Source organism: Schistocerca nitens, chromosome 9 (assembly GCF_023898315.1).
Source record: "Schistocerca nitens isolate TAMUIC-IGC-003100 chromosome 9, iqSchNite1.1, whole genome shotgun sequence".
Classification (NCBI taxonomy): domain Eukaryota; kingdom Metazoa; phylum Arthropoda; class Insecta; order Orthoptera; family Acrididae; genus Schistocerca; species Schistocerca nitens.
The window spans coordinates 311,738,270-311,810,358 of NC_064622.1; the positions used below are offsets into that span (position 1 = coordinate 311,738,270).

The 72,089-nt window shown below is 44.1% G+C and overlaps 1 protein-coding gene across 1 annotated transcript; it reads left to right on the forward strand.

The window, feature by feature from the left end:
- The first annotated feature begins 16,216 nt into the window (after positions 1 to 16,216).
- Positions 16,217 to 44,906, forward strand: LOC126204201 (proline-rich protein 2-like). Its single transcript, XM_049938601.1, has 3 exons — positions 16,217 to 16,430; positions 19,410 to 19,886; positions 44,866 to 44,906. The coding sequence occupies exons 1-3, from the start codon at positions 16,217 to 16,219 to the stop codon at positions 44,904 to 44,906; spliced, it is 732 nt and encodes a 243-aa protein (XP_049794558.1).
- The last annotated feature ends 27,183 nt before the right edge of the window (positions 44,907 to 72,089 follow it).

A 72,089-nucleotide genomic window follows, 5' to 3' on the forward strand; every position in this document is an offset into this window, starting at 1 on the left:
TGTAGACCTGCAGTATTTTTAATTTCTGTGAATGTCATCCAAATGTAAGTTGGGAACAGTGCGGAAACCTCTCCGGTGTCTGTTGTTACCGTGAAATTCTTTTCTGATTTATGTTAACGTAATAAATATTGTGCTATAGAGATATGTTTTCTGTTAGTATTTACTTACCACGCGTAAGTTCTGGATCCTAAACATGGAATTTGACTGCAGCTATAAAAATTCATCACATCACATTGATGAATTTCGTAAGCTGTATTTGTGGCACATTTTGATGAGGGTTCAGAATTTACTTTTATCAATCGTAAGCATACAAAAGTCACACACTTCAAACTAACGTAGGACTTTGTTTTTGAGAAGGCCGTGGCTGTAATTTTATGCTCTGTCCGTTTATCTTGAAAGTTTCTTATTGTTTTATTTCTCTCCATCGGCATCAGAAGTTAAGGAACCCGCATTCAGAGGCATTAATCATCCGGTAATCTAGAAAGATAAAAAGCACTCCGTCTTCAGGCCACGAGTGGCCTATCGGGACCGTCCGACCAGCGTGTCATCCTCAGAAGAGGATGCGGAGAGGAGGGGCGTGGGGTCAGCACACCGCTCTTCCGGCCGTTATTGTGTTATTCCTGACTGAAGCCGCTACTAATCGGTCTAGTAACTCCTCAATTGGCATCACGAGGCTGAGTACACCCCGAAAAATGGCAACAGCGCATGGCGGCTGGATAGTCACCCATCCAAGTGCCGACCGCGCCCGACAGCGCTTAATTTCGGTGATCTCACGGGAACCGGTGTATCCACTGTGGCAAGGCCGTTGCCCATTTAGAAAGATACAATGGAAAATTCGTATTAAGAACTCACAAGGCATTGCGGAATACATGTATGGGCAAAACGTGGAATAATGAACAACAAATAATCTAATCGAACACCTTGATAAACACAAAGAGATGCAGGTAAAGTAAATTTTACATCTGAGGATGCATGAGCCATAAACTACAAACAGCTTTGGTACAAAAAGAATATGGAAGAAGTACAAGATCTGGATTATCCTGGACAAGTAGAGACCAATCTGGTGAAAGTGTTACGTGAGGCTACATCTACAGCTACATCCATGCTCTGCAAATAAAGTTAAGGTGTGTGGCGATGTGTGTTTCTAGCACATTTCTTTTCTCTCTACGTGGGAAAAACGACTATCCAAAAACGTCCGCATGAGCTCCATATCAAAAATGTTCAAATGGCTCTGAGCACTATGGGACTTAACATCTTAGGTCATCAGTCCCCTAGAACTTAGAACTACCTAAACCTAACTAACCTAAAGACATCACACACATCCAAGCCCGAGGCAAGATTCGAACCTGCGACCGTAGCGGTCGCGTGGTTCCAAACTGAAGCGCCTAGAACCACTCGGCCACACTGGCCGGCAGCTCCATATCGTCATGGTTTGAGAAGAATAGTGATGTCCATATCTACAGCACTAACGGAAAATATTACCTTTATTAACCACTATTAAAGAGGTCAGTGACTCAGAAAGGAGTTCAAAATGCAGCAACAAAATTGTTTCATCATTTGCTTAATATCATGAAATATCTGTTAGGTAGCAAAGTAAGTTTTAAATCTAACTTGAAATTATTTTTTCCCGAAAAACTCCTTCTGTTTCATTCACCAATTTTTATTTAAAATCTGGTAGCTTGTAAAAAAAATCAAGTTTTTCAGCTTGAGTAGGAATGAAAAAATTATATGTTCATTAGCGTTCACATGTACATGTACATGTACATCTACATACATACTCCGCAATCCACCATACGGTACGTGGCGGAGGGTACCTTGTACAACAACTAGCATCATCTCTCTCTGTTCCACTCCCAAACAGAACGAGGGAAACATGACTGCCTATATGCCTCTGTACGAGCCCTAATCTCTCTTATCTTATCTTTGTGGTCTTTCCGCGAAATGTAAGTTGGCGGCAGTAAAATTGTACTGCAGTCAGCCTCAAATGCTGGTTCTCTAAACTTCCTCAGTAGCGATTCACGAAAAGAACGCCTCCTTTCCGCTAAAGACTCCCACCCGAGTTCCTGAAGCATTTCCGTAACACTCGCGTGATGATCAAACCTACCAGAAACAAATCTAGCAGCCCGCCTCTGAATTGCTTCTATTTCCTCCCTAATCTTGTATACATATCCTGTAAACTGACTCGTTCTACGTCATTTCCATTGAAACGCGTATGCATTCAGTACAGCGATGGCGAGGCATGACAGAATCTCTGACCAGAGAGTTATTTATCGTTGCTAGTCTGCGCTTGACCGCGCGAGAGTTCAGTTGCATGTAGGGAGTCAGTAGTTGTAGTTGCTAGTTGCACTCTGTCAGTGCTAGTAGTTGCGGGTAGTAGTCGGTCGTTGTCGTGTGTGAGGAGTTGGCGGGCGTCTACCTGGCCCTCTGGTCAAGATTCGGGACAAGGTATATTTTTTAATAAGGTAATGAAGCAGCATTGCGCACATCAGATAATGTAATGTATATTTATTGTAATTAATTTTTCCAAGAAACGCCCCAATAATAATTTTGGTTTCAAAGCATTTTTTTTAAGAAGACAATCATTTGAATTGAAAGAAAGTTTCCCATGCATTTCCTTAAAGAAAAGTTTCACTTAAATTCAAAGAAAATTTACGATACATTTGCTCCACGCTATGGCGAAGAATAAGAGCAGAATTTAGACATGCAGTTTTACTGAGGTAACAACTCGGGTTTAATTCTTAAGATCGACATTTCGGTCTATTTGCGTTTTCATTGTCACTGAGATTTCATTATCATTGAATTGACTTACATTTTTGTGGGAGCTCAACAACATTTGCTCATTATTATTCAGTAATCTTGTGGGGAAATAACTTTTGGCACGTTTTCATTATCATAGGCTTTTCTTTTATTTTTACTGGGAGGTTGCGTTGAACACTATTTCCATTCACATTTAAATTATTGATAATTTTCTTTTATTTTTGCTGGGAGTTTACACTTGGTTCAGATTGCTATTTATCATTAATTGTCATTGTCCATAAAAATATTTTGAAACGTCCCCTTATTTATACAGGACTGTGCTTAAACTGACACACAGTATTTTTAGCGCAACGCAATCTGACTTTAAAAAATCCCTACAAAAGAATGGCCCTGACTAACATTAAACTATACCTTTCACAAATCACTTACCTCACAAAAATCTTCGCTACTCAAGCTACTGCAATACAGCGAGCGCCACTACTGCCAGCTAAATGAAAGATTCAAACTACTGAAGGCACTACCTACTGATAGGGATAGTTAGCAAATGAAAGATATTAATAGAGAACAAACAATGTATTTATCATCATATATATATATATATATATATATATATATATATATATATATATATATATATATATATATATATATATATATATATATATATCAGTTCATGACAAATTTCAAAACTCCGCCATCTCTCTCCCCACATCCACCACTGCTGGCGGCTCACCTCCAACTGCGCAACACTACGCGCTGTTCACAGCCAGCTGCCTAACACTACAATGGCGAGTATTACAACAATGCAAAGCAGCCACAGACTGCACACAGCACAGCCAGTGATTTTCATACAGAGGTGGCGTTACCAATAACAGATAACATTTGTAGAAAAACAGGCGTTACAAAAGAATAGAAGTAGACATATACGTCAGTGTTACAGGAATTATGAGTACATACATAAAAGATCAGAATAACTTTCGAAACATCGCCTTCACACATGAGCATTAACACAAAACAGAATAAATAATGTCTAAACATCTTTACAAAGTAAATAACATATTATTAATGCCAATTGTATTTGAGGATAACAGTATTCCTCATCATAGTGAATGTAACTTAATATTAGAAGAGAAAAATGTTCTATGAAACAGTACACAGAGACAGGAAGAAAACAAATACACAAGGGTACACAAACACATAGTGGGATAACACAAAAGGAAAGGACAGGGTTTGTTTTCCGTATAAGATTTGGTACTGCAGTATTTTGCGAACAAAACCTTTTTTGTTCTTGGAGATCTCCCTTCGTTCATCATTATTCCCAAAAATCCTATCTGTACCTCTTTTCTGTATTCTAACCATATTTCTTTCAAAATAAATATGGCTCATTGTACAATACTCATTTAGGCCCAAATCGTTTTCATATAACTTTCAAAGCATTCTTTCCCTATTCTCCATAGTTAGGTTCTTATATAGTCTACCCCCTCTTAAGCTAACTTAAATCTACTGAGCTCAGATGTTAAACTAAGGGACAAGGCAATGCAGCAGCACAAAACAATTAACACAAACAGCAATGACAAAAAAAATGGAAATTTGCAAAGCAAGCTACAGTAAATCTAAATTACCAAGCAATTCACATTACAACTAATATGAGCCAATGTGCAGCAACAAGAAAAATAAATCAGTAGTAAAACTAGCTTAACAGAGTAATACAAAGTTAAATTCAGTAACACTATGCCTGGCAATCAGCAGAAGCAAAGGTAATAAATTATATCTAAACATGACATAGCTCAAGCAGAAAAAAAATTACACTAAAAATGGCCATGTCTAATACCTATGTCACATCTTAACACTAGAGTGATGCATCACGATAACTTACTCTCCCAAAAAAATTACCAAGTAGTTGAAAAGAAAACTATGTATGCAGTTCCTGTGAAGGGAAATATCTTTTTATGCTCCTTCGTTTTTTTGAATAGATCATAAAATTATTTACTGGATCTGTAGGCATAAAATATTTATATTAGTACATCTATTAAATTTTATTTTAACCAATGCTGCAGTGCAGCTAGAAACTAGATATTAAACAAAATGAGTAAATATGTACAAAGGAAGGCATGAAACATCATTCATTAGCCATAGGGCATTTCGTAAGGTAGTACAGAAAATCTCTCAACTCTCGTAGAAAAACGCTTGTCATAATCAGGTGTGCAGATGTAAAAATGTTTCCAAGTTATTATTAGCGTGTCGTATTTACGATGCTTTCTACAAAGGAATGTCAATAGCGAGGATAATGGCCTCCCCCTTTTTTTTTCTACCACCTAATGGCTTTTTCTCCAGGCGGCTGGCCCAGGTGGCCGCTCAAGACGCATTACGTCAAGGTCACTTACCTTTCTTACTGAAATATTTACGACAGCAGTTTGCACTACAGTGACAGTCTCATATAAAAAATTTCACAGGTCAAGAATTAGCGTTACAAATCTGTAGAAACAAAATCTTATTGATATAACAGTGTCCAAAAAAATTTTCGTCAGCATTGTGATACATTCACGCATATACACACATTTCATAACTCTTAAAGTACAATTCATCATAATAAATACATAGCATAATCAAATTCCTCATATACGGTAGCATCATCTTATTGATCATAAACATACATCAACAGCATAATACACATCGTCGTCGTAAAAATAACACCTCAGTCAAATCTCAAAATCGTTGTAGCTTCCTCCAATAATTTCAAAACCTAAAAAATATTCTCTGCTCATTTCAATAGTGTCATCTACCTCAAACGTACCTTAAAAATCATGATCTCATACCAAATATATCATTCAAAGCTCTCATAGTATCACAATGGTTCGGAAAAAATATATGAACAGTTCACAAAGTACAGACAAAATACAATTTCGTAAGTGTGAAGTTATCCAACGGTGTAATTGCGTAAACATGTGTCACTGATGTAGTAAAAAACATTGTTTATCTCTCAGTTAAATGATCAGATAGCTGTGTAATTTGTGTGTCACAGAAATATGGTACCGATGTGTAAAGTTGTATAAGCAAATACCATATTGCCTAGGGCTCCTTGTGCTTGCCAAACACAGGGTACACAAAGTAAGCATGTACCCCCCTGAGGATCAATGTAATTATACCCTCAGGTGTTACAAATTACAGCAATGGAATGAAATGTATCATAGAAAACCCTTGTATCATTGTACTTCAAATATCTTTAAAAAATAAATGTTTTAAGTACAAAATTAATCACCCAAATATGTGTCCTGTAGCGCTAAACTGTGCGTCATGTTGTAAGATAACCTCTGTGGAAGTCTCGTAGTTATCGTCCTCCGAAAGCTAAGTTCTGCAGAAGTCAATGTACTTACCTCATGATAAACAAAAGTGAAATGCTTTGTGTATAGATATCGTAGTTATTACGCTTATTGTTGTGATGAAGAAAGTGCTGTACTGTAACGTATTGTTGTGCCACGAAAAAGGCTGTCTCATTGTTGCTATACCACAAAAGTTACTACTAAAACATGTTTTTCTTTCCAGAAGAATTCAGAAAAACTGTGCAGATATAAAACAGAAACACTGCAAAAGCAACATTGTAAATTGTCACTCATTAGTAGCATCGTGATAAAATCGTGTAGCTGTCACATAAACTAACCACTGTGTCATCTGGTATCTCACAGAAAGTACTTTAAATCCAGAATGTATTTTCAAATAAACCAAAATGTTGCATTAAAATCTCATTAGCGGTACTGGTAAATGTTCTAAGTATGTGAGCCTTATAGTCGTTACGTAATCGTGCAACAAACAAGCAAGAATGCACACACACAATAACACTGTGTCGTCGTTCACAATAACAATGCATTCGTAATTTCTGTTTAAAAATGTTCCCTAGGTTCTAGACTGGATATTTAACTTCAAACATTGTTGCATGTTAACAGTTTCTTAAGTCTTACAAAGCATACTAGTAATGTAAAGTGAAAAGTTATATGGCAAAGACAAAGTTAAAAAGCAGATTATTTTTTCAATAAACGGTTTTACATGTGAAATGTGGTGTAAACCTTTACTCTTCATAGTACTCACAGTTTTATTTGAATGCAATTATCATGTTGTATACGTCGGTAAAGAATGCTAAAATTTTTCTCAAGGCTAGCGTCTTATGTTATTTTTCTCGGAGCCAGCGGGCGCACGCGGCTGCCTGCTGTGCGAGTCATTGTCTGTCTCTTTGTTGGCGCGCGCCGTTATTGGGATTTGGAGACCTAACTTCTACAAATTCACCGTGACGAGAGGGCCCTGCCCTGTTTAAATCCCGCCAGTTCTGATGCAATTCAGGTCTGTCGTTACGATCACATCGTCTGTCGTCATGTCGGTAGTTCCTGTAGTTTCTTTCTTGTCGGTCACGTGGTGGAGAATTTCTCCCTGAATCGTAACTGCGCGCTGGACCGTTGCGTCTAAAGTTATTCTGTCTCTCGTAATAATAATTGTTTTGGTTCCCATATTGTCTGTTTCTCTGATTGTCTCTGTGATAGTCATTACCGCGGAGAGGTGATCTTTCCCTGTAATTATTACTACTCTGCCAACGGTTGTCATACGGGTGGTGTCTGTTTTGGTCACGATTTACGTTATAAGAATAGCCTTGTCGTGTATTATTTCTGTCATCGCGGAATTGTGACAGATGTGACCTGTAATTGTTCTGCTCCTGTTCTCGCGTTCCGCGATTGTCAGTGTCAATTTCCAGTTCTTGTAACAGTCCCTGAAAAGCTTCAATGTCGTCTTTACAACGTCCTGCTAAAATAATATGCCGTAAATGTTCAGGTAATTTGATTAAGCAAATGCGGATGAGTTCTGAGGGGCTGTATGGGTTTGAAAGATATTGATTCTTATGCAACATGTCTTCAAAATATTTGACAAGACTGGAAAATTCAGATTTTTTAAAGTGTTTCATCATCATGATGCTATGTTTTACTCGGTCTTGTGTAGCTTGAGACCAATATGCTGAGAGGAAGGCATGGTAAAACTCTCCTTCACTGTGGCAATCGTGAATGACCGATCGCATTCTTACGGCTGGTTCATTCTCTAAGTAGCCACACATAAATTCTAATCTGTGTTCTAACGACCAGTTGGGAGGAAAACAATGAGAGAATTGATGGAGCCATGCTTTTGGATGAATGTCGTTGGCAGAATTCTTAAATGTTTTGAATTTACGTGTAGTAATGAACAGCTTATAGTCAAAATCATCATGTCGGCGAGTCGCATATCGGTCATTGTTAGGTCGTGTCGGCCGTTCCATCTCAAAATTCGATGCACATTGCCAATTTCTTTCATAACTTCCGAAATGCCCTGTGTTATTATTTTGCAGCTTTTCCGTATTTCTAAGTCCCTCTTCCCGTGTTGGAGCGCGAGTGTCCTCTGAAATACGTAATTCTTGTATTAACTGTGTCAGCTGATCTTGTACTTCCCGGATTTCTCTTTGGTGTTGCGTATTAATTTGATTCAGATTTTGTTTCAGTTTCCTAATTTGTTCGCACTCTTCTGTGTCATTAAAGACTACCGGTTTTGTGTCTTTCAGATTATCATCTACCTTCGTAGATAAGTTAGTGAACTGATCCGAAAGTTCGGCTACTTTCTCCGATAGTGAACACATTTCCTCAGTGTGTTTTTCTGAACCAAGTTTCAGAGTGTCCATTTGTGTTGAAATCGAATCTACTGTGTCCTTTAAGTTTTCTTGAGTTTTTGCAAGTTGCGTAACCGAATCGGTAGATGCAACTGAGTCAATTTTAGCCGACAAGGTCTCATGATTTTCATGAACAATGATTTGCAGTTCTTTTATGGCTGCTTCGTGATTCTGTAATGCATTTTCATGCCGCGAAAAAATAGGTTGAAAATGCTCACAAATTTGTGTTTTTACGTCATTACAGACTTTTTGACATTTCGATTCGATGTTATGTAACTCAGTAGTTAAATCTTCACGTGTTTGTTCAAGCGTGGTGTGAAGATTTTGTTCCATTGCGTCTAACTGTTGCTGTGTTTGTCTCTGGTGTTGTTCCATTGTGTCTAATTTTTGAAGCTTTTCCTGTGTTTGTCTCTGACTTTGTTCCATTGTGTCTAACTTTTGAAGATTTTGTTCCATTCTGTCTAACTTTTGTAGCTTTTGCTGTGTTTGTCTCTGATTTTGTTCCATTGTGTCTAACTTTTCAAGCTTTTGTCCCATTTGTTGCATTAATTGTAATAACAATGCACTGGTGTCTGAAACATGTTCCTCAGTGCTTTTCGTCAGTGAATTTGCACCGGCAACATTCACATTTTGACAAGTGGAAAATGTGTCTTGACTCATTTGAGAAAACGGTGAGGACCCAAAACCTGAATCTACAATATTTGCAAAATTGTGTCCTGTCATTCCCGATTCCTGAGGCGAGCTGTTGCCGACCGATCGATCGATAATGCTTCCCTCTTCACTAATTGTTTCACTGTCCACGCCATTGTTTGCCGCCCGCTCCATTTCCCTATGCACAATTACCAAATTACTACTTTGAACATCAGTTAATTCATTACTCGGTGGCGCTAACACACTGCTTTCGTTTTCACTGTCATTTCTCAGTTTACTTTGGAGCCTAGTATTACGTTTTTCACACGCCATTATTGTCACAGTATTTCACACAACAACACAGAAAAACACAATTTGAAGAGCAAAAATAAGAGAACACATTAACATAACACTGAAAATAATATCTAGTTAATTGCAAACGCAGCTGCGAAATACTTGCTGCAAATCTACATGCATGTCACAACTGTTTTACTGTACAACAATGAAAAACTACAACTACAAAGGAAATTCTCTCTATAATTACGCGCTAGCAATAAACAAAAGCTACACTAATTACGCAAACTACAAGAAAAATATCAGAAGATTCCAGTGAGGTATCCTGGTAGGGTCGCCATATGAAACGTCCCCTTTGAACAATTTATAAAGGACTGTGCTTAAACTGACACACAGTATTTTTAGCGCAACGCAATCTGACTTTAAAAAATCCCTACAAAAGAATGGCCCTGACTAACATTAAACTATACCTTTCACAAATCACTTACCTCACAAAAATCTTCGCTACTCAAGCTACTGCAATACAGCGAGCGCCACTACTGCCAGCTAAATGAAAGATTCAAACTACTGAAGGCACTAACTACTGATAGGGATAGTTAGCAAATGAAAGATATTAATAGAGAACAAACAATGTATTTATCTTAATATCATCATATATATATATATATATATATATATATATATATATATATCAGTTCATGACAAATTTCAAAACTCCGCCATCTCTCTCCCCACATCCACCACTGCTGGCGGCTCACCTCCAACTGCACAACACTACGCGCTGTTCACAGCCAGCTGCCTAACACTACAATGGCGAGTATTACAACAATGCAAAGCAGCCACAGACTGCACACAGCACAGCCAGTGATTTTCATACAGAGGTGGCGTTACCAATAAAAATACCTAAACAGCCTACTTACAATTTTATATATTTGCTGGGGGGTTACACTATTCAAGAATCGTTAAAATTACACATGGAACGCTGCAGTCATGGACTGTGCGGCTGGTCCTGGCGGAGGTTCGAGTCCTCCCTCGGGCATGGGTGTATGTGTTTGTCCTTGGGATAATTTAGGTTAAGTAGTGTGTAAGCTTAGGGACTGATGACCTTAGCAGTTAAATCCCATAAGATTTTACATACATTTGAACATTTGAACATATAACTAACATACTAACTCTGATTTTGCCGTCATGGTTATTTCGTGACACGCATGTGGTAAGAAGGTATGTTTCCCGACTTTGTTTCGAGCTGTAAGTTTCAACAGTAAAGAACTCTCCAGGACACACAACGTCTGTCTTATACCGTCTGCCACTGGAGTTTATTGAGCAACTCTGAAACACCCTCAAGCCCTCATATCTGAGTGACTTACATTTTCTTAAAATTTCCGCAATGGATCTCAGCCCTGCTTGTGTTTCCTGTTATTCCACTTCTGGTAGACCTGCAAGATTACGGCGTGGTTATAATAAAGCTGATGGTATTCTGAGTGGCCTGTGCGGGCTGTATACGTCGCACGACGATGAAACGTCGTAGGTATGTTCGTTAATCAGTGTGCTCATGGAATATGCTTAAAAAATAATACCTCCACTTTGTCCCACCAGGTGGAATATGGTGCCGTAAATAGGCAGGATGTGGTGTGGTTGCAGGTAAGGGCAGAAACGTTCCAACATATGATAACGGTGGTTCTGGCACGTTTATTATATGGTCACAAGTCACGATACCTGTTCAATACGATCTCCCGACCCAGCCAACATCCTGCATCCACTATACGGCATGGTCGACAGTTGTTCACAGCATAATCTGTGTAATCAGTTCGAGACATCGTCGTATCCTGTCCTTCATATACGTCTCTGACTCACACAATGTTCAAGATATCGCCACAACCAGAAGTCACATGGATTTAGGTAGGAAGATTTTGGAAGGCCGCGTATCTCGAAAATGCCTAGACATGATGCGGTCGTTACCGAAGGTTTAGTCGAAGCAAATCTTTTACCTGGCGAGGGACATGTGGTGTCGCCCGATCTTGCATGAAAATAGTGGTGGGGACACACTTACGTTCTTGAAAATCTGAAATCACGTGTTAAACAATGAGGTTCTTAAAAAGTACAGATGTCACAGCACATCGAAAAGGTCCGCGGGAATGTCTTCTCCTCGAAGACAAACGGACTGAGAGTGAAGGATGATGTCAAACCACACCACACAGTCACACGAGCTGAGTGGAGTGGATGTTGCTGCACAACATGCAACATAACGGAACCCGACATGTCATAGTTCTGCGCATTTACGGCATCGTAGGGAGTAAAATGGGCCTTGCTTGTCCAAAGAATATTCCTTGGCTACACGCCATCCTTTTACCTGAATGCGAAAAAGCGAATGGCAAAGTCACTGCGTTGTAGCCTATCTTGGGCCTTCATTTCATGCACATTCTGAATCCTGTAGGGACACCCTTGTAAAATGCGCCGAAAAATCTTTTCAACTATTGATAAGGGGAGAGAAAATTCCCGTGACATTCTGGAGTACTCGCTGCAGAATTTGAGACTTGTACTGCACGGTCGGCTATAGCTACAGTAACTTCAACAGCTGCCATGTGAATGGGCCGCCTTTCTCTTCCTGCTGCACCTGTGACAATAAATTTCTTGATCATATTCTGTAGCCCATGTAATGACATGGGGCCTCTTCACAGCTGTTCCTGTCGGCGATAGTCTTGCATTTTAGCGCTGCTATTGTTGCAATTCTGATAAAGCATCTTTACCAGCAACACACAGTCTTTATTCTCAACAGCTATAGCGTTTCATACGAAAACTTCAACCTTTTTAACCCTTTACATCAACAGTCACTTCACAAAAGAAATCAACACAGGTCGCCAAGCAGCAAAGGGCATACTGACGTCAAAACAGCGCCATATTTTCACCTCGAGACAGAAAGTGGAACTATCACGTTTTCAGCATACCCCGCCTGCTCACCGATTAATGGACATATCTACGATGTCCTGCGACGTGTACAGCTCGCGCTGCAGCACTCGGACCACCGTCAGTTTAATTATAACCACCCGACATTTTACGGCACTTTCTGTTTCCAGGAATCGGTAGCCAACAATTAAATCGAAAGGTAGTGGCCCTATTTCGCCTGTTTACGCGCATCACGTTACATTTATTTACGTTCAAGATCAACCTCGGCTCCAATGTCTTCAGCGCTTTGGATCTTATGGACGGAAAGAGCGAACTGAGGTTTGAAAGGTTGACGGAATCCGTGTTGATTTTTATAGATGATCTACTCGTTCTCCAACGAAGCTCGTAATGCGTGAACTGTAACAGACTGGGGCCAGCGATACTGGCATCTATTCCACGAGACTTTCTGAAACTGGGAAATACTTACACTTATTCTCAGTCGCTAAGTACCTTTTGGTGCTCCATTGACCTGCTCTAAACTACTTCTAGAAAATGTGCAACTTCTTTCACCTAAACTCTGTAGAAACTCAAAGGAATTTCGTCCGGTCCAGTTCGTTTTGCACTGTCGAGCGGTTTTAGTTGATTTTCTGTTCCTTAATCGCTTATGGCTTTCGTGCGATAATTAATAGGAGATTTCATGTTGCGAAATTCTGCGATGTAACAGTTTCGGCAAACCGAATCCATTATTTCGGCCTTCTCTTTGTCGTCTTCCATTACGATGCCAGTTTTGTCACTGAGTTTCCGAATAGATGGTTTCGATCCGCTTACTGATTTTTCGTAAGTTTCCTTATGATTTTTAGTCTGATTAGTTAGCAAAATTTTACTTTTTAACTTACTAAGTGCTTCTGGCGTTGACCTCCTTACCATCATTTTGGCTTCATTCACATTTATTAATAATTTAAACCACGTCCCTCTCTGCTTTCGTAGCAGCTTTCTAACTCTGCTACCGACCCACGGTTGGTCTCTCCCATCCCCCACAACGTTGCTAGGGACATACTTGTTTAAGACTTTGGTGAAATCTAAAAATAGGATGGCTTCATGTTTAGATGAAGTAAAACTGCAGTATCTTTTTTTTATTTTTTTTAGGCTAGTTGCAAAAATTCACAGTCCTTTAACCAACATGTACGATATGTGGCATCACATACTTGACGAATAAGAGATTGTGGGAGCAATTCTATTCCGGAGCCACGGTATGTTGCAGAATAGCTGTTGCTCTGTGGATAAAACCGACGTTCCGAGCACGTTTGCAGTTTTCCTTCTTCTGGGGCTACTAACGGAGAAAATACAGGGTGAGGCAGTGAAACGGCACGATTTCGATAGTGGTTGTCGGGCGCGGAGGGGGGTTGCGAGAGTGGGGGAAGTGACCTTGGGCGTCTAGAGTGGTGGAAGTTTCAGTAGCCATGGAAAAAATGGTTCAAATGGCTCTGAGCACTATGGGACTCAACATCTTAGGTCATAAGTCCCCTAGAACTTAGAACTACTGAAACCTAACTAACCTAAGGACATCACACACACCCATGCCCGAGGCAGGATTCGAACCTGCGACCGTAGCAGTCCCGCGGTTCCGGACTGCAGCGCCAGAACCGCTAGACCACCGCGGCCGGCAGTAGCCATGGAGCGTTGGTCGAGTGCGCAACGTGCATATGCCGTAAAGGCATATTACAGAAACGCGGATAGTGTGGTTGGTGCTCAACGCGCCTTTCGTCGTGAATTCAACCTGCCGCCACGGGCTCCCGTGCCATCAAGGAAAGCCATTCTCCTTTGGGTTAAAACCTTTGAAGCTACTGCTCAAGTGCAAAGTCTTCCAGGAAAATCCACCAAGAACAAAAGAAGACCTGAAGGAGCGAATTCGACAGGAAATTAACAACATTCCAGTACAGATGCTACGAAACGTCATGGGACAATTTCATCTCAGGCTTAGACAATGTGTGCAAAACCAAGGACGACACCTCACTGACACCATATTTAAAAAATGATTGTTTTTAAGTTAAATCTTTAATTTCCACTCTTGTACTTGAGATCCATGTTCAACTATTATGATTTTACTTGTAAATAAATCTTTGGTGGTTTTACAAAATCGTGCCGCTTCACTGCCTCACCCTGTACTTCTCACGGTGCTGCACAGTTTATAAATGTTCAAGTGTGTGTGATTTCCTAAGGGACCAAACTGCAGGGGTCATCGGTCCCTAGACTTACACACTACTTAAACTAATTTAAACTTACGCTAAGGACAACACACACACAACCATGCCCGAGGGAGGACTGGAACCTCCGGCATGAGGGGCTGTGCAACACGTGACATGGCCGCGCAGCGCACAATTTATACTGTTGTTTGTAAGCGAATGGTATGGAGAGGGCTGCGTACTCACTAGGTCGATAATTGTCTCCAAATTGCAGCGTACAGTTCTTGTTATATCCTAGCCAGTAATGCCACCCGAGCCCGCTGCCAAAAGGTTGGCAGCATCAAAGTACGGACGCCGTCCGCATAAGCAGCGCCAGCGATACAGGAAATCGCCGCAAGTTTGCGCGCGCCACCGCTGGCTTCCGGCTTCTTAAGCGCTGGAGTCGCGAGCGCTAGGACAGTTAAGTTCTGGATCCTGTCGCTCAGTTGTATACTCGCCACCGCAGTGTGTACTTGCTAGTCAGTGTGGGTATATCGCAGCAGAGTTGTTATTTGTCGTCAGCCGACGCTGACCTAGCTGCCCGACTCGAACTAGACAGATTTCTGTAGAGACAATGTTCACCACTGTGTTTCTGTATCTTCGTAATAAAGATAAGTACCGACTTTCATTCAATCCGAATGTTCGGGTTTCATTCTTTCTGTTCACTGTTCCAGCGGACCGGTCGGCCCGCTACTAAAAGTGTGGCGGTGTTTGTAGCTACGAACGCCGTCACAAAACTGGCGACGAGGACTTCCGAACTCGTGTGCAGGGCTGGTTCAACTTGTTTCTTGAGATAGAATTTTGGGGGCTGGTTTAATTTGTGTTCACTATGTCTGCCGAATTACAACAGTTGATCTTGTTACAGAGTCAGCAAATACAAAGTCTGGTGGAAGCAATCGCCAAACAAGCGGCTAATCCACCACCACACAAGGAACAAGCACAGGCAGCACCGCCTTTTCGTGCTTTTGAGGCATCACGAGAAGAATGGCAAGAATATTTCGCGCAGTTGCAGGCGCACATGTCAGTCTACAAAATCACAGGTAATGAGCGGCAGCTTTATTTAATTTCCACTGCAGGCGTGGAAGTCTATAGACTACTTTGTAAGTTGTGCCCGGAATCCAAGCCAGAAGCTTTAGACTATGACGTTGTGGTTACCAAGCTTGCTGAGTACTTCGAGTCGCGAGTTCATGTGGCAGCAGCCAGATTCAAGTTCTTCAGATTAAAGAAACTGCCACATCAATCTAATAAACAGTGGTTAACAGATTTACGGGGCCTCACCCGTCAGTGCCGATTTAATTGTGTGTGTGGAGCTTCCTACAGTGATGTCATGTTACGAGACGCTATTACTCAAAACATTGCAGATTCTCGTATTCGTGCTGCTATCTTAAAGTTGCCTGACCCGTCATTAGAGACTGTGATGAACATCATTGAAGCCCAAGATACTTTTGACTATGCTGAGTGTGAGTTAGATCAGCCATGTATTTCTCAAATTGCCTGTGCTAAGCAAGTTATGTCACGCCCGCGGCCCCACCGGCAGAGTCAGACTGTAAACACTAGCCGGCCGCGTCATGTTAAACACATTCGTCAGCCGCGTGTGCAAAATGATAGAGTTAAGTCTTGCCCTAAGTGTGTTCTTGCTCATCCTCGTGAACGTTGCCCGTTAAGAAACGCGGTTTGTCACTTTTGTCAAAGGAAAGGACACATCCAGACTGTTTGTTTGCGTAAACGCAAGAACAATTCTAGTGCTGCCCAGCCCATGGATATTCATGTTCTTCAAAGCCAGCCCGCCCAGAAGGTCGCGTTTAAAGACTCTTCCACGGTTCGTGTGGGTAATAAACTTGTTCGCAATCAGCCACCCACCCAGCCCTCTGCTATGCGACCCAAGCGTAATTCAAACGCTGTAAAAAGTAATGTACAGACTGCAAGTGAGGCGGGAGTTGTTGTTCCACCCGCCCCACCCACGAGTTGTCGTAAGCAGCGAACACGCGCTAAACGCGCTGATTTTGTGTCTTCCGCCTCCGCTGCACCGATTCAGAGACAGTGTAATAAACTATTTGTGAAGCTACGCATCCAGGATAAGACCTTCAATTTTCAATTAGACACTGGTGCGTCTGTGACTCTCATAAATAGTGCTACGTATGCGGCTATCGGCCGCCCTAAACTTTCAGCGGCAAAACATTCTTTGGCCACGTATAGTGGAGAACAAATTCCTGTGTTAGGTGTATGTAGCGTGCCAGCCACATTCCGTGGCAATACCAAAACAGTTTCATTCACAGTGCTCCGCGCTACAGACAGTGTAAACATTTTCGGATTAGACTGTTTTGACTTGTTTGGCCTGTCTATCCAAGACAATGTGTTGCAAATTAATTCTGTTGTTGTTCCTCAAGACAGCATAACCGATTTGTGTAACCGTTACAGTGACATATTTAAAGACGAACTAGGTTGTGCTGCGAACTTTGCCGCTCATATTACGTTAAAAGATAATGCTCAGCCTCGATTTTTTCGTGCTCGTCCAGTGCCTCACGCCCTCCGGGCACCTGTAGAAGATGAACTTCGTCGTTGGCAAAACGACGGTGTTATTCAACCCGTTTCAGCGAGCCAGTGGGCTTCTCCCTTAGTTATTATAAAGAAACCGTCTGGCAAGTTACGTTTGTGTGCTGATTTTAAGTCGACAGTTAATCCTCAGACTGTCATTGATTCTTTTCCTTTGCCTAGACCGGACGAGCTGATGGATAAGTTAGGGGAAGCTCGTTTCTTTTCCAAAATTGATCTCCGTGAAGCATATTTGCAATTGCCCCTCGACGAGCAATCACAACAGTATTTTGTCATAAACACGTCGTTGGGGTTGTTCCGTTTTCTGCGTTTGCCTTTTGGTTGTGCGTCAGCTCCAGCTGTTTTTCAGCGTTTTTTGTCCCAACTTCTGGCTAATGTGCCATCGTGTTGCAACTATTTAGACGATATTGTTGTGTCCGGTCGGACGCCTGCTGAACATTTCCGTAATTTGGAGTGTTTGTTTACAGTGTTGTCTCAGGCAGGCCTCCGTTGCAACATCGATAAATGTTCATTTTTCCTTACGGAGTTGGAGTATCTGGGACATGTTATTAATGCTCAAGGCATTCATCCCTCCCAGTCACATTTAGCAGCTATTCGTGATTTGCCCGCCCCTCGCAATCTGCATGAATTGCAAGCAGTTCTTGGCAAATTGACATATTATATTAGGTTTATACCTAATGCATCACAGATTGCTGCACCGTTGCATCGTCTCCGCCGTAAGAATGTTCCGTTTGTGTGGTCAGCTGATTGCCAATCAGCCTTTCAGCAGCTTAAAGAGGCTTTATTGAATGATCGTTGTCTGGTCCATTACGACCCTAACAAGCCTCTGGTGTTAGCTTGTGATGCCTCTTCTTTCGGCCTCGGTGCTGTGTTGTCTCACCGAGTCGGTAACACCGAACGTCCTATTGCGTTCGCATCTAAATTACTAAACAAAGCTCAGTGTAATTATAGCCAATTGGACAAGGAAGCGTTGGCTATTGTGTTCGGTGTCACAAAATTCCATCACTACCTCTATGGTAGACCATTCTATTTAGTAACAGATCACAAGCCCCTGACGTCACTGTTTCATCCGTCTAAACCAGTTCCTCAGCGGACAGCTCAGAGACTACAACGTTGGGCTCTTTTGTTATCACAATACCAGTATGAGATACTGTATCGCCCTACAGCTCAGCATGCAAACGCTGACGCGCTTTCTAGATTGCCGATTGCTGCGGATGAGGTCTTCGATTCCTCTGACGACTCTTGCCATCAGATTGACGCCGATGAGCATCAATCCCTCCGGGATTTTCCGATTGATTATCGTCAGGTGGCACGTGAGACAGCTACGGATCCTCATCTGAGTTTACTATTACGTTTTGTTCAACGTGGTTGGCCGTCCAAGGCAAAGGACATATCGGATCCTGTGGTTCGTCGCTATTATCCGCAACGTCATCTGTTGTCTGTTTCGCACGGAGTTTTGCTGTTACGCACCGAGAATGACCAGCTTCGTGTAGTGGTTCCCCAAGTGCTCCAATCCAAGGTCCTCGACTTGTTGCATCAAGGTCATTGGGGAGTGGTCCGCACCAAGCAGCTTGCCCGCCGTCATTGTACATGGATCGGCATTGATAAGCAGATTACGCAGATGTCTACAGATTGTTCGACGTGTGCCGAACACCAAGCTGCTCCGCCTCAACGCTATTTTGAGTGGGCACGCCCTGCCGGTCCCTGGCAGCGAGTACATATTGATTTCGCTGGTCCATATTGGAATTCTCGTTGGCTCATCGTGATAGATGCATATAGTAATTTTCCGTTTGTTGTGCCCATGCAGCCTACAACGTCTGCACAAACTATACAGGCGTTGACTTCAATTTTTTGTATTGAGGGTCTTCCAGAAGTTTTAGTGTCTGACAATGGTCCCCAATTTACCTCTGCTGAATTTGAAAGTTTTTGTTCTGCCAATGGCATTCGCCATGTTCTTACTCCGCCGTTCCACCCTCAATCGAATGGTGCTGCGGAACGTTTTGTACGCACATTCAAGGATCATATGGACCGCCTTCGTGCTACGCACTCTCGTCAGCAGGCCCTCATCACGTTCCTGTCGTCGTACCGGACCACGCCACGCGACGGCCCTTCGCCTGCGGAGCTTCTCCACGGCCGTCGTCATCGCACCCTACTACGGTTGTTGCACCCCCCGGATCGACCCGCCGCTTCTGAGCATCGCACGCGTTTTCAGCGCAACGACGCCGTCTTTTTCAGAGTTTATCACGGTCGCCGTCGCTGGGAACGTGGTACCGTGATACGTGTCCAGGGTCGCGGGTTTTATACTGTTCAAGGTGCTACTGGGGTGCACAGGAGGCATCAGAACCAGTTGCGCCGCGCTGGCCGCCCGGATTCTGCCGCTCGTTCTTTGTCCACAGATTTGGTCCACGGCGGGTTCCAGCCGCGCCTTCCGACTTCGCTGCCGCCCCCAGGGCAGCAGCAGCAGCCGTCGCCGCTACCACGCCGACAGCCCGTCCCGTTGATGCCTCCCGCGCAGCTTCATACGGGAGCGCCCCGGGTGGTCGCTCCGGCGCCTGCGGTTCCTCTTCAGTCGCCGCCACCTTCGGAGCTGATGGACGTCGACCCCTCAGCCGGGCCGCCTTCCCAAGCGGTGGCTGTGCAGCCTGTCCTACAGCCGCTTTCCTTGGGCACCCCCAAGGAGTCTGACACCGCAGCGCCTTGTCCGGCGCCCACTCAGCAGCCGTCGACGCAGCGTCAGGAGACGCTGCCTCTCTTCGTGGGTCCCGACGCTCCGTCGCGTCCAGTACCAGAAGCTGCACCCGTGGTCACAGGCGTGCACCCTGCCCTCGGTTTTCAGTCGGTGTTTCCCGAGGCCCCGCGCAGCCAATGCTGGGGTGCGGACCGGGGACTGCCACCGACAACAGTCTCCGCCCCGGTCTCTTCTGCTACGTCTGCGGCCAGACCCCTCCCCCGCCGTCGACGCTCGCCACGTCATTATTCAACGACGGTGCGGCGATTTGGGGGGGAGGAGTGTTATATCCTAGCCAGTAATGCCACCCGAGCCCGCTGCCAAAAGGTTGGCAGCATCAAAGTCCAGACGCCGTCCGCATAAGCAGCGCCAGCGATACAGGAAATCGCCGCAAGTTTGCGCGCGCCACCGCTGGCTTCCGGCTTCTTAAGCGCTGGAGTCGCGAGCGCTAGGACAGTTCAGTTCTGGATTCTGCCGCTCAGTTGTATACTCGCCACCGCAGTGTGTACTTGCTAGTCAGTGTGGGTACATCGCAGCAGAGTTGTTATTTGTCGTCAGCCGACGCTGACCTAGCTGCCCGACTCGAACTAGACAGATTTCTGTAGAGACAATGTTCACCACTGTGTTTCTGTATCTTCGTAATAAAGATAAGTACCGACTTTCATTCAATCCGAATGTTCGGGTTTCATTCTTTCTGTTCACTGTTCCAGCGGACCGGTCGGCCCGCTACTAAAAGTGTGGCGGTGTTTGTAGCTACGAACGCCGTCACAAAAGTTCTATTGCTGCCTTCTCGGTGTGTTCATAGTTCATAATTTGCAGCTAGCGGTCATCAGCAGAAGCTGAAGACTGCAATACTCTTTTCACCATAAGAAAAACCAATGTAAACATTAAGCCACGTCTTCTTCGCGGTTTGCTTGAATGTCATTGGATTTCTTTTCTCGTGGAGCAGAAGCAAAGCTGTGTCCTTTACAGTCAAATACGATCGTAATGATACGTTTTACGCTGAGTTACACGCTATAATGAGGGACCTCAGCTTTACTGGCGCATTAAACGTGGACAGCACAGATCAGCCAGTTGGCCTAACTAACTTGCAGAGATGTGAGCAGTCGCAGGTCAGACCTAAAAAGAGACGAGCAAAGAAACAATATATCTTCGAATGTCATTTAACTTGTAAAGCGAATGAAACAATATTCCGCATAACTTCGCTGCTACCGCACGCTTCTTAGGTGATCAGACGGAAAGGATAATATGGTCTTGTTCTCGCCTACCATAGTATTCTAATTACAAATAAGGGTGATGAAAATTCCTAACTGAAACACGGGTAATTTTTCTGAGCGACCTAGGTGTGATGCAAAAGCATTTTGCTAGGATTTCACAGTTCTGTCGAATACTGAAGCTGCTGAAGGTATTAAATACATTCAAACGCCTGGTAATCTCTTAGCTCCTTCCTTATCCGAATCCGTGAATTACGTTTCAGTTCTGGAACTGTCATCTGCTACGTTGATAACGAGTCGATCAACAACAGAATCTATGAAGCCACCCAGGCGCCGCATTTTCTCTTCTTCTTTTCTGACGTGCCGTCAGCCTTCGGCAGTGACGCGTTCTTCTTTTCTGACGTGCCGTCAGCCTTCGGCAGTGACGCGTGAAAAAGCTGTGTGCGTTAGTTCCAGTGTGTCTGGTAGCTTGACAGTCTTGTTACTTCTAGGGTCAAATCCCTTAACTTGGCTGCAGATCAGTTCTCTTGGGTTCATATTGCAATGGTACAATGACAAACGTAAAAATTCAGCATTTGTATGGTGTGCTCGATGTTGTGAAAATGATTGCTTTTCATGTTTCTATGACACTTATCACTCTGGCTCGTGTGAAACTACATCTATGATATAAAACAATGGACATAGTCCAGATGAAGAGTATTTGGTTTTTCATTTTTGCCCTAATAATTAAATTGTTGTTTTCTTAATTTAAGCAACCTTTATTAACAATCTTTCATAAAATATCGATTATTGAGAATTTATATTTGAAATGAAAACAGGAATTTCGCGCGCAGTATGCAATTAGAAACAAGGAGACGTGCATTATTCATAGAAACTGATGACTTTTACAATTACGAAATGCAGGTATTTCAAACTTAAGGGAAGAATGGATAAATATGAGCGAGACTTGAACCAGCGCTTCTAGAGCTGCCTTACATTATCAATCTACAACGCATCGACTACGCTATACATCCAACGCATATTTATATCTCAACTGTATTAAATACAGTTCCTCGGAAAACTTCGAAGCCGGTTTATGAGGAACTTAAGAACGAACTATTTATCGGCACTTTTTAACCGTGATCCTCACGAGTGATTCACTACGGAACAAGAAGCATCCTCACCCATTTTATTACTGCGTATTAACAACGCGACAATCAGAGCACAACAGTACTGTGAGTCTAAACGATTTTTGAAATAAAAAACTACATATTTCAAGCGTGATAAAGAAAAACTTTGATGGCTCTTAATCCATTAGAATACCTTAAAGTTTCAATTGACTTAACTTAGTAATAATACATAAGTAGGAACTACTTCCAAGAGCGTAACAACACTGGTGTACGTGTGCTACGGCTTCTGACCAATCCACCTTCTTCGCTGTCAACTTTTCTTGCCATGAAGTGGAACTGTACGCATTGTCTAGCAGAAGGCTCAAATGGCGTTTCTTGTCCCAAGTCAGAAATATATCAAGCAATTTCGTCTGCTTTCGAAATGCTCAATTTTCACTACTAGAGACTCAAATTTGGTCGTCATGTGGGTCTCCAGAACGTGCTGATAGTATCAGAGTCCAAAAATAAAATTTAGTCTATCGAAAACCGAAAGAGGAAGAGCAAAATGATCATACAGATACTGGAAAGTGTACAAGAATCATTGCAAAATGAGCAAAGAGGTATGAGAACCTCATGTTAACGGGTCCAAGATCATGTTGGATTGGTTTACAATTACAAAGTCAATTAGTCGGCGTGCAAGGTCAGTGTTTCTGGTCCTGTAACGGACGTCCAGCTGTCAGTTTCAAGTCATGGATACGGAAACTGGTCGAGGAAGAATGGGGAGAGGAATATTCTCTTTCAAATTCAGAAGTTGGTAGGGGTAAAATATAGGGAGCGAAAGGCAATTTGCAACTTGTATAGAAAATAGATGGCAGTTATAAGAATCGAAGGGCATGAAAGGGAAGCAGTGATTGACAAGGGAATAAGAAAGGGTTGTAGCCTATCCCCGATGTTATTCAATGTGCCACAAAGGGAAATACAGTAATGACATCCGAAGAGCACTTAAAAACTCATACCGTTACGAAACTTTCATGTGATCGTGAAGCTGATAACTAGGTTGGTACGGATGCATACCAACAATGGCTCAGCTGCTTCCCACTTAAATAGGCCAGACAGTAAGAATAACCCTGTCTGCGACTGTCAGAAGAATCAACGTGGTGTTTTCCTGTAGTTTCGTCGGTGAACAGCAAAAGTTATTACGGAAATTTGTGAAACTGAAGGTATCCTTTCCAACAAGTGCTCCCGTTATATTATGTCATGATGATCCTTAAATATATAAAACCCATTTTTATTTTATATAAGTTTAATAAGTCATGGCTGCAAAATACTCACACGAGTTCTTTACAAACTAAAGGAAAAACTGGTAGAAACCGAACTCGGGGAAGATGAGTTTGGATTCCTTAGACAGGTTGGAACCCGGGAGGCAATACTGACGCTACGACTTACCTTAGAAGATAGGTTAATACTGACGCTACGACTTACCTTAGAAGATAGGTTAAGGAAAGGCAAATCTACGTTTCTAGCATTTGTAGACTTATAGAAAGCTTTTGACAATGTTGACTGGAATACTCTCTTTCAAATTGTGAAGGTGGCAAGGGTAAAATACAGGGAGCGAAACGCTGTTTACAATTTGTAAAGAAACCAGATGGCAGTTACAAGAGTCGAGGGACATGAAAGGTAAGCAGTGGTTGAGAAGGGCGTGAGACAGGGTTGTAGCCTATCCCCGATGTTATTCAATCTGTATATTGAGCAAGCAGTAAAGGAAACAAAAGAAAAATTCGGAGTAGGAATTAGAATCCATGGAGCAGAGGTAAAAACCTTGAGGTTTGCCGATGACATCGTTATTCTGTCAGAGACAGCAAAGGACCTGGGAGAGCAGTTGAACGGAAAGAACAGTAACTTGAAAGAAGGATATAAGATGGACGTCAACAAAAGCAAAACGAGGATAATGGAATGTAGTCGAATTAAATCAGGTGATGCTGAGGGAATTCAATTAGGAAATGAGACAATGTAGTAGATGAATTTTGCTATTCGGGGGGCAAAATAACTGATGATTGTCGAAGTGGGGAGGATATGAAATGTAGAGTAGCAATGTTGAGGAGTGCGGTTTGAAGAAGAGAAATTTGTGAACATCGAGTATAGATTTAACTGTCAGGAAGTCTTTTCTGAAGGTCTTTGTATGGAGTGTAACCATGTATGGAAGTAAAATATGGACGATAACTAGTTTAGACAAGAAGAGAACAGAAGCTTTCGAAATGTGGTGCTACAGAGGAATGCTGATGATTAGATGGGGAGATCAAGTAACTAATGAGGAGGTATTGAATAGAAATGGGGTGAAGAGGAATTTGTGGCACAACCTGTCCAGAAGAAGGGATCGGTTGGTAGGACATGTTCTGAGGCACCAAGGGCTCACCAACTTAGAATTGGAGGGAAGTGTGGAGGGTAAAAATCGTAGAGGGAGACCAAGAGATGAATACACTAAGCAGATTCAAAAGGATGTAGGCTGCAGTAGATACTCAGAGATGAAGAGGCTTGCACAGGATAGAGTAGCATGGAGAGCTGCATCACACCAGTCTCTGGACTGAAGAACACAACAAAAATAACCACACTAACATTTGTGTATGAAATGTGGTTGCACAAATACTCTAATCTCCAGGCATATGCTTTCAAATCCCTGGAAAGTTCTTTTTTATACTTGTATACTGTTTTGTCTATAGTTAATGGTAAAGAAGTAATAAATTCAAACGTCATGTCCGATACTGAAGTGTAGGTTGTTGGAAGTCGCTAAGTGTTCTCACTCTTAAGTACTGAGTGAATGAAGTCTGGGTGATCTGCAAGTCGTGACTTATGCTGCGTCAAGACGTACACCTAGTTTCTAGCTTTAATACATAACTTCTTGTGTTAAACGTTTGATATAAGACCGTAGCTCTAAATGAGTAGGAGAGATAAAGAGACCCACATGGATAGCCGTCTGTGTTAAAGCGCTGCGTGGGTGAAGGGAGTGGGGGTGGGGGGAGGGGCGGCGCCAGTCCCAGATACAATCCGCCCGGCGAAATAACGACGAGGGTCGCTGAGACTGTCAAGCAGGATGTTGTTTTTAGGTGGTTTCTCACATCGTGTTAGGTAAATACTGGGCTGTTACCGAAGCCCCGCCTCAGTTACACGATTGCCGGCTGTTGTGGCTGAGCGGTTCTAGGTGCTTCAGTCCAGAACCGCGCTGCTGCTACGGTCGCAGGTTCGAATCCTGCCTTGGGTATGGATGTGTGTGATGTCCTTAGGTTTAAGTAGTTCTAAGTCTAGGGGACTGATGACCTCAGATGTGAAGTCCCATAGTGTTTAGAGCCATTTGAACCATTTGAAGTTACATGATTCATGGACATTTAGAAAAAATTCTCTCACTTTCACACGAACTGCCCTACACAGACTGTTGGTTTCCTCATATTCGCTCCAGGGGGCTTATGGTGTAGGACAAGGAAGAGCATCCAGCCACCCTTTAAATTAGCCACGCCAAACCCGTTAACTACCATGCTGAATCTACGCTGATGGGGGTCAAAGTCACAAAAAAAGAAGAAGAAGAGGGATAGAGAATGAGTAGAGTATGAAAATAGTTCAAATTTTTTATTTGGTCAATGATCATATGAAATTCTGAAAATCATATTGTTATTTCCCCTGGAAACCATTAGATAGGCAACTTGAAACTAATACCGGGTGACTGGGTGTCGTTTTCGCCGTAAAGTACTGTAGCGCAACCACTAGGTATGTTTTGGCTCGACTGAATAAACTAACGACGCTGTCACGGCTGATGCAAGAGGGCACGGAAGCTGGTCAGACCAGAGCCATACAAACATAATTAGTCAGGGGCTAACCGCTGATGCGACAGTAACGCCAGCACGACGTAGGGCGATTACTACATAGCGCGAGCAGCCGAGGGACCATCGTCGTAGTAACAATGACACAGCAGGAAGACAGCCACTGTGGCGCAGTGGGTCACGCCTGAGCACTAGGCTCTCTTAAGGCCACGTGACTGCAGTCGATGCCTTGACAAAACAAGTATGCATCAGGTCTGTATAATTACTACTGAGGTTTAGATAAGTAGTCTCTGACAGCCGGAAGCATCTAGGAGAGGTTAAACTTTGTCTATGAGACGGCATGACTGTAGAGGCAGCCACCATGAGACTTGACCTCCATTACTGCAGCATCCGTAGTATCGTGTCGGACCTTCTTTTTCCCGGTGTAAAGCAACAGTTCGACGTAGCATGGACTCAACAAGTCGTTGGAAGTCCCCCGCAGAAATATTGAGCCACGCTGCCTCTATAACCGTCAATAATGGGAAGAAGTGTTGCAGATGCAGGATTTTGTGCATGAACTGACCTCTCGATTATGTCCCATAAATCATGAATGGATTCGTATCGAGCGATCAGGGTAGCCAAATGATTCGTTCAAATTGTCCACAATATTCTTCAAACCAATTGTTGACAATTGTGACCCGGTGACATGGGGCATTATCATCCATAAAAATTCTGTCGTTGTTTGGTAACATGCACTCCACGAATGGCTGCAGATGGTCTCCAAGTAGCCAAAGATAACCATTTTCAGTCAATGATCGGTTCAGTTGGACCAGAAGATCGAGTTCATTCCATGTAAACACAGCCCACACAAAAGCTTGCACAGTGAATTGTGTTGACAACTCGAGTCCATGTTTTCTGGGGCCTGCGCCGCAATCGAATTCTACCGACCAGCTCTTATCAATTAAGATCGGGACTCCTCTGACCAGGCCACAGTTTTATAGTCGCCTGGGGTCCAACCGAAATGGTCACGAGCCTGGGACAGGCGCTTTAGGCGATGTCGTGCTGTTAGCAAAGGCACTTGCGTCCACCGTCTGCTGCCACAGCCCATTAACGCCAAATTTTGCCGCACTGTTCCAACGGAAACGCTCGTCGTACATCGCACGTTGATTTCGGCGGTTATTTAATACAGTATTGTTTGTCTGTTAGCACTGACAACTCTGTGCAAAGACACTGGACTCGCATTCGGGAGGACGACGGTTCAATCCGGCACCCGACCAACCTGATTTAGGTTTTTCGTGATTTCCCTAAATCGTTTCAGGCAAATGCCGGGATGATTCTTTTGAGAGGGCGTGGCCGATTTCCTTCACCATCCTTCCCTCATCCGAGCTTGTGCTCCGTGTCTAATGACCTCGTTGTCGACGGGGCGTTAAACACTAATCTCCTCCTCCTCCTCCTCCTATTCTCCTCCTCTGTGCAAACGCTGTTGCTCTCGGTAGTTAAGTGAAAGCCGCCGGCCACAGCGTTTTCCGTCGTGAAAAGTTGGAAATTTGTGGTAAGAGCCTATGGCACCAAACTGCTGAGGTCAATCCCTAAGCTTACACACTACTTAATCTAACTTATGCTAAAGACAAAACACACACCCAGGCCCGAAGGAGGAGTCGAACCTTCGACGGGGGAAGCTGCACGCACCGCGACAAGGCGTCTGAGACCGCGCGGCTTTCCCGTCGTGAGAGGTAATGCCTGAAGTGTAGTATTCTCGGCACACTCTTGACACTGTGGAACTCGGAATATTGAATTCACTAACGATCGATTTCTGAAATTGAATGTCCAACGCGTCTAGGTTCAAATATTATTCCGCATTCAAAGTCTGTTCCCGTCGTGCGTCCACAATCAAACAAGTTCAAATGTGTGTGAAATCTTACGGGACTTAACTGCTAAGGTCATCAGTCCCTAAGCTTACACACTACTTAACCTAAATTATCTTAAGGACAAACACACACACCCATGCCCGAGGGAGGACTCGAACTTCCGCCGGGACCAGCCGCACAGTCCGTGACTGCATCGCCCGAGACCGCTCGGCTAATCTCGCGCGGCCGTCCATAATCACGTGGAAACCTTTACACGTGAATCACCCGAGTACAAATGACAGCTCCAACAATGCACTGCCCTTTTATAACTCGCGTTTGCGATACTATTGCCATCTGTATATCTGCATTTCGCTGTTGCATGACTTTTGTCACCACTTGTCCAGTGTCTGTATCTTCTCACTACAATGTCTTCCAGATATGCATGCATGCCTGAGGGAATAGATACAGACAACGACAGTTACGGCTGCGGTAAACATTACGAAATAGATTCGCATATTGCAACTATCGATGTCAGCTGTGTGCGACTCTTGAAAATTTTGCGCCGGACCGGGTCTCGAACGCTGATTTCCCACTTATCGCGAGCAATCGCTTCAACCACTTCGGCTATCTGAGAGCGCCACCAGGACAGATCCAAACTCCCATGTACTACAGAGTCCACAACCCCGATGCTCGCACAATTCGTGATTCCCGCACAGAGGGACAAATATCTGTCGCCATTTTAGCCCGGCTAGGTATGGATACGTAATTGATGTGTTTCTATAATGCCTGTATCTTCACATTACAATAGACATGCATGCATCTTAAGGTGACCGCTAGCGATAAGGAGGCAATCTGAGTTCGAGTCTCGACCTGGTGCAAAATTTTCCTGTGTTGTGAAAACCTGACGTCAATGTATAGTCGTAACACGCGAATCTATTTCGTAATGTTGGCCTCCGTTAATTTCAGGGCAACCGCTGGCTCTGAGTTCGATGTTGTAGCCTTAGCAGGTTGCAACCGGCAGGACACATCCGGGCCTATTTTGCGTCACTGCCGGTTTCCTACCATGGAGGGCTACAGTTCGAGACCGGGGTCGGGTAGCCACTCAGCTACCTTCATCTGTGAGGGCGAACTGTTTCTGTGTGCTTCCATCTGCAAGGGCAGACGCCACTGCTAAGGCTGCGGTCGCAGCGGCTCCGATAGCTGCGGATTCCGTCGACGACCGACATCGGCAGAAGAGGGCCGATCTTTTCAAATCAGTACGCCACTACGTGCGCTGTCACACTGTAGCTGACCTCATCGTCCAAATTTCGGACGACAACGGGAGAAATTCAAATTATTGTTGTTTTGCTCATAATGTCCAACACGACACGAAACATGAACTGTGAAAAGTTCAAATGTGGTGTTTGTGGCATGCTGATCATTAAAATGTATCATAGCTGGGAAACAGTTCGGAGTCTATGGACCGAAATCGCAGTTTAATTGGAAACCACAAGTGGGCAAAATCTTTACCTGAAATTTTAGGTGTGGATTATAACCAGGAAAAATAATTTGTTCAAGTGATCAAGGTGGCTTGTCTTTTTCTTAAAGTTGCTGTAGCGGATCTTTTTGTATTGTGGTAGATGGGCATCAGCTGCCTACAAAATGTTATTACTGCTTACTGGCGTTGTTTTTATGGCAGTAGAGCGGTGATTCTGTTACATGAAGTGGTTTGCAAATGTGGTCTACGTATGTGTTTCCACTTACCAGTGCTTTAGATGTTGGGAGTACCTTACACTAGACTTCATGTAATCTTTCAACTTATAGCGAACGACAGTCATTGAAGATTAATTGTCGTATGACTGCTGAAAACGCTCAGTAAATTCAGCAAAACAGATTTCGAGTAGGGCCCCTGCTTGTAGAGAGTGATTCGAAGTCTATTAAAAAATCCGATTCTCACGTTAAAGACGCAGTTCTGGTTCAAGTAGGAGCAGAAGTGACGCTTTGTTATTTGAGATCCGTCTATTATATCTTTCTAATAATTAGGCATACACCACGTTCTAGAAAGTACAAAGTTTTCGGGTGACATGTTGGATGTTATTTGCGATGGTCTAATTACTAATTTAAAATCTAATTACTAATTTAAAATCTAATATTTTCACTCTAGCACCTCAAATACCTGTGCTACAAAATGAACTATTGTTGATTTTCTTTATTAAAAGCAACACTCAATCTGAAATAATACTACACTCACTTCCTTTCTCAAATCCGCTGGTTGAGTGTTTAGAGAGCAATCAAGTTATCTGAATATCCAGCCAGCACTGCATTAATTTTCACCATTTTTAGAAAAATGTGTGCTGCTGTGAAACCACAAATCTCTTTCGTTATTAGATATTACTTGCTTCGTTGAATACAAATTTTATTCATGTATCATATAACAGAAATACGTACTTTCACCAGTAAATTAACCATTATGTGTTCATAACGTCATTGGCAAAAACTTTACAGACTGAAGTAGCACATCCTGCCACTGTATCATAATAAACCACACTTTCATCAACTTGTTTTGGATAGATCATTAGTGCAGTATATCACTGAAAGTACATGTTTTCGTAATACACTCTTATAAATATAAAAAAGATCAATTACGGCTTGTTAGTTTCTAAGGTGGTGGCCCCTTCTGACGCTAATCGCTGGTGAGAGCTGGAAAGTGGCGTCACAAAGTTAAAGCGTTTTTAATTTTCGTAGCATGGTATTTTTCCCTTTGTCTCTTATGTTCATAAAACTTGTCTTGTAATTCCAGGACATAGTGTACAGTCCCACTTTCGTTTCGAGACAGATACAGTTCATTTACACGCATCTTATACACTGAAGAGCCAAAGAAACTGGTACACCCGTCTAATACCGTGTAGAGCCCCCTCGAGCACGTGTAAAGTGCCGCACCACGACGTGGCCTGGACTCGACTAATGTTTGAAGTAGTGGTGGAGGGAATTTACATCATTAATCCTGCAGGATTGTCCATTAATCCGTAAAAGAACGAGGGGTTGGAGATCTCTTTGGAACAGCACGTTGCAAGGCATCCCTGATATGTTCAATAATATTCATGCCTGGGGATTTTGGTGCCCAGTGGAAGTGTTTAATCTCAGAAGAGTGTTCCTGAAGCCACTCTGTAGCAATTCTGGACGTGTGGGGTGTCGCATTGTCGTGTTGGAATTGTCCGAGTCCGTCGGAATGCACAATGGACATGAATGGATGCAGGTGATCAGACAGGATGCTTACGTACGTGTCATCCGTCAGAATCGTAAGTAGACGTTTCAGGGGTCCCATATCACTCCAACTGCACGCGCCCCATACCGTTACACCAGCTTGAACAGTCCGCTGCTGACATGTAGGGTCCGTGGATTCGTGAGGTTGTCTCCATACCCGTAAATGTTCATCCGCTCGATACGATTTGATAAGAGACTCGTTTGACCAGGCAACATGTTTCCAGTCATCAACAGTCCAATGTCTGTGTCGACGGGCCCAGGCGAGGGTAAAGCTTTGTGTCGTGCAGTCATCAAGGGTACACGAATGGGCCTTCGGTTCCGAAAGCCCATATCGATGATGTTTCGTTGAATGGTTCGCACGCTGACACTTGTTGATGGCCTAGCACTGAAATCTGGAGCAGTTTGCAGGATGGTTGCAGTTCTGTCACGTTGAACCATTTTCTTCAATCGTCGTCGGTCCCGTTCTTTTCCATCTGATAGGACAAAAAAATCTTGCATATATTAATTCCGTGACTTACAGTTCTCTCTGTTTAAAATAATTACGCTCTCTGAACAAAAATTTTTTTCTGCTGAGTTGATAGTGTTCCACAGCTATTCACCCTTCAAAGAGCAGGAATGGGATTTCACTGAAGCGGGTAAAGCATAATGGAACAGAATGCACAGTTGACTAAAGCCATTTTTTCAAAAAATGTTCAAATGTGTGTGAAATCTTGCGGGACTTAACTGCTAAGGTCATCATACACTACTTAACCTAAATTATCCTAAGGACAAACACACACACCCATTCCCGAGGGAGGACTCGAACCTCCGCCGGGACCAGCCGCACAGTCCATGACTGCAGCGCCAAAGACCACTCGGCTAATCCCGCGCGGCCCATTTTTTTCACATTCAATGTCACTTCTGCATTCAAGCAGTCCATTATCAAAACTAAAACTAAACTCTGTCCGAACAGGCCTCGGAATGCACAACGGTACCAACCGACCGCCATGTCATTATCAGCCGACAGGCGTCACTGAATGTGAATATGGAGCGGCATTTGGTCAGCACACAGCTCTGCCGCCCGTCATGATCCTCAGTGACCGGAGCCGCTACTTTTGTCTAGTAGCTGCTCAATTGGCCTCACAAGGGCTCAGTGCATCCCATTTGCCAACAGCGGTCGGCAGACCAGGACGGTCACCCATCCAAGTGCCAGCCGAGCCCGACAGCGCTTGACTTCATGGAACTGGTGTTATCATTGCAGCATGATCATGTTGGCTAGTCCTTATCAAGCACCACACTAATTACGTTTTGAGACCATGATATTGGAATATCAAGGTCATAATCTGATTTTTGTCAAGCATTTAGTAACATAGGCTTTCAATTTGGTGCGGAAAGTGTATTGCAAGGCACAGAGTGAATAACGATCGTATAACTTTACCTGACCCCCATGAACCATGGACCTTGTCGTTGGTGGGGAGGCTTGCGTGTCTCAACGATACAGATAGCCGTACCGTAGGTGCAACCACAACGGAGGGGTATCTGGTGAGAGGCCAGACAAACGTGTGGTTCCTGAAGAGGGGCAGCAGTCTTTTCAGTAGTTGCAGGGGCAACAGTCTGGATGATTGGCTGATCTGGCCTTGTGACACTAACCAAAACGGCGTTGCTGTGCTGGTACTGCGAACGGCTGAAAGCAAGGGGAAACTACAGCCGTAATTTTTCCCGAGGGCATGCAGCTTTACTGGAGAGCTGCATCAAACCAGTCTCTAGACTGAAGACCACAACAACAACAACAACTTTACCTGTGGTTTAGCAAATTGTACTCTTACAAAATAAATTAGACATCTCGTGTGAAGTTTATATTACTCGAAAGAAGTACACATCGAGAGGTCGCAATATTTTATTGCCCTAGGTGGTCTTGGTCCTACTATATCGTCACTGTATGTCTACGCGTTGCCAAAATTCCTCTCTTTGGCTCTGAACAGGAAGTCATTCAAGTGTCTCATGGTAAGACGCGCAGTTTTGCAAGCGAACGGCCCATACCATTGTCCTGGGGCCAGGGATTTATATTTCAACCACATTCTCGTACGTTTCTGAGCGTACGTGGTTACGCACTTCCATTGTCAGTAGTGACAGTTCAGAATACACAGGGGGTATAGCGTTCCCAGAGAGTCCTTAGGCTACGGGTTAGAAGTGGCTGCTGAATTTCGAGGTCAAAATATTTGCAGCACCTTCTTGATATGCACATTCTTACTATCGGAATCCTCTTTTTCAATACTCTTTTCTCCGGAGAAAGTTGCTACGTGCAGCCACCCGTGTCACGGAGGTAAAATTAAACCTTTATTCTCAGTTTGTTTCGATAGAGTGCGGTGTCTGTCGAATCGTGAATGAGGCACTGAGGCATGGCATACGTTTACTTTTCGAAGTGCCAACACGCCTCGAACAACAAAAAAAGGTGCCTCTTACGTGAGGAAGACATTTTTACCAGTTTTAATAAATTAGTCTCTTATTGATTTATTCACGATAGTTAGGAAGTGCTGTAGTCCGTAGCCGGCCACGAGTCGGAGAGCATTTCCCACCCTGGCTGGCTAGGTGACGAAGCGGCCATGTCTCGCGCGTAGTGGGGTGGGGCTCGGCGCTGGACCGTAGCAACAAGCGTCAGCCTGGGAAATACACATGACGGGAAGTACCGCCATCTTGGCGCCAAAGTCACCGATTTTGTTTATTTATATTTAATAATTAAAGTCATTTATACTATACATGAATACTAGGAGGAGCCTCTTGATGTTTAAAACTACACTCCTGGAAATGGAAAACAGAACACATTGACACCGGTGTGTCAGACCCACCATACTTGCTCCGGACACTGCGAGAGGGCTGTACAAGCAATGATCACACGCACGGCACAGCGGACACACCAGGAACCGCGGTGTTGGCCGTCGAATGGCGCTAGCTGCGCAGCATTTGTGCACCGCCGCCGTCAGTGTCAGCCAGTTTGCCGTGGCATACGGAGCTCCATCGCAGTCTTTAACACTGGTAGCATGCCGTGGACGTGAACCGTATGTGCAGTTGACGGACTTTGAGCGAGGGCGTATAGTGGGCATGCGGGAGGCCGGGTGGACGTACCGCCGAATTGCTCAACACGTGGGGCGTGAGGTCTCCACAGTACATCGATGTTGTCGCCAGTGGTCGGCGGAAGGTGCACGTGCCCGTCGACCTGGGACCGGACCGCAGCGACGCACGGATGCACGCCAAGACCGTAGGATCCTACGCAGTGCCGTAGGGGACCGCACCGCCACTTCCCAGCAAATTAGGGACACTGTTGCTCCTGGGGTATCAGCGAGGACCATTCGCAACCGTCTCCATGAAGCTGGGCTACGGTCCCGCACACCGTTAGGCCGTCTTCCGCTCACGCCCCAACATCGTGCAGCCCGCCTCCAGTGGTGTCGCGACAGGCGTGAATGGAGGGACGAATGGAGACGTGTCGTCTTCAGCGATGAGAGTCGCTTCTGCCTTGGTGCCAATGATGGTCGTATGCGTGTTTGGCGCCGTGCAGGTGAGCGCCACAATCAGGACTGCATACGACCGAGGCACACAGGGCCAACACCCGGCATCATGGTGTGGGGAGCGATCTCCTACACTGGCCGTACACCACTGGTGATCGTCGAGGGGACACTGAATAGTGCACGGTACATCCAAACCGTCATCGAACCCATCGTTCTACCATTCCTAGACCGGCAAGGGAAGTTGCTGTTCCAACAGGACAATGCACGTCCGCATGTATCCCGTGCCACCCAACGTGCTCTAGAAGGTGTAAGTCAACTACCCTGGCCAGCAAGATCTCCGGATCTGTCCCCCATTGAGCATGTTTGGGACTGGATGAAGCGTCGTCTCACGCGGTCTGCACGTCCAGCACGAACGCTGGTCCAACTGAGGCGCCAGGTGGAAATGGCATGGCAAGCCGTTCCACAGGACTACACCCAGCATCTCTACGATTGTCTCCATGGGAGAATAGCAGCCTGCATTGCTGCGAAAGGTGGATATACACTGTACTAGTGCCGACATTGTGCATGCTCTGTTGCCTGTGTCTATGTGCCTGTGGTTCTGTCAGTGTGATCATGTGATGTATCTGACCCCAGGAATGTGTCAATAAAGTTTCCCCTTCCTGGGACAATGAATTCACGGTGTTCTTATTTCAATTTCCAGGAGTGTATTTATCATAATTTTGCTTCGCTAAAATTCACGCCCGTTCAATAACAAATGCATATCTTAGTAAGTACGAACTTGATCCGAAATCCACGAACTGTGACGAAACTAGTAAGAGATACGGACTGCGCGCCAAAGTCGGCAGTCGGCGTTAAGGGTTCTTCCTGTCTTGTTCGATGGTAGCCATGCTCTCGGTGACAAGTAGTTTGTGACGTGAGTGTTTCATTATTGATCTAATAGGAATAAAAGTGATATTACGACATTCTGAATGTTAGTTTCGAGTAAACAGATACCCCAAAGTTGATCGACAGCAATTTCAGATAATTAGCTTCTACCGACAGAGACATCCAATGCGCCAATGAAGAATTTGCACGGGACGACATTTACGAGAGCTGCACCGCGCACAGGTAGGCGGAAATCCGACGACACGACCCACCAAGACGGATCAACGAAGGTCCGACTTACACTCGCAAATTCCGGGTGGAAATGCTCACCACTTATACTGTACGTCACATATACCACCCTCTACGGACTCGGGGCTAAGCTGAGTAATAACAGTATCAGTTTAGAAGCGAGGGGATCTTGCGTGAGGCGGGGGGGGGGGGGGGGGGGGGACACAGGATCAGTTTGCATACACAATCCCGCAATGCTCTATGATTGGTGGCCACCACTATGGTGGTGGTGGAGCTGAGTTGGTAGCGTCAGGAGCCGGTAGTACATCACCATTTGCAGGGTAGCAGTGAGACGGCTAATCGTTGTCTGGTTCAGGGTGGCGCGTCATCGAGAACATACCATTGATTGAGCATACATTGGTGAACACACTACAGCAATCGTAACGACGCTCTTTTTGTGGCAACGCCCTCGAAGGCGTTTTCACTGAGGACGGCGGGTGTGTGGCGGCGTTGAGGAGAACCGGTGGCCTGCAGTCTCCGTTAGCCTGCGGTGACGCCAGTTGCTCAGCGGGAAGGCCGAAGCGAGTAGCGTGTGGCTGCCCGGGCGCAGACCACGTGCACGTTCGCAGCTCTGGACAGATCGCGCCGGAAGGATCGGAATCACGCCTTGAACTCAGTTGAGGAAGGCAGTTCTAAGGCTAAGGTCAGAGTGGCTCCGACAACGATCGTCAGAGGCCGTCGCCAGAGGTCACACGATAACAGCTGCTGACAGCTTGGTCACAGTGCGTCCCATCTCATTCATCAGTTTTTGACGGGATCGAGGAGGTTAGGTTAGGTCACAATCTATTTTATGTATGAAGTACGTTATATTTTAACCTGCAAGGACGAGAAGAAACCGAGACGCCTTTGTGCTTGGAGACGAGTGCTGCAGACCAGCTCTTGCTATTACACTGAAGCGCCAAACAAACTGGTATAGGCATGCGTATTCAAATACAGAGATACGTAAACTGGCAGAATACGGCGCCGCGGTCTGCAACGCCTATATAAGACAACGAGCGTCTGGCGCAGTTGTTAGATCAGTTACTGCTGCTACAATGGCCGGTTATCTGGATTTAAGGGGGGTAGGATATCAAACGGGCCGACTTGGAGCAGGAGAGGTATCACAGGACATTTTAATTTCCAGTGTCTATATGTTTACAAATAAATTCATAAAAGTTCGTCAGCATCACCAGGAAGGATTCAGGATTCACACTCATTGCAGTGGAATTTCGAAAACATAAAAAAATAAATTGTTTTTACGTGCGAAATTTCATCATTTTTTCACTTACTAATGGTTGCATTTGTTCCTATAGGTACACTTTTCTTCATAAGTTAGAGAGATTCTTCGATGAATTTTGCACATCATACATACCATACTCACAGGTGTATGAAACTCTAGAATTTATTTAATTTATGAAAAAATGAATGAACTGTTATATTTTAAACTTCATGTTTAGGAAAAACACAAATTTTATAGTTAAGTACCTCAATTTTTACCACAGTTTTTAATAGATTTCGAAAATTCTAGAGTTTCATACACCTTTAAGTATGGTTTGTATGCTGTGCACAATTCATAGAAGAATCTCCCTTACTTATGAAGAAAAGTGTACCTATAGCAACAAATACTGCCATTAGTAAGTGAAAGAAATGATGAAATTTCACATGTAAAAAAAATAATTTCGTTATGTTTTCGAACTTCCACTGCTATGAGTGTCAATTCTGAATCCTCCCTGGTCATGCTGACAAAGTTTCATGAATTTTTTTGTAAAAGTATAGAGAGTGGAAATTAAAATATCCTGTGGTGCCTCTCCTGCTCAAAGTCGGTCCGTTTGACGTCCTACCCCCCTTTAGTGAGTTTGAACGTGGTGCGCGAGCGGTAGCATACAGCATCTCCGAGGTATCGATGAAGCGCGGATTTTCCAGTACGACCATTTCACTAGTTACCGTGAATATCACGGATCCGGTAAAACATCAAGTTAACAATGTTTCTCTCTTTGACCTCCAATAGCTCTCTTTGACCTTCGACAGATCATTCGTATGTCCCTCGTGGTAAGACGCGCAGTTCTGTGTGCGAATGGCACGTACCACTGCCTCTGAGATGGGTGATTTATATTACACGGACATTTTCGTGCAGTTCCCTCGCGGACTACGTCAAAACCTACATTCAGATGACGTCACTGGTGAGGCGAGTGCCACAGGCGTTCCGGCGATTACACGCAGCGTCCAGGGCCCGCGCCGGCTCTGGCGCATCAAGGCTACCAGGAAGCGACGCACGTGCTGAAGGCAGCGCGTCCTCTGATTGGCCGCCAGCTACAGCCAACCACATCGCCCGGCTCCTCCACAGCGCAGTCCCAGGGCACAAGTGGAATTATCTTGGCGCTGCGCTGTTACTCAATTGTAACCGAGGTCACCGCAGCTACGCGAATGCACCGGGAACCTGTTTACAGTTCTGCCAGTAAAATAACACAATTAAACCGTTTTGCAACATGCAGCTTCTTATGCCGTAATGCTAATCGCGCTGTCACTGCCATTCCCACTACAATTGTTCTAATTAATGTACAAATTTTAACAATCGCTTAACTGTTTGCTTACTGACAATGGCGAAAGTAGCATTTATTTAATTGCTGATCATGGTTTAGGGCCACAGTCATGTAATACTTTTTTAAATAAAGTTCTGCCATTTGGCTGTTTAGATCACTTATTCTACTGGACAACCGTGATTTCTGCCTCTGACCATTTTCAAGTGTCACTCTGAAAAAATATATGCAGCACAGTGGACCGGAATATGTGTGTGGCATTATGTCAATACCGTGTAGGATCGATAAACTGTTTAAAACATCTTTTTTAATTGAAAAACGTGTTTTAAAAATTTCTTGAGATTTTGTTACTTACATGTTGGTCATTATCAGGCTTCTACAAACGAAGTCGTTGTCGAAGCCTGTTTGTGTAATGCAGGTGTTACAGCATAAAAACTAGAACACATTCACAGTGTCTGGCACGAATAGGTGAGAACAGTGTGATATGAATAAATATGACATTGCCTTCAGGTCATACTCTAACTAAATCTAAAACCAGGCAATACAAGTACATCGGTCAAAACAGGAGATGGGGAGAGGTGCTTGGGAGCGTGAGGGACTAGGATGAATATAATATCGCTGTAGTCATATAAAGCCGGCCGGGGTGGCCGAGCGGTTCTAGGCGCTAGTCTGGAACCGCGCGACCGCTACGGTCGCAGGTTCGAATCCTGCCTCGGGCATGGATGTGTGTGATGTCCTTAGGTTAGTTAGGTTTAAGTAGTTCTAAGTTCTAGGGGACTGATGGCCTAGGAAGTTAAGTCTCATTGTGCTCAGATCCATTTGAACCATTTTTTGTAGTCATATATGAATATAATTGAGTTTACATCTATTATACGTTTCCTTCGTTTTACTTTGGTTGCTTTATTATGTATTTATTATGCGAACACCTACATTACATAATTAAATTTAATATACTTCGATAATGGCCTTGATCCTCGAACTCTATGACCACCATATAACACCATCTCAAGAAAATGTGATACTCTATTTTCATGAAATATTAAAGTTCAAGTTCAATATTAAAGTTCTAGTTTCAAAACGCTGTAGAAACAGAACCACTAATCAGAATGACGTGAAATTTTGAACAGCATATTATCGATCCCATGGAGAAGCGTTGTGGGAAAAAAAAACTTATCGGAAATTTTACCAATAGACGGTGCATTAAGCGTCTTAAAGTAAATGGGGTCGGCTACAAACTGCAGATGAATCGCAATGGTTTGAGTTCTAAATTCCACCATTCATGCTGACCAGTGTTCATGACTGCACAAGTTTGGCAGATAACAATTGTGGCACAGTTAGGTAAGCCCATCTACCAGAGCAATGTTCGTACCACATCGGAAGGGAAAAATCGGTTTTTAATTTTCCTGGGGCCAAAACGCATGAAAAGAAAAAAGACTTTGGTTTTTAGTTGTTCTGGGGCCAAAATCAGCATAAAAAAAGCGAAATGACATCGATTTCTAATTATTGTGCACTTGCACGAGACATGTTCAGTATGCTGTCCACCGTTCTCTGCCACAAGTTTAAATCGAGAAACATGTTCCACAACAGGTCGGAATGGTTCGGGGGTCACGTTCAGAATGCGCTGCACAATTCGTGCCTTCAGTTCAACCACGTTCGTAATTGAAGCAGTGTACACAACATCTTTCCGCTAACCCCATCCGCGCGGTCTGTGGCGCCTTGTCACAGTCAGTGCGGCTCCCCCCCCCCCTCCCCCCCTCACCTTCCTTCCTTCGTCGGAGGTTCGAGTCCTCCCTCGGGCACGGGTGTGTGTGTTGTCCATGTGTGTAGGCTTAGGGACCGATGACGTCTGCAGTTTGGTCCCATAAGAAATTTCCATTTCGATAACCCCACAGCCAGAAGTCACACGGATTAAGACCAGGTGATCTGGGCGGCAGGTCTGAAGGGAAACGACGACTGATAATTCTAAGGTATTCGAATTGCATCTGCAGCGGCCACTTCACTACCTGTACACTGTGTGGAGGAGCGTCATCTTGCATAAAAGTGATCCAAGCGACACATTTATGTTCTTGAAGAGTCGAAATGACGTTGGTGTGCAAAAGACTCTCATGTCCTTTACCGCTGACGGTACAGATAAGAGGACAAGCAGGACTCATCTCCTAGAGAAATGGGGCCCAACGACAAGACGATGCCGTCAACCCGCCCCACACAGTCACCTTTGCAAAATGAAGTGTGTAACGTCCCCTTAGAAAAATTTAAAAATAACAGTGCTGGAAAACGTCTTACGTTATTTGATTTTCAAACAGCTGAGCAAAACTGGACGTACTCAGACAGTTCTCGCTTTCCTTATTCTGATCATCATTAAACTGACACACAATAGTTTTTAGCACAACGCAATCTGACTTTCAATAATCCCTACAAAAGAATGGCCCTGACTAACAATAACCTATACCTTTCATAAATCACTTACCTCACAAAAATCTTCGTTACTCGAACTACTGCAATACAGCGAGCGCCAATACTGCCAGCTAAATAAAAGATTCTAACTACTGAAGGCACTAACTACTGATAGGCAAAGTTAGCAAATGAAAGATTTTGAGAGAGAACAAACAATGTATTTACCTTAATAATGTTCAAAAGTCGTCATATGTACATCTATCAGTTCATGGCATCCATCTTTGCAAATTTCCTTTTACTGGCGGACACACGCGGTCCAGGTCGACCGCTTATAGAAACCTCTCAAAACTCTGGCATCTCTGTCTCCACATCCACCACTGCTGGCGGCTCACCTCCAACTGCACAAAGCTACGCGCTGTTCACAGCCACTGCCCAACGCTACACAAGCGAATGTTCCTACAATGAGACCAACCAACCACAGACTGCACACAGCGCAGTAAGTGATTTTTGTTGTGTCGGCAGACTTGCCAACACTACGCACACTAATTGAAAGAGGCGGCCAAGATGCACGCGCTAACTCACGAAGGATGGAGTGAGGTCTGAAACAGGAGACTGAATGAATGCTATAAAGAAAATACGTAACTTCTGGACTACTTAACTTTTAATCCATCCTTTGTATACATCGTTCTTGATGAGACATCTGGAGATTGTGGCGATACAAGTGAGACTCTTTAGATACAAGCTATCTAAGGCTAATGGCGCCTTGCTAGGTCGTAGACATGAACTTAGCTGAAGGCTATTCTACTGTCTCTCGGCAAATGAGAGCAAAGGCTTCGTCCGTATAGTCGCTAGCAACGTCGTCCGTACAACTGGGGCGAGTTCTCGTACGTCTCTCGAGACCTGCCGTGTGGTGGCGCTCGGTCTACGATCACCCAGTGGCGACACGCGGGTCCGACATGTACTAATGGACCGCGGCCGATTTAAGCTACCACCTAGCAAGTGTGGTGTCTGGCAGTGACACCACAATTTTCATACAGAACGCTACGTGGCGTTACCGACATAAAAACCTAAACAGCCTACTTCAAGTGGTACCAGTCCATGCGCGTGCGGATTTTCCGTTGCCCATCTTCTGAAAATCTGCATATAGACTTGTCCTTGGAAATCAAGATGAGCTTCGTCTGTCCAAAGAATCTTCCACGACCATTCACTGTCCACTTCCATGCTAGCAAGAAATTCCAGAACGAACTTTTGTCTTGCTCACAGATCAGTATCACTCCTGAACATGGGTGATTCATTGCGGTTAACAACGCGGGATGTTTCATAGGATTTTATGCACAGTGCTCGCAGGCGTGTCAACGTTTGGCCCATTTCCCGCGCACTGTGCCTTTGCGCACCACCGCTCGACTCCTCCTGCAATCCTATGACCGCATCTTCGGCAGACGTCGAATCAACTGCCTTCCTCCCTCTGCCACACTGCACTTCAAAAGAACCGGTCTTTTCGAATTTTGTAATCTTTTTCTCCAGACCCTTACGAGACCACTAACCAACGCCTTTTTTGATACATTGGAGTGTCCGTAGTTGCTGCAGGGCTGCTGGAACAGGGACCGTTCTTGGAAGAGAGATTCTCCAGCAGCGCGCGAACCTTCATGGAGACGGTAATGCTGGGGGTCTCGCACGTAAACCGAGGAGTATCCGTGTTCGACGAGTCTGTTGGTGTGCTTACAGCGCCATCTATTGGTCGAATTTTTTTCGTTAATTTTTATTTGTTCCATGGCTTTTCACCGTGCGTCAGTAACACGCTGTTGAAATATGACGCCATTGTGAGCAGTGGATCTTTTCTTACAGCATTTTGAAACTGCAATTTTACACTACTGTCCATTAAAATTGCTACACCACGAAGATGACGTGCTACAGACGCGAAATTTAACCGACACAAGAAGATGCTGTGATATGCAAATGATTAGCTTTTCAGAGCATTCGCACAAGGTTGGCGCCGGTGGCGACACCTACAACGTGCTGACACGAGGAAAGTTTCCAACCGATTTCTCATACACAAACAGCAGTTGACCGGCGTTGCCTGCAGAAACGTTGTTGTGATGCCTCGTGTAAGGAGGAAAATGCGTACCATCACGTTTCCGACTTTGATAAAGGTCGGATTGTAGCCCATCGCAATTGCGGTTTATCGTATCGCGACATTGCTGCTCGCATTGGTAGAGATCCAATGACTGTTAGCAGAATATGGAATCGGTGGGTTCAGGAGGGTAATACGGAACGCCGTGCTGGATCCCAACAGCCTCGTATCACTAGCAGCCGAGATGACAGGCATCTTATCCGCATGGCTGTAACGGATCATGCAGCCACGTCTCGATCCCTGAGTCAACAGATAGCGACGTTTGCAAGACAACAACCATCTGCAGGAACAGTTCGACGACGTTTGCAGCAGCATGAACTATCAGCTCGGAGACCATGGCTGCGGTTACCCTTGACGCTGCATCACAGACAGGAGCGATACTCAACGACGAACCTGGGTGCACGAATGGCAAGATGTCATTTTTTCGGATGAATCCAGGTTCTGTTTCCAGCGTCATCATGGTCGCATCCGTGTTTGGCGACATCGCGGTGAACGCACATTGGAATCGTGTATTCGTCATCACCATACTGGCGTATCACCCGGTATGGGGTGCCATTGGTTACACGTCTCGGTCACCTCTTGTTCACATTGATGGCACTTTGAACAGTGGACGTTCCATTTCAGATGAGTTACGACCCGTGGCTCTACCCTTCATTCGATCCCTGCGAAACCCTACATTTCAGCAGGATAATGCACGACGGCATGTTGCAGGGCCTGTACAGGCCTTTCTGGATACAAAAAATGTTTGACTGCTGCCCTGGCCAGCACATTCTCCAGATTTCTTACCAATTGAAAACGTCTGGTCAATGGTGGCCGAACAACTGGCTCGTCACAATACGCCAGCCACTACTCTTGATGAGCTGTGGTATCGTGCTGAAGCTGCATGGGGAGCTGTACCTGTACACGCCATCCAAGCTCTGTTTGACTTAATGCCCAGGCGTATGAAATCCATTATTACGTCCAGAGGTGGTTGTCCTGGATACTGATTTCTCAGGATCTATGCACCCAAATTGCGTGAAAATGTAATCACATGTCAGTACTAGTACAATATATTTGTCCAATGAATACCCGTTTATCATCTGCATTTCTTCTTGATGTAGCAGTTTTAATGGCCAGTAGTGTAATTACGTCTTTTCACAGTGGTACTGGAAAATGGCCGAAATCATGATTGTACATCAGAATAAACGATCTATACAATCAAGTGGAGGAACTTCTTTTTAAAAAACTGTTTTAACTGTATTTCCCATAGAGGATGAACGCCTTAAAACTGCGCCACTTTTGGTGCGTTTCATCGATGAAATCCTTTCACGTTATCAGCTGTGTCTTGGCATCGTGTTGTCGCGAAGTTTTGACGAGTTTCCCACACATCACCATAAGGTGGAGTGTCGATATCGCGTTCGTTACTTAAGCCACTTTTACAAAATTAACTTTGTTGTCTCCATTGCCTACTCTGGCACCTGGAGGGTGAAAGTGATGTTGAGGGGGACTATCCGTTTCACATAAAAACCGAAATATAGTAACAAAATGTAGGAACAATCAAAAATAAAACATTTTATAAATGACCACAGGAAAATTCATAGAGGATATTCTGACTAAAGGTCGCGTGGTAAATACGCTCCTGAGAATTGCAGGAATAGTTTCTACCAAACTTTTAAAAGCGTGTACATTTATTTAGTCGGGGTAATATGTGTTTGAAAACGCGTGCAGCAACAGCCAAAATGCAGTGAATAGCGCTTCTTTTTAACTTTATTCTTTGTATTTCGTTGTTAATCGAACATTACTTTTCTCTTCAAATAACTCTGATTTTTCACTTTTGAAGTAATTTTCATTAAAACACGTTTATCTGTTTACGTTTATGCATAGTGTAGGCCTTGTCCCCGTAAATGTAAATACCTTAGCTGCTTTCAGATATTTCATCTCTCTTGTAGGAGAAAACTTGAAGGTAAGGTGCCAGGACGATGTGCAATCTATCCAGTATGTCACGGAAACAAAGTAAACGACACAACAATGATGAAGAAGACACGAAAACACAAAATAAATTTATACTGAAAGAGTCACCACAGCTCCCTGTTTCTGCACGTGCGCAGTGTGCACCACACTCGGACATGTGAAACTTCACACTCGGCACAACCATTGACGTCATAGTCACATTTCCCACGTGGTTGGCTGCTGCTTTGCACGCAGGTACGAAAGGCGCACCACTTCGAAAAGTCGATTTTGATCATGAAGTCGCGCATGTAAAACGGGCTTTATAAGCTCTGGTCCGCAGAGAACTCTGCCGAGGACCCAATGGGTGTGCCAGAGGCGTAGTGATGGCGGTTATTGCTGAAACAACCGGTTTTCAATTATACCCACTTTAGGCTGACTATTCAAACCGCAAAAAATAACGGGTTCCTGAGAAAACCGATTCCTGAGTTTTTCATTCCTATTATTTTCCGCAATACACATTGACATCAATCGAATCGTGAAAAATCCTCTGTCAGACTTTTGCATTATATGCTTTAAGATACATAGACTCAAAATATCGAACAAAAAATTTAAATGAGAAAAGCTTAGGCCATTCACCGTTTGCTGCTTTTCTTGAAAAGTAATGAGGGATCGAACAGTACAAAAAGTTGACCACTATTCTCCTACTGATTTTGACGCTTTAAATCTCAAAAATCATGTTGTAATCCACAATCATATCACTACTTGAAAATTTCCAATATTCAGTACTAAAGGGTGAAAACTTGGGTCGGGGGACGATTTTTCCTGTTAAGTTCTCCATTTCTAAGGGCTACAAGCAGATAAAGGCATATAATGAGACGGAGGCAGTAGATCAGCTGCGTACTATTTTTACCGTAAACCGTCAATGAATTGTTGAGTTTTAACTTATTGCTGTTGCCATAACTTCCTTTCTCTTCTTATTTCATACACACATCAAAAAAGTTTTGATCACCTCTGTTCCGAGGGTTCCGAAACCTGTACAGAAAATTATAATAGAGATCAACATAAACATCATTTCCGCCCTTTTTATTGCTCATGAAAACCACACATTGCATTTGTACCACCATACAGCGGTGCCTTCAGAGGTGGTGGTCCCGATTTTTGTGCACACCGGTACCTCTGATATCCAGTAGCACGTCCTCTTGCATTGATGCATGCCTGTATTCGTCGTGGCATACTGTCCACAAGTTCATCAAGGCACTATTGGTCCAGATTGTCCTCAATGGCGATTCGGCTTAGGTCCAGAGTGGTTGGTGGGTCACGTCGTCCATAAACATCCCTTTTCAATCTATCCCAGGCATGTACGATAGGGTTCACGTCTGGACAACATGCTGGCCACTCTAGTCGGGCGATGTCGTTATCCTGAAGTCATTCACAAGATATGCACGATGGGGGAGCGAATTGTCGTCCATGAAGACGAATGTTTCGCCAATATTCTGCCGATATGGTTGCACTATCGGTCAGAGGATGGCATTCACGTATCGTTCAGCCGTTACGGAGCCTTCGATGACCACCAGCGGCGTACGTGGGCCCCACATAATGCCACCCCAAAACAGCAGGGAACCTCCACCTTGCTGCACTCGCTGGACAGTGGTCAAGGCGTTCAGCCTGACCGAGTTGCCTCCAAATATGTGTCAGACTATTGTTTGATTGAAGGCATATGCGACACTCATCTGTGAAGAGAACGTGATGCCAATCCTGAGCGGTCCATTCGGCATGTTGTTGGGCCCATCTGTACCGCGCTGCATGGTGTCGTGGCTGCAAAGATGGACCTCGCCATGGACGTCGGGAGTGAATTCGCGCATCACGCAGCCTATTGCGCACAGTTTGAGTCGTTTACGATGTCCTGTGGCTGCACGAAAAGCGTTATTCAACATAGTGGCTTCGCTGTCAGGGCTCCTCCGAGCCATAATCCATAGGTCATCCACTGCAGTAGTAGACCGTGGGTGGCCTGAGCGAGGCAAGTCATAGACCCGATCTCTCTGTATCTCCTCCATGTCCGAACAACATCGCTTTGGTTCACTCCGAGATGCCTGGACACTTCACTTGTTGGGGGTCCTTCCTGGCACAAAGTAGCAATGCGGACGTGATCGAACCGCGGTATTGACCGCCATGTACCTTCTTCCTGGTGGAATGACTGGAAATGATGGATGTCGGAACCCCTCCACCTAATAAGCGGTGCTCATGCGGGTTTAGCGAAATCTCTGAGCAGTCAAAGGGACTATGTCTGTGATACAATATCCACAGTCAACGTCTTTCTTAAGGATTTCTGGTAACCGGGTTAATGCAAAACTTTTTTTGATGTGTATAGCAATGACAGACAAATAATAAGCTTTTGTGTAAAAACTGTACCGTTCTTTTCTTTTAATTATTTCGAAAGGAAACTCGCTTTTAGTCATCTTTTTTTAACTTAAAATGAATGCAATTGACTTTTTATCGAGAAGACCAAAAATGCTATTTCAAAAGTCTCAAATGAACAATTAGACAGTAGACGAAGTGCAGCCTTTACCAGGAACGTAACAGTAGCTTCAGTTTGAATAACAAGTTAACCCACTGACCAATGCTTCTTGTCCATTCTACTCAATAAATACTCGCTCTTTGGTTTGTTGGTCTGTAAGTTGACTCCCTTGGATAAGACGATACCACTCTTGCAGAAACCACATAACTTTGTACCGAACTCGTTCGTAAAAAAAAGTTTTATTTAAAAAACCAAGAAGTGTAGCACCACTGCTATGGTGAATTGATACATCAGTTTTATACCTGATTATCAGTAAAACATAAATATATTTGTTATAACTGAGACTAGACAAATAAATAAAAATACCGGTTGTTCTAAACTGCCAGTATCGGTTTTAGCCGGCCGGTTTCTCACATTCCTACCGAGTGGCTTGCCCTTCCCCCAGCACCACCGGCGGCCACATCTCTTCCGGAGGCACGAAACTGGCCCACCCTTTTGTCCCTCAGCGCACGAGTCTGCGGTCGAGTGGCTATAAAAGAATTAAACGGTCATGAGTCCAACTCTTTAACTGAGGATGATGAATAGAAAACTCGTCTAAACGTTGCTGAAAGATGACGGCACGACTCGGTTAATAACCAGAAATGATTTTGTCAGTGCAACCTTTTTGTTTCGTGTACGGTTCAAGATAGCGAAGCGAGGTTTTCGGCAAATGGTGGTAGCCAGACGGCAGAAATATTTTTTGTCGGTAATAATCTTAACCCTTAAGTCGTCTGAGATACTGAGCAAATTTGCTTTTTAAAATCGAACGATTTAAGGCTCTTTAATGGTGAAGTTTTAACTTTACGCAAACATATCGGAGTAGTGGGATTGAAGCTGAAAGACGAGACGGCATTACACACTGGTGACGGAATCATCGGACAGCGATTCACACGTATGCAAATGACGGTAGTACAACGCACACAAGGTATAAAAGGGCACTGCATTGGTGAGCTGTCATATGTCCGCACGACTAGAATTAACAGACTTTGAACGCGGAAAGGTAGTTGGATCTAGACGCATGTTTCAGAAATCGTTAGGGAATTCAATATTTTGAGATCCACAGCGTCAAGAGTGGGCCGAGGTTACCAAATTTCAGGCATTACGTCCCACGACGGAAAACGCAGCGGCCGATGGCCTTCACGTAACGACCAGAGAACAGGCGTTCGTGTAGAGTTGTCAACGCAACAAAATAAGCAACACTGCGTGAAATAACGGCAGAAATCAATTTGGGACGTACGACGACCTTATCCATTAGGGAAGTGCGGCGAAACCGCGTGTAAATGGTCTACAGCAGCACGCGACCGACCAGCATGCGTTTGCTAACAGCACATCGCCTACAGCGTGTCTCCTAGGCTCGTGACCGTATCGGTTTGATACTAGACGACTGGAAAACCGTGGCCTGGTCAGATGAGTCCTTATTTCAGTCCGCAAGAGCTGGTGGTACGGACCGATGACCCTAGCTGTCTGGTCCCTTCAAGCCCACAAACCAGCTGATGGTAGGATTCTAGTGTGGCGCAGATCCCTCGAAGACATGAACACAAGCTGTCAACAAGGCTGGTGGTAACTCCATAATGGTGTGGGCTGTGTTTACACGGAATGGACTGCGCCATTATCTGGAAATGATCACGTTCTGCTTTGTTGGAGACCATTTGCAGCCATTCATGGACTTCACGTTGCAAAAACCACGATGGATTTTTTGTGGATGACAATGCGCCATGCCACTGGTCCTCAATTTTTCGCGATTGGTTTGAAGAAAATTCTGGACAATTCGAGAGAATGATTTGGCCAACCAGAGCGCCCAACATGAATCCAAGTTATTCTTCATGGTACATAATCGAGAGGTCAGTTCGTGCACAAAATCCTGCACCGGCAAAACTTTCGCAACTATGGACGGCTATAGAGGGACCATGGCTCAATATTTCTGCAGCGAACTTCCAAGCACTTATTGAGTCAATGCCACGGCGAACTGCTGCACTAAGTCGGGCAAAAGGAAGTCCGATACGATATTAGGAAGTATTCAAATGGTTCAAATGGCTCTGAGCACTATGGGACTCAACTGCTGTGGTCATTAGTCCCCTAGAACTTAGAACTACTTAAACCTAACTAACCTAAGGACATCACACACACCCATGCCCGAGGCAGGATTCGAACCTGCGACCGTAGCAGTCTCGCGGTTCCGGACTGAGCGCCTAGAACCGCGAGACCAAGGAAGTATTCCATGAATCTTGTCTCCTCAGTGTAAATACTGCCAAGCGGGGCTCAGCCATTATGCTTCAATAGAAGAAGATAGGACTACTCAATTTCCCTTTTCTTCTTAGCTCCACTTTATTGTACATAGATTCAGGGACAGCTACGACTGATGTAAATGGAGCCCCATCTTAAATTCTTCGAAGGGGTTTATGAAAATTAATATAAATGTGTCTGCTTATTGATCTATAAGTGAACAACTTTTGTGGAACCAAATAAAGAGTGAAAAGGTTTGATATTACGGCGGAGGTGCCATGAGACCCCGCACATAGTCGTGTTTCAGCGCAATGGCCGATTACGACTACGTAGCCTTTGAATTTCAGCATGTTTCACGTGTATTTCTTCAAAAACTTTCAGCGCCAACGCTGTATCACTGCACTTATGTTTTCAAGTAGGTCGTTAAAAATGTAAACAATGTCCCACAAAGTATTAATTTTCTAGTGCATAATAACATACCGATATATTGACGAAACGAAGTAATTTACATTTTGTCTCCGTGTACGCTTCCTGTGATTAAGTATGAAATATAATATCACCCGAACCCTCTCCGCGACTCGTAGGCACATTCTCGTTCTTTGGGTGAAACTGTTCGTACCTTTTCGGTGTACTTGTATCTGTAGTTCAGAAACTACATGCCGGATCTCGGCATTAAACTCCGGAAGTTAACGTGGTTTGTTGCCGTACACACGAGATTTAAAATAACCCCATAGAAAGAAATCTCATGATGTCATATCACAAGATATGGGTGGCCAATTCACGTCGCCGTTGCGAGATATCACCCGGTCACTGAATCTCTACAAGTCCATTGTAGCAGTCCATATGTGAGATGGAACTTTGTAACGCGGCCAGCCACAGCCGTTGAAGCTCGTAACGACTGGAAGTAAAATGAACCGCAACCCTACTGTAATTGGTGATTTCTTTACTGTCACCACCGGTTTCGATGCATTAAAACAGCATTCCCTCGTGAACTACATCAGAAGGAAAGGATCCCATGTAATACATTCGATCCAAATCATATAAGAATCTCACAAAAACTGTTGAATATATTTCATATTTTTTCGAAAATGTTAAGAATTTTTAAAAATATTTCATGGGTCTTATATTAAGAATTTAAACAGGCAAAAAAATCAAACCAAGATACCCAAAGTTCGTAGTCAATATTGAAACCACTGAAGAGGGAAGCAGAAAAAAAAAGAAAAAAAAACAGGACTCGGGATGAGCAGTACGATGGCGCACCACGAGAAAAAACCGTATATAAGTACAATGAATGAGAACAGAAGACATAAATACGGAAAGATTAAAACTGCGATCTAAATAACCAGCACACCCCGTTCTCCCCCCCCCCCCCTCCTGGTGCTTTCTCATACCCTCACCCCTTCACTAACACTCACACCATTATGAATAAATGTCATGACCGTTAGACTGATTGCGCAAGTCGATAAGCGTATCCGTCGGGATCCATGAAATGGAGGACTTTGAATTAAAACTCCAACATACTGACACGTTAAAAATTTATTGTAGGGGAGACTAATGTGTTGACAACTATATTGAAGCGCAAAAGAAACTGGTATAGGCATGTGTATTCAAATACAGAGATATGTAAACAGGTAGAATATGGCTCTGCGGTCAGAAACAACTATATAAGACAACAAATGCCTGGCGCAGTTGTTAGATCTATTGCTAATGCTACAATGCCAGGTTATGAGGATGTAAGTGAGTTTGGACGTGGTGTTATAGTCATCGCACGAGCGATGGGACGCAGCATCTCTGAAATAGCGATGAAGGGGGGATTTTCCGTACGACCGTTTCACAAGTGTACCGCAAATATCAGGAATCCCGTAAAACATCAAATCTCCGACATCGACCGGAAAAAGATCCTGCCAGTACGGGACTAACGACGACTGAAGAGAATCGTCTAGCGTTACCTAAGTGCAATCCTTCCGCAGATTGCTGTAGATTTCAGAGCTGGGCCATCAACAAGTGTCAGCGTGCGAACCATTCAACGAAACATCATCGATATGGGCTGTCGGAGCCGAGCACCCACTCGTGTACCATTGATGACTGCACGACACAAAGCTTTACACCTCGCCTGGGCCCGTCAACATAGAGCTTCGACATTGGACTGTTGATGACTGGAAACATGTTACCTGTTGGACGAGTCTCGTTTGAAATTGTATCGAGTGGATGGCGGTGTACGGGCACGGAGACAGCCTCATGAATCCATGGACGCTGCATATCAACATGGTACTGTTCAAGCTGGAGGAGGCTCTGTAACGGTATGGGGCGTGTGCAATTGGAGTGATTGGGACTCCTGATACTCTGTCAGGTGACAAGTACGTAATCATTCTGGCTAATCACATGCATCCATTCATATCCACTGTGCATTCCGACAGACTTAGGCAATTCCAGAGGCACAATGCGACACCCCACACGTCCAGATTTGCTACAGAGTGGCTCCAGGAACACTCTTCTGAGTTTAAACATTTCCGCTAGCTACCAAACTCCCCAGACATGAACATTACTGAGCATATCTGGAATGCCTTGCAACGTGCTGCTCAGAAGAGATCTCCACCCCCTCGTACCCTTACGGATTTATGGACAGTCCTGCAGGATTCATGGTGTCAATTCCCTCCAGAGATCACCGCAGTTAAGCGCTGTCAGGCGTGGTCGTCACTTGGATGGGTGACCATCCAGGCCGCCATGCGCTGTTACCATTTTTCGGGATGCACTCAGCCTCGTGATGCCAATTGACGAGCTACTCGACCGAATAGTAGCGGCTTCGGTCAAGAATACCATCATACGACCGGGAGAGCGGTGTGCTGACCCCACGCCCCTCCTATCCGCGTCCTCCATCGAGGATGACATGACTGTCGGATGGTCCCGGTAGACCACTCGTGGTCTGAAGACGGAGTGCTTTTTTTCTCGCTTAGTCATGCTCAATGTTTTGGAACAGTACATTACTGTTGGACATAACACTGTGTGGTAGATTTTCATCTTAGTGTTCATGGAGATCGATTTAGAGCCGAGTGTCTCTCTGAGAGGATGCATGCACTTCATTCCCACTGCTATTCTTTCCCGGTGCCAATTTTTATGTCGTTGTCCGCGGTAAATCAAGATTCCAAGTATTTGAACTGGTGTACTCCCTTGAACCTCTTGCCATCTATCTCAAGAAATTCTTCCTGCTCTTGTCTTCTTCCTAATTGCATGAACTCTGTTTTGTCTTGATTCACTTTGCGCCCTACCTTCTGTGTGTGATTGTCCTTTTTCTGGTACATTCATTTCAAATTGTCCTTTGATTCACTTAATAGTACTATGTCATCTGCATATGCGAGACAATTGAAATTACCGTCCATCTGTATTCCAGCCCACTCATGTTGCCTATACTGTTTTATTACTTTCTCTAAGATGACAATTGAACAGGACACATAAGAGAGCATCCCATTGTCTGAGGCCTGTCTCAATCTCGAATGTTTCTGATGTGGCTCCTCGGAAACGTACTGCTGCCTTTGACCCTTCCATACAAGCTTGCACCATTCTCACTAGCTTCTCATGGATTCTGAAGTTAGGCATTGCATTGTATAGGCTATTCCTGTGTATGCTATCATATGCACGTTGAAAATCGACGAATAGGCTGTAGCTATCTTTATCATATTCCCAGTGTTTTCAAACTTTTATCTTAGTGTGAAAATGTGATATATTGTCAATTGGTTTGGTCGGAAGCCAGCTTGGTACTCCTGTAAGTTGTTCTCTATGAATGGTTGCTATTTTCTGAGTATAATGACGGACAGTAACTTATACGTTACATTCAACAAGCTGATTCCTCTGTAGTTACCACATTCCATTTTGCTTCCCTTCGTGTATATTGGGCATATTATAACCACTTTCCAATGTTCTGGCAGTGTCTCCTTCTCCCATATTAACTGGATCAGTTTATATATCTCTAAGTGTAAGCTCTCACATCCCTCCTTGATTAATTCTGATGTTATTCTGTCCTCCCCTGGGGCTTTGATGTTTCTGAGTCCGTTGATTGTTATCTTCACGTCTTCACTAACTTCCCAGTCTTCATCATCTTTCCTTTCCTCCGTAGTGTCTGCAGGTAACATCTCATCTGGGTCTGGGTGATTCAGCAGTTCTGAGAAGTATTCTTTCCACCTTTCTGCAATTCTTTCCGTGTCATTTATCAAGCTGCTCTTGTTATCTCCAATGAAAAAAGTTGGGCTCTGAGATCCACGTTTCCGATTTTTTATGCATGGGAAGAATTGCCTTGAATTCTTGTTTTGGCTCTCTGCCTCAACTTGACCTAGCAAATTGGTTAGATATATTCTCTTCTCTGCTCTTAGGATTCGCTTTGCCTCCCTTCTGACGTTGATAAAATATTCCCTTTTCTGCTCATTCTCCCTGTCAGCTAGCCACTTCTCCCTCATCTTCCTTCCCTCTTCTGTAGCCGTCTGGAATGTGTCGTTGAACCATTTCCTTTTCTTCATTATCTTCTTTCTTTCCAATATATCCTCCGCTACACTTAGTACCGTGGACTTTATTCCTTTCCACTTTTCCTCCACGTTCTCTCTTGCTTCCAGGGTCTCTAGCACCAGACAACGGTTTTTGATTTCTATAGCATATTGTTCTTTAGTGGCACTTTCTCGTAGTTTCTCAGCATTCAGAGCAGGTTCTAGTGTCCCTTCCTTCTTATGCATGTAGGTGAACAAGAGTTTAAGCTCCTCTATACGACCTGAAGTCCATGACTCTATGGCTATAGCGCTGGTCCACCAAAATGTGATCTATCTGGTTGGTGTTTCTTCCATCCGGTGAGCACCATGTTCCCTTATGTATTCTCTTGTGTTCGAAGTAAGTCGAACTTACTCTCAGGTTCTTTGAGATGGATAAGTTGATTATCCTCTGACCATTCTCATTGGTCTCATCATGCAAACTGTGCGTTCCTATAGTTGTTATGTAGAATTCTTCTTTTCCTGCTTTTCCATTAAAATCTCCCTGCACTATCCTGATATTTCTAGTTGGTGTGCTCTCAACTGTTTGTTGTAGTTGGTCATATAACTCTTCCTGTCCCTCATCTGTTTTATTCTCAGTCGGGGCATGAACATTGATGAATGTAATGTCCGCCACTTTGTTTCCAAGTACTATGTAGGATATTCTCTTGTGAACAGCTTTGCATTCTTTAACAGAATTTACTGCTTTGTTGTGTAATCCAAAAGCAGTGCCGAATTCGTGTTTGTCTACACATCCGCCGTAGAATAGTGTGTATCCATCCTCTTTGCGAGTTCCCTTTCCTAGCCATCTTGTCTCTTGTACCGCCACCAGGTCCAGTTTACGTCGGTTAATTTCTGAGACCACAGTCTGGATGGTCTATAGAGGCTCTGAACATTCCAAGATCCAATATTAAAATTTCTAAATCGTATACCGTTTTTCCTTTGCATTTTTCGTATCCCATTGTAGCCATCCATGTCCGAGGCACGTATATGTTTCGTAACAATAATTTTTCACAGGATTGGGTTGTTACCCCAATGCCCAACCCTCCGCCTTTAACCGGGCTTGGGGCCGGCAGTGGTTGTTGCTAGGCAACTGATCCCAGGTGTAGTTATTTTTCCCTCCAGCACTACTTCATATATTAGTCGAGTCCATGCCACGTTGCGGCATTTCTGCGTGCTCTAGGGGGTCCTACACGATATTAGGCATGAGTGCCAGTTACTTTGGCTCTTCAGTGTATGTCCGTAAGTTGCGATTTTAATTTAACGTACTCCATTTCGTGGATCCCACACTGGTACGCTTATCGGCTTACTCAGTCAGTCTTACACTTCACACATAAGTTAGTGTGATAAATGACTTAAACGTTTAAGCGAGAAGAAGTTAACAAAATGACTGAAATTCTGTTTAAAGTCTGCTGGAAGTCGGTAAGTGCTCTTATTCTCAAATAGCGAATGAATATGGTCTGGGTAATTTGCGTACCATGAGTACCTCTGCTACAGTTCCTAACTGTACTACCTGTATTATGGTGTTACATCTGAAACATAAGATTATAATTCTTAATGAAAAGATTATTATAACATTTAAAATTTTAAAATTCGGTCAACAGATATGTGAAATACGAGGGTTGGAATTTTAATAGTGGCAACTATTTATTTACAGCTCGCACAAAATAGATACGTGTTTCAAAGTTTTACTAACATTCAAAGTAATCACCAGCATTGTGTATAACCCGTTGCCAGCGATGTGGAAGTCGTAGGATACTCTTAGCAGTGCCAGTTGTGTTGACATTCGAGCGGCGCGGTCTATTGCCCGACGAATTTGTAGCAGTTCTGAAGCGAAAGCCGTGAAGTGTTTCCTTCAGTTTAGAAATCGAGTTGAACTCACGACGGCTTAAGTCAGGGGAGTGCAGCAGGTGGTATAGCACTTAGCAGCCCCATCAGTCAAACAAATCAGTAACAGCTTGCACTGACGTGCTCGAGCATTGTCTTGCAAAATGATGGTCAGGTCCTGCAGAAAGTGTCATCACTTCTGTCTCTAAGCTGGTCGTACGTTGTGTTCCAAAAATGAACAGCATAGAGAAAGAAGTGGCGACACTTTCTGCAGGATCTGACCATCATTTTGCAGGACAATGCTCAAGCACGTACGGTGTAAGCTCTTACTGATTTGTTTGACTGATGGGGCTGTTAAGTAATATATCACCTACTGCACTCCCCTGACTTAGTGTGTAAGTTTAGGGATCGATGACCTATGCAGTTTGGTCCCTCAGGAATTCACACACATTTTTTTGTAGGAGCTGTAAGTAAATAGTTGCCACTATTAAAGTTCCAACCCTCGTACTACGAGGGCTGATCAAAAAGAAACTGAGACTGATCTTTCCTTTGGCTTCGGCGATAATTTCCTAACTGCACCATGAACATTTGAAAATAGCTAATTTTTATGTGTAATGCCCATAGGTGGCCGCACTCTTGGTTGGTTAGCAATGGTCTATATTGTAGACGCTCTTTGCATTTCGCATACCAGACAATGGAGGTGACGCAAAAGGAGCACTACAGTGCAACAAAATTCTGTGTTCGTTTCAACCATAAAGCCAGTAAAACTTAACAATACTCTCCAGCAAGTATACGATGAAAGATGCACTATCTCGCGCAACAGAGGTTCAAAATCTTGTCTGTAGACCTACAGACGCCGATTTGCCTGTTTTATGCAAGGTAGGTTTGGTGTTTCAGTTTTGTGGTGACTGAAGTCAACAACGCGGCTGCTATGATTGTCCTTGAGGATCGGCCGCTAACGTTACGTAACTTCAGCAAAGTGTTGAGAATTTCACACGGTTGTGTCTTTGCGTATATGCATCATCATCTCCACATGACCCGTGTATGTGCCCGTTGGGTGGCATGTCTGGTAACTCCCGAAAAGAGGCTGTGCGAATGGAGAAAAGCCGTTAGATGCAGCGTCTCTTTGCTGATGAAGGAGATGGTTTCTTGACTCGATTCGTAACGGTAATGAATCATGGCTGCATTATTTTTATCCTGAGAGAAAATGAGCCGGCGCAATGTCGAAATCACCAGGTTCTCAAAAACTGAAAAAGGCGATAGTTGTTCCATCTACAGGGCAAGTGATGGTTCCATTTTTTCACTGTCATAGTATGATCTACCAGCATGCAATTCCTCCTCACACTACTGTTACGGTAGAACACATCAGTAGCGGCTAAATTGAGCAAGCACATTGCGAGAAAACGACCAGAACTTCCTCAGACTGGGTGGTCTCAGATTGCAAATCAAGTCATTCAGTTTCTCGGTCAGTTTAACATTACCTGCGTACCGCAGTCGCCTTATAGCCCCGATCTTGTACCCTGTGATTTTATTAAATTCACATCACTAAAGGTAAAGCTTCGGATCATTCGATTTGACTACTCTAAAGCAGTGCTGAAGAAAAGTGAGGCGATTCTCAAGGACCTGCCAAAGAATGTCCTGCATCATACGTTCGAGGACTGAAAGAGACGCTATAAAAAGTGTATTCAAGTAGGAGGGAACTACCTTGAAAAATATCACGTGAACATCTATGAAAAAAATCAGTTTCATTCTTTGTTGATCAGCCCTCGCAAAAAATCAAATTTTTGTTTCCTCTGGAAGCCGTTAGAGGCTACCTGCAACAGATGATTCAAATGGCTCTGAGCACTATGGGACATCTGAGGTCATCAGTTCCCTAGAACTAAGAACTACTTAAACTTAACTAACCTAAGGACATCACACACATCCATGCTCGAGGCAGGATTCGAACCTGCGACCGTAGCAGTCGCGCTGTTCCGGACTGAAGCGCCTGCAACTGAGAACGTACACCATGAACCATAAGCTGGTATAGCCATTTAGTAATGCAGATGGTGACTGACAACGATAAAGGAAGAAGAGGTTGTAACTTACAGATTATTTTTATCAGTCGTGTTATTGCTTCTCAGCGTAGAAAGGAATGTATTCGTGAGGATATTGTCCCACGATTAATGATGATTTGTGAATGAAGTGCGTTTACCTGTAGATTTTATGTGTTGAATCATATGACTGCTTGTGCGAGCTGCGTTTTATTTCATCTTATCTTCCCTATCTCTGTCGGAATGGTAAGCGTTAAGCTGTAGAGCGCTTCTTGAAATTCTGTAAAGATAATCGCTACATAAGCGGCATTTCTCTTGAGCAAGGTAAGATAAGATATGCGAAATTAGAAGTTCTACTGACACCGAGATAATGAGAGAAAAAATGGTAGCTGAATGACGTACGACAGGTTTTTTGGTCTTACACTATTTTTTCATTCCTATCTACCTCCTTCCCACTAAGTCCTGAATGACATACAGCGCGATCCATACTGTGGGACCACCATTCTGAAAATAGTAGGTGAAAAGGAATCAGTAAAGCAGTATTAGGTGGAACGGGGGAATATCTGCGAGGTTCTATTACAAACATGGCGGTCAATTTGGAAGCCGCCGCCACGGATACAACTAGTAATTTTCCAGTAGAGAGGGGATCGTGTGATATATCAAACAGACACAAAATTACATAAGAAAATTAATGGCACCTTTCATTCGACCAAAGCTTCATTCAATCTCGAGTCATGTCGCATTTTATACAGAACGCAAATACTGTTGTTAATACGTAATGGCTGCAGTATGTACTCGATGTATTGTCCAGCACGTTGTCAGTTTCTTGTTATCCACTTCACTCTTATCTCATGGACTTACACCACACACATATCGAAATGCGAGCGTAAGCATCAATTATCTGCTCTCTGAGATGCGCGGGGATTTTGATCTTCACTGGATACATAATTTCTATCACATCTCCCCACAGAGAGAACTCTGGTGGATTTAAAGCCTGGTTGATCCATGATGGCTCTTCGATGTCGCCGCCATATCGGTAACATAGTATCATAGGTTTTCGTCCTCTCCATCTCATTTTGCTTAACTCACTGTTTATTCATCAGTTTTTCTTTTAGAAGGGTGATTCCATACCTATGGACGGCCTTGTATTTTAAATAATGTAATTCTTATACTGCCGTACAATCCCTGGTCTATATTTCTGCTAATTGGCAAGAGAAACTCTTGAAAACAAAAAGAGTATGAAGAAAACAAAACAGAAACTTTCGTCGAGTAGTCTACATATAACATATCATAAATAAAGACGACAGCAGGGAGAAAATAATACAAGCACTGATAGATTTCGTCGAATGTTTGTGCTGTTCTAGAGACGAATGAGAAACAGAAACATAAAAATTCCAGCAATGAAAATCCAGAAGTAATATCAGATAAGATAGGGACGTTGAAAGTCGCCTAACAACGGCCACTTTCAATTTTTCAGTGATACACTTCAGTTAACGCGTCAGCTTGTCTTTGCTGATACTTCGCAAAGACGTTTCTGTAACCAGTACTGATATAGACAGTATAGATCAGTGCTGGAAAATTTTCTTATGTGCTTGGGCACATTTAATTCATGCCTAAGATGGCGCGGACGCCGATTCCGTCACCAGTGCTATTTTAGTATTATTACTGCTACTGCTATTACTACTAGAAACATGTAATGCTCTAAAAGTCTATCAAAGAATTATAATTAAAATTGCTTACTTTACGACTTATGTAGTTAATGTAAAGTTTGACACTACGTGTTCGCTGGAAGTTCATAAAAATCTGGTGTGTAGCTGGAACAAGCTGTTCTGAACGCCTCAGGTAGAAGTGAGTCTGTCAACCTGGATCGGTATTTACTGTTGATGATCTTCGTAGGTGAAAATGTGGCTTCGTAAAGACATAAGAAGCCAAAAAAGCAATTAGTTTTCAAAGCAATGCTGACCACCGTCGAATATTTATTCTTGTGCATCGGAGTCCAAAAAATTGTTTGATGTTGCAAAACATGATTTCGAAGATAAATTTTCTTGAAGATTAAAATTTCCATTTCTAATTTTTCAAGATTACAGTTTCCGAAGATCTCGCATATACTACCTCCAAGTTCACTGATGTCAACTGAAACGACTTGATTATTAATAAAGATAATCACTAGTTCATGTGCTGGAAACTGGCTAAATCTGTTACTAAATTCTGTGACTAGGATTTCAAAGTGTTTGGCAAAAGATAGATAATCACATTCGCCCACGTTTACAGTTTAGATAATTCAATTAAAAGCTAGAAAGTGTGCAGGGAATTTCTTTTTAAATGTGCAATCCATAAGTTTAGTTTCCTCTGAAAAGCATTTACTGTACTTATTATGGATGAAATTTTACGTTTTTTCCCCTACAATTGGTGGTTCAGCTCATTTAATTTTGAAGTAACATCTACCAGCAAACCTAAATCGAGGAGACATAGTATCTCGTCAAATTCTTGACAATATGACCCAGAAGATGATTTCAGAAAATCTTTTATCTCAGCCAGAAGATTGCAGAACCGTTCCAGAATTTCCCCCCCAAATAAGCCACCTTACGTCTGCCTGAATAATTATGTCCAAAAGATTTATAGACAGTCAGTGACGTGTACAAAATGACTGGATATAATTTACTGCGCGAGTTACAACTTTCATGACAAGGTCGAACTTCAAAATCTTTACACATAAAGCTTAATGATGAATAGTACAGTGATAAGGAAAAAAAATCTGGAAACGAATCATCTTTAGCACAAAGAGTAAGTAACCCATTCTTCTCTCCAGTCACTGAAGTGGCAAGTTGCCAGCTTTCGCAAATTTCAGGAATGCACTAAAAATGTCTGCAGTAAATACGTCTTCTCCCGTAGTACGTTCGTAAAGTGGTAGCATTTTACAAAACTCTCGTTAACCACTCTAATAAATAAACGTCACTCTTTAGTATCGGAAATATCAGTGCCTTCACGAAACTAAAGCAAAAAATATTGATACGATTGCAGGTCCTGATATAATAATGAGAATCTAAATGTTTAAAAGTGTGAACAACACGTCTAACAACAGTTTGGTGGGACAGCTGAAGTCCCTTTATAGAAGACAAAAATTACGTACAGATTTATCTTTGTGACCATCGACCAGAGATTCCGCAGCACTGATCCTTGCTTCTTCAACTACTTCCCCGTCACTGAAAGTTTTTTTTCCTTCTCGCTAAAACATAACTGACTTTGTAAGAGGCTGTTGTCAAGTTACAATTTTGTTGAGCTGGTTTTGTAAACACGTTTTGCTGTAATGTTAATATACGAGGGTAATCCCAAAAGTAAGGTCTCCTATTTTTTTATAAGTACATAGATCTGTTTATTTATAAAATTGTTTACGTCAGTTTAACGCTTGAACATTTAGCTATTTTTTCGACATAATCACCATTTCTGTCGATGCATTTTTGTAGACGTTGTGGCAGTTTTTGCATGCCCATGTCATACCAGCTCGCCGCCATGCTGTTCAGAAAGTTATGAACCTCTCCTTTCACCTCGTCGTCGGAGCTGAATCGCTTTCCGGCCAAATGTTCTTTTAACCTAGGGAACAGGTCACTGGGCGCCAAGTCAGGACTATATCGTGGGTGGTTGATTATGTTCCACTGAAACTGTTGCAGAAGAGCAACGGTTTGCCGAGTGATGTGTGGGCGAGAGTTGTCATGGACATTGTGTACGCCCTTGCTCAACGTTCCTCTTCTCTGGTTATGAATAGCCCGTTTGAGTTCTTTCACAGTTTCACAGTAGCTGTCAGCGTTAATTGTGGTCCCAGCGATTCAGCTCAGACGACGAAATGAAAGAAGATGTTCATAACTTTCTGAACAGCATGGCGGCGAGCTGGTATGACATGGGCATACAAAAACTGCCACAACGTCTACAAATATGCATCGCATGTTGCAGGTCCTGTACAGGCCTTTCTGGATATAGAAAATGTTCGACTGCTGCCCTGGCCAGCACATTCTCCAGATCTCTTAGCAATTGGAAACGTCTGGTCAATGGTGGCCGAGCAACTGGCTCGTCACTGTACGCCAGTCACTACTCTTGATGAACTGTGGTATCGTGTTGAAGTTGCATGGGCAGCTGTACCTGTACACGCCATCCAAGCTCTGTTTGACTCAATGCCCAGGCGTATCAAGGCCGTTATTACGGAGAGGTGGTTGATCTGGGTACTGATTTCTCAGGATCTATGCACCCAAATTGCGTGAAAATGTAATCACATGTCAGTTCTAGTATAATATATTTGTCTAATGAATACCCGTTTAACATCTGCATTTCTTCTTGGTGTAGCAATTTTAATGGCTAGTAGTGTATTTGTATAATTTTGCTTTTGTTGACGTTGCTGCAGCGTATATGGAACTCAGCACGACTCCGAAACGGTTATACAGGGTAATTTTTTCCACCTTGTACAAGTTCTAGAGATTGATCGATGAGAGGATACAGAACGAAAAAGATCTAATGAACTGATGTCCGGAAACGCATGGTTTTCATACTAGAGACCATTTATTCAGTCATACATTGTTACAGAGACTGTGGTCTAATGCGCACTGTACCATGCATTCACAGTTATAGTATGTGTTGAAAATGGTTTACATGTGCCTAAACGCATGTTCTGTCTCACATGTTCACAATGGCCAAGCTGCATCCAAGCAGTGCCAAAGGCAGCTTCAATACGCTGCTCCAGTGTCTCCACTCCGCATACACGATACTTCTGAGATGGCCCTACAACCCGAAATCTCTCGGGTTGAGATCCGGTAAACGAGCAGGCCGTGCAACTGGACGCCCTCTTCCAATCTATCGACCGGGAAAGACACAACTGAGATGCGTCCAGACTTCAACGGCGAATTGGGCTGGAGCACCACCATCAAGCAGCCACATAACCCTTCGAATCGTCAATTGCACTTCTTCCAGCTGGGGAGGCAAACTCACCCACAAGAAAAGCTGATAGGCGACGTGGAACGAAGACTGCTCCCAAAATACGGTCACCAGTTTCCCGGCCGACACATTCCAGATGCAGCAATGCTGATGATTCGCTGTCGCCATACCATGGCGGTTCTGTGTACTATCCCACATATGACCGTTATGAAAGTTGAACCGACCACTCCACGTAAAGGTGACCTCATCTGTGAATAGAATGGATGAGACATATCCCGAAACTGTGGTTGCCTGGTGGGGAAACCAGTGATAAAAGTGCTCCCGATGTGGAAAGTCTGTCGCTAGTAAGGCGTGCACACGCTGTAAGTGATAAAGTTAGTAATAATTCTGATGGAAAATGTTCCACACGGTCATCTGGCTTACCCTATACTGGAGGGCCAATTGCCTGGTATTGACACGGCGGCCTCCTCAAAAAGTGTTAATCACATTCTCTTTCAAGTCTGGTGTCCTAACATTTCTGGTACGTTCTTCATTTTTTGCTGTTCCCTGAAACGAACATGTCTCAGGCAGGGGGGGGGGGGGGGGGGGGGAAACACTTGCTAAATTGAATGCTGTAGCTGATGCCTACGGGGATAGGTCTCCTGATGCAGCTTTACTGCCTGCTGCCAATTGTAAAGCCCATGTCGGCAAGCTCTCGATTCGAATACAGAACCATTGTGTACAACGCTGTGTCACATCCACTAACAAGATGAATCAGCAAGAGAAGTGAATCGGACATAACATTACCAATTAGGAAAGGGCGCTAGAGCACTGTGCATGATGAGTTTAAATGCAGAGGTCGTCGATCACCTTCGGACAGCAGTTTTCAAACGCTCCATAATGCCTCAAATCTCTGCCAGTTACCTGTGATTGTCTTTGTGGGATCAGCAGCACCAACATGATTTACACAGTGTGATGTCTAGTTTTCTGGAGGAGCCAATGGACCAAAACGGGTTAATGTCATTTTAGAACCTGACACAGACATCGAAGTCGTGGCGAAAAAGAAAATGTATGGCAATGTACAAAGTGTGTTACAGCAGAGAAAGCAGTTTATCAATCAACGAAACAGCGACCCTCACCTGCGATTGATAATCTGTGGCAGGATTAGCCGAGCGGTCTGGGGCGCCGCAGTCATGGACTGTGCGGCTCATCCCGGCGGAGGTTCAAGTCCTCCCTCGGGCATGGGTGTGTGTGTTTGTCCTTAGGATAATTTAGGTTAAGTAGTGTGTAAACTTAGGGACTGATGACCTTAGGAGTTACGTCCCATAAGATTTCACACACTTTTTTTCATTTTTATTTATTGTGGAAGATGGTCCTCATACAGTACAGGCGATGAAACTTTACACCGGTCTGTGCAAGCGACGTCGATCAATTTGTAACGCCGGAAATGCATATCCTCCTATTTCCATCTATTGTACTATAATTTTTTTTCCTTGGTTTGTTACCTCAAGATATGACGTTTCTGTCTCTTTATATATCGTAATTGTTTTACTGTTTGTATATATATATTTATGCATTTATGTTGGTTTGTTTTGTGAATATTATTTGTATTTATACGCTGGGTCTGGCCTAGGGAAAACTATGCTATCGAACGAATACATCGATAGGTCGTGTGGAGAACCAAAGTGTTTAGGATCTTTGGTGGTGTTAACTCTGCCGCGTGGAGCGCGGGCAGAGCATTAGAGGGTCTGGCTGGAGTAGCGAGTGGAGCAGGTGTGTGGTGTGAAGCTCCCGCGAGTTGCCGCGCTTTCGGGGTTTGGCAGCATGTAATTGCGCTCGACTTAGTGTCGCGGACGGGAAGCATTAGCTGGCGCACATCAAGAGCCCGTTTCGTCTGGTGACCGTGTCGAGAAGAAGGCGCGCCAACATCCAGCTTCTGCAACAGCGACGGCCGACAATGAGTGACTGTCGCCACATCCTCGATCGACGGCTTCAAACCTTCAATCAACCAACAAGGAAGACTGGAAGCACGTAAAGTTTTAGAACTGTATGGCAGACCTCAGCTTTTCAAACTTTTAAAATTGTTGCATCACAAAATTACAGCTACTTAGCATGAACCTTTGTTGCTCATTGTCCCAATTGCATTACCAAGCAGGGTCCCTTCCTTTTCCGAAATGAACCCGAGTGTCGTTGAAATTCAAACGCCAGCATAATTCCATTTCACTGCTTTAATTTCAAAGTTCAGTTAAAGTATTCATAGCTGGCTACAATACTTAAATTACACAAGCACAAATTAAGAGTGCTAGTTTTGTTACCATATTTTAGCTTACCTGTGACTGCAGCTCAGCTTGGTACGTACTAAATTTTACTATTGTTAATTGTTCAGAATCGTTTAATTCAAGTTCAAAGTTAAATCTCTTATTTCTAAATTGCGTAGATTCAAGTAGCTTTTGAAATGATTGTTGAGGTAGTCCAAGACTAACCGTATTTTACTGAATTTCGATGTGCTTCAGAAAGAAAGCTCACTATTAACTTGAGTCACTAAATTAACTTTCGATTTTCCGGTTTTATTAATTCTTTTGCTAAATTAAGTGTAGCGAAATTTATTACTTCTGACAAACTTTCAGTTTTCACACTACACTTGTCAACCTTCAGTTGCCACGCTTCTAGTGCTAATTATATGTGTAATAATCTTTCTTTTTCAGTTACTATAGTAATTGTCCTTAGGACTGGCGACCGTAATTTCCCCCAAATCTCAAACATCTAATTACCGCTAGTTGATTGTTAAATTAACGGCCGCACATTTACTTTCTTTATTAACTTTACCCCTATTTCAAAATTAATTTCCACCAGTTTCATTAGCATTTTTCCTTTCATTTAGATGTAACCCTTTCCTCCCTCTTTACCGACAAATTAACCTCGGTGACGATTGCTTTTCCCAAATTTCCATTAGGTACACGCGGTTTAAATTTTCACTGTCATTAAGGTCGATAAGTGAGGGGGAGGTTACAAATGGTCGCCTGCTCCAGTGGATCAATTCCTGTATTCTTAATAGGAATGCCGCATATGCTCGATGCTGGCACGCAGATGGTATTTGTTTTCGATATATCAGAATGAAGTTAGCGGAGCTTCTATAGTTCATTATTTTTCTCTGTTGGATGGTATGGTACAGAATAACGATACTAAAATGTTTGGATGATAGTCGTGAATGGACCACGAGGAATGTGGATCTGCTTCAGAGTATGATGTTGAGTCTTCCTAATTTTCCTGATAAGAAACACCACCATAAATGTTCATACTGTCTTTTATACTTTGTCATGTTGCAGGAGCAGACTTTGTTTGTGCACTGACCTTAATCATACACTGGTGGCGGAGCAATGAAAACATGTTCCCATTTCCAGAGTGGTCAAATCGCGGTCCTATAGCATTAACTTAGCTTACTCTGTTTCTACACAGGTTGCAGACTGTGGTAGATATAGCTCTCTCTGACTTCTGGGTAAAACAGATCTCGCTGTCCACTGCGGTGTGTATTACAGTGCATCGTTCCATATCAGTGGTGTCTTTCCCATCCTGGACGTCCACTGGGTATGCTGATGATTACTGCGTAATGATTGACTGACACCACTCGTTTGAAATGGAGGGAGCCTTGGCAGAATCCGGGATATCTGCTGCTTGTCGCTGTGAAGCATGGGATAAATGTATAGGTCATCACCTCCATACAGTTGTTTGGTAGCTTTCCTCAATGCTACAGACTGGTCCTATTTCCATATGTTCCAATACCCTCCACATGTTTTTATTTTTTTCACCAATAAGGTGACAGTACTTCTTTTCATTTATACTACCCCATGTGTCTTGTGAACAGCACCTTCTAGTGATGGTCAACACTGGAACAGTAATCGAGCACATGACTGCAAAATGAAGGAACAATGCTTTTCGAAATGGAACACAAAGACATCTGCTACCCTGTCGATGGGGAAGATGAGATTAACTGTACAGGTCATTGCCTTCGAATAGCTGTTGGAAGCGCTCTACAATACCGCAACCTCTGCCAGTTTCTGTATGTTGTGATGACTTCCATATTTTTGTCAATGAGAAACATCGCCTCTGTGTTTTATTTCTACCAGACAGTGTTGTGGTAGCTGTACAGTTTATGCCATACGATGTTCACCTTTCTGTGAGAGCCAGAGGACTGAAACGTGTGTGTCAGTTTACCAGCAGCTGACACAGATCTCTAAATCATGGTAGAGAAAAACAAGTGTATGGTGATGTACACTGATTGGATGTGCTACAACCGTAAAAACAATGTATTAAACTGCTTATGAAGGAACAATACAGGAACCCTCCCATGTGATTGACAGTCTGTTGGATATGGGCATGCTACAGTACAGGTGATGAAACTTTACACCTGTCTGTGGACGCGACTTCGATCCAAGATGCAAGGGGAGTGTCTAAAAAACAGCGCAGCAGTTTTTGCTGTATGGGACCCTTAGAAGATAGGTTCGAAAAAGATGACTCGTTTCGAGATATGAGAGTGGCACCGATGTGATTCATCATTGAAAGACGTCGCTACTGGATCTAACGCAAGTATGTGGTAGAATGGATAGACTTGATTCCAAATTGCAGACAGCAATTCTACCTGAAAGAGTAACGCTATCAACGACTCGTGTGTGTGCCTGTACACTCAAGACCGCTTTTTATGCAGGGTGATGGTAACATAGTCCTTATGATCATGTTTTTAATAACACGGGCCTTACACGAAATGTATGGTGTGGGCTGTACTATCCCTCTGTGGTCAGATTCAAATGTCATTTCTCAATAGTGTTCCTCAAAAAGAACATCGTGTTCCCTCCATTGATTCCCAGTTGTCCTACCTGGCAAGTGTAATCTGAATACTGAAAAAGCAAAAATTACTCTCCATGCAAAGTGACTATCATAATCAATTTAATTAATTAGCCTATCAATTTGGTGACAATGACTTGCCGCCTGGCGGCAGGAATAGGTGGCTAGGGCGCCATGGAATGATTCTTGACAAGTGTTTCTTTTTTTTTTTTTCGTTGTGTCGTTATCTTTTAAAGGAATTTCAATCTTCCACCGACACAGGGCGAGACAGGCTCTCAAGATTTGTTTCATAAACGCTAGTATGATATAGCATCGCATTGGAGAAAGGGGACCCATCATAATGTACAAAACAACTACATTCTCTTGAATTATGGATTGTTGTTGGATATAAAATGATTGTGTTTTTCCAACATGTGAGCCAATGGCGTGAAAGATTGTATTTTCTAATATTATCTCACATGTCTGAAATGTTTGTAATACACATGTACATGACAGTTTATTTACAGACACTGAACATGAGAGATGCTCCCAGGTCGTGAAATCTGTCCATCAAGCTGAAAGACATTACTTAATATATACTCCTGGAAATTGAAATAAGAACACCGTGAATTCATTTTCCCAGGAAGGGGAAACTTTATTGACACATTCCTGGGGTCAGATACATCACATGATCACACTGACAGAACCACAGGCACATAGACACAGGCAACAGAGCATGCACAATGTCGGCACTAGTACAGTGTATATCCACCTTTCGCAGCAATGCAGGCTGCTATTCTCCCATGGAGATGATCGTAGAGATGCTGGATGTAGTCCTGTGGAACGGCTTGCCATGCCATTTCCACCTGGCGCCTCAGTTGGACCAGCGTTCGTGCTGGACGTCCAGACCGCGTGAGACGACGCTCCATCCAGTCCCAAACATGCTCAATGGGGGACAGATCCGGAGATCTTGCTGGCCATGGTAGTTGACTTACACCTTCTAGAGCACGTTGGGTGGCACGGGATACATGCGGACGTGCATTGTCCTGTTGGAACAGCAAGTTCCCTTGCCGGTCTAGGAATGGTAGAACGATGGGTTCGATGACGGTTTGGATGTACCGTGCACTATTCAGTGTCCCCTCGACGATCACCAGTGGTGTACGGCCAGTGTAGGAGATCGCTCCCCACACCATGATGCCGGGTGTTGGCCCTGTGTGCCTCGGTCGTATGCAGTCCTGATTGTGGCGCTCACCTGCACGGCGCCAAACACGCATACGACCATCATTGGCACCAAGGCAGAAGCGACTCTCATCGCTGAAGACGACACGTCTCCATTCGTCCCTCCATTCACGCCTGTCGCGACACCACTGGAGGCGGGCTGCACGATGTTGGGGCGTGAGCGGAAGACGGCCTAACGGTGTGCAGGACCGTAGCCCAGCTTCATGGAGACGGTTGCGAATGGTCCTCGCCGATACCCCAGGAGCAACAGTGTCCCTAATTTGCTGGGAAGTGGCGGTGCGGTCCCCTACGGCACTGCGTAGGATCCTACGGTCTTGGCGTGCATCCGTGCGTCGCTGCGGTCCGGTCCCAGGTCGACGGGCACGTGCACCTTCCGCCGACCACTGGCGACAACATCGATGTACTGTGGAGACGTCACGCCCCACGTGTTGAGCAATTCGGCGGTACGTCCACCCGGCCTCCCGCATGCCCACTATACGCCCTCGCTCAAAGTCCGTCAACTGCACATACGGTTCACGTCCACGCTGTCGCGGCATGCTACCAGTGTTAAAGACTGCGATGGAGCTCCGTATGCCACGGCAAACTGGCTGACACTGACGGCGGCGGTGCACAAATGCTGCGCAGCTAGCGCCATTCGACGGCCAACACCGCGGTTCCTGGTGTGTCCGCTGTGCCGTGCGTGTGATCATTGCTTGTACAGCCCTCTCGCAGTGTCCGGAGCAAGTATGGTGGGTCTGACACACCGGTGTCAATGTGTTCTTTTTTCCATTTCCAGGAGTGTAGTTGTTTTTTCTTCAGAGTTTAAGTTATCGCTTTTTCTTTACTCTGATGTTGTTTTCGAAATAACGAGGGCATTCTGTGCTGATTAGTTTTCGCAGCAAAATATTCGAAGTTTTTTTTTCCTGATTTTACGCAGGGTTGGGCATGACTCTGCTGATCATCTCTAATCGGCGGCAGTACATTTCGTTGGATGTCATAAAATAATGAGATGCGAATTGTATCCTGCAGTTGAATGTAAAAGCTATACCGATTTTGCTCATAAAACTAAAAATAAATGGTGTGCGCCTACTTTCGTGGAAAGAGGACATTTATTCAAATGGTTCAAATGGCTCGGAGCACTATGGGACTTAACATCTGAGGTCATCAGTCCCCTAGAACTTAGGACTACTTAAACCTAACTAACCTAAGGACATCACATGCATCCATGCCCGAGGCAGGATTCGAACCTGCGACCGTAGCAGCAGCGCGGTTCCAGACTGAAGCCCCTAGAACCACTCGGCCACACCGGCCGGCGAGGACATTTATTATCGTCGAAATTGTGTTTTCTTTTTTTTTTTCTTTTTTTGACGGATGCTTGATTATAGATGCGTTGGCATCACATGCAATTGTTCTCCAGTGCAGAATGGTGGGCAGCAGCGGGCGAGTTCCATAACAGGCCAAGGCTGTCCCTTTAGAGAAACAACCCTCGGTCAGGATAGCACTCGTTTATCACGTTTTGTTCTGAGGGATGCCAGTGGTGCGCTTTACACTGAAGGCACTGCGGTGTGAGGCTGCTCTCTCTTTAGGTGAAAGGGGCTTCCTGTTTCGCAGGCAGCCAACTTTTGAAATAGCCATCTTGAGCATTCTCCGGAGGGGGTGGGTTGTGCTGATAATTTTCCCTTTTGTGCTAAGGAGTGCTGCCATATGGCATGTAATGTGCTGCAAGCAACTGTAGAGTGCCTGGTGTGGTCAGTGGCTGTAGAGGGGTGACAGTGGGGCTGCAGAAAGACTACAACACACTTGGCAAGGCAGCTGGCCATTTGAAAAAGCCTGTGTCGTGCCTGTAAGTGGACGGGGGCAGGGAGGGGGGAGGGGGATTCGTGAGGGGAGGTAGAGGGCCTCAGTTTTCGGCAGTTTGTTCAAAATGGTTCAATTGGCTCTGAGCGTTATGAGACTTAACATCTGAGGTCATCAGTCCCATAGAACTTAGAACTATTTAAACCTAACTAACCTAACGACATCACACACGTCCATGCCCGAGGCAGGATTCGAACCTGCCACCGTAGCGGTCGCGCGGTTCCAGACTGAAGCGCCTAGAACCGCTTGGCCACTCCGGCCGGCCGGCAGTTTGTGATTGTATATCGAGGAGAATGCATGTTCAACTACCGCCTCTTTTGCACTCTTTTAGGACGATTTTCCCCAGTACACGTGCCGCATTGTGAACCATTCATCATGAGTGCTGGTTTTTTCATGCCAATTTCGAAGTATAATTAGAACCTAACGCATTTTTTCCATCAGTTGCGATAGCGTGTATTGGCTTCGATTACCTGGGCTGTAGGGTGGTTTTTGAGCAGGCATCTGTAATGAACCCTGATGTCAAACAGCGATAGATACTGTGCACTTACATTTTTTAAACTCCTATCAGTCGAACACCAGCATCTCATCAGTTGAATGTATTTCCCACCAAAAAGAATGAAGATTGTATCATACATCCCTGCCTTTTTCCCGCCAGCTTTTAGGTGTAGGGTAGAGTTTGAGTGTGTCTGTCACTGGTTTCGAGTGGTGATGCGAAAGTTTTTTCCAGTTGTATGGTTATTGTCAATTTTTGAGCTGTATTGCAATTTTAGACTGTCCTTGTGTAGCGCTGTGCATATGGTTGTTTAATTAGTCCTGATCTTTATGATTAACTGCGTAATTAGGAGCTATTGTTACTTCATTTTCCTGGCCAAAATAAATAAACTACACTAACCTAACTTTCCTCTTCTGCGTCTGGACAGTTTCTGTGCGTTGGGGAAGGGGGGGGGGGTGCACTTGGGCTATCCATGTAGTAGAATCAGGGTTCGAGTCCCAGAAAGGGCACTGCCATTTTATATTTCTGGTCACTTCCATGCGCCTCTAGTGGTATAATTGCATTAGGGGGGGGGGTGGGGGGTGGACGTGGGCTTTCCGTCCAGGAGGACCAGGGTTCGAGTCCCACCAATTTTAATTTCCCGCCAATTCCTGGGTGTGGATGGGGGGTGGGATGGGATGTCAGCACAGCACTGGGACAAAGAAATTCCCATCAAAATTCGAAAATTGCCCAGTAGAGTAGGTTGGGAGGGGGAGATGGGGGCGATAGGGCTACCCTACAGGCCGAGAAAAACATGTGACGTCATCTGGCGGATGAGGGTGGGCGTGGCCGGGGCGGGGGTGGGCGTGGTCGGAGTAGGAGTGGTCAGGGCAGGGGTGATTAATTGATCAATTTAATTAATTTGCATATCAATTTGATATTAAAAGTGTGCTCGTGCTGCCAACTCCCTACTACTCATGCATGGTACAGCATGTGTTAGACGTCTCTGTAATAAGAAAGTGTGACTGAATAAATGTTTTCTAGCGTAAAAACAATGCATTTCCGGACATGAAGTCATTGGCCTTTTGTTTTGTTCCGTAGCCTCTCATCAGTCAATCCCTACAGTTTGTGTACGGTGGAACAAAATCACCCTGA

What these genes read in the sequence shown, in the direction of transcription:
- LOC126204201 (XM_049938601.1), top strand. Translation starts at nt 16,217, where the DNA reads ATGGATATTCATGTTCTTCAAAGCCAGCCCGCCCAGAAGGTCGCGTTT. An exon ending in CGCCCCACCCACGAGTTGTC is followed by an intron (nt 16,431 to 19,409) that starts GTAAGCAGCGAA and finishes CTTTGTCCACAG; the next exon opens with ATTTGGTCCACGGCGGGTTC. An exon ending in CCCGCGCAGCCAATGCTGGG is followed by an intron (nt 19,887 to 44,865) that starts GTGCGGACCGGG and finishes TCTGGTCCGCAG; the next exon opens with AGAACTCTGCCGAGGACCCA.